The sequence below is a fragment of the Coffea arabica genome, chromosome 3c, assembly GCF_036785885.1.
Source record: "Coffea arabica cultivar ET-39 chromosome 3c, Coffea Arabica ET-39 HiFi, whole genome shotgun sequence".
Classification (NCBI taxonomy): Eukaryota; Viridiplantae; Streptophyta; class Magnoliopsida; order Gentianales; family Rubiaceae; genus Coffea; species Coffea arabica.
Genome location: NC_092314.1, coordinates 18,939,437 through 19,007,512, shown reverse-complemented (window position 1 = coordinate 19,007,512; position 68,076 = coordinate 18,939,437). Strand labels below are relative to the sequence as shown.

Sequence of the window (68,076 nt, the reverse complement as noted above, 5' to 3'; positions counted from 1 at the left end):
ACTGCCGATTTGGACAGGAATCTGTTCAAGGCTGCCATCCTCCCTGTCAGACGTTGCACTTCCTTAATATTCCGGGGTGGAGCCATGTCCATGATAGCCTTGATCTTGTCTGGGTTAGCTCTCACCCCTTCTTTAGAAATCATGTAGCCTAGGAATTTTCCCGACCTGACCCCAAAGGTACACTTCTTTGGGTTTAGCCGCATTCGTGAGCTCCGAAGAATCTCAAAAATTTCTCTCAGGTCAGAGATGAACTGCTCCTGAGTTTGACTTTTTACTAACATATCGTCCACATAAACCTCCAGGTTTCGACCGATCTGATTCTTGAACAACTTGTTTACCAACCTCTGATAGGTCGCACCTGCATTCTTTAGTCCGAATGGCATGGTGACGTAACAATATGTGCTTCCTCGGTGATAAACGAGGTCTTCTCCTGATTCTCCTCGTCCAAGGCTATCTGATGGTACCCCTTGAAGGCATTCAAGAAATAGAAAATCTCATAGCCAGCTGTTGAGTCCACGAGTTGGTCAATCCGTGTGAGTGGGTAACAGTCCTTCGGGCAAGCCTTATTTAAGTCAGTGAAATCCACACATATCCTCCAAGCTTTCTCCTCCTTCTTGACCAGCACCGGATTGGCTAGTCAGGTCGGGTAGTAGAGTTTCTTAACGATCTTAGCCTCCAACAACTTACCCACCTCGTTTTTGACGACCTCCTTTCGCTCAGGAGCAAAGTTCCTCTTCTTCTGCTTCACAGGTCGGACGTTGGGGGACACATGTAGCCTATGGACTGCCAACTCGATGGGGATTCCTGGCATGTCATCAGCACTCCAAGCAAAAATCTCAGCATTTTCCTCCAAGAGAGATTCCAAAGAACTCCTGACCAGCTCGCCTAGGCCGGTGCCAACCTTCACCGTGCGCTCAGGTCGGTCGAGCTGGACGGGCAGCTCGGCTAACCCTCGTCTGTCTCCAATCTTTCTCCTTTCTCCATGGGCTCCCAGGGCTCTAAACAAACTGTCTGAGCTACAAATTTTCTTTGCCCTTGAGGGTGGCAATATAACACGCCCTCGCCACCTCCGGATCTCCCAGCACCTCAGCCACCCCAGCAGAAGTAGGAAACTTCATACTGAGATGCAAGGTGGAGCAAATAGCTCGGAGGGCATTCAGTGTGGACCGTCCCAGAATCATATTGTACGACGACGGCTCCTTAACCACCGCGAAGTTTACCGGGACCGTTCGGCACTTCGGGGACACCTCCACCGTAACCATGAGAGTGATCATTCCTTTCGGCCTCACGGGAGGACCCGCAAAATCGATCAACGGAGTTTGAACCGGTACGAGCTGTCTATCCTCCAACTGTAGCTCCTTAAAGGTCTTGTAATACAGCACGTCTATGGTACTTCCATTGTCTATGTATACCTTCTTCACCTTGTAATTACAGGTGATGACTTCTATCACAATGGCTTCATGATTATTAGAGGCCAGAGGGACTGCGTCTTCAAGTCCATAGATTATTTCCTCATACATCTTCAATCGCTTGGCCGAGCTCTCCCCCGTGGGAGGGGGGCGATTGTGCCATCGAGCTGTATGACTATCCCCACCAGCAGGTCCTCCGGCAATAGTGTTAATCACCCCCGCGAGATTTTGTGTTTCCTGCTCGGGAGTTCGGCCACGAGGCCCCTGAGTGCGGTCCCGAGTGTAGCTCGGACGTTCTGACCTGGGCCTTCCTCGTTGCTGGTCAGCTCGTTCCTCTAGTATGAACTGCCCCAGATGGCCTCGTTTGATCAGTTTTTCAATGTCTTTCTTGAGGTGACGACAGTCCTCTGTATCGTGCCCCGCATCTCGATGATAAGCGCAATACAGACCTTGGTCCCGTCTGCTTTTGTCCCCGGCCAAAGGACGGGGAGGTCGAGAGAGCCCCTCCTGTTCCATCACTGCGAGCACCCGAGCTCGAGGTGCCGTGAGACCAGTCCAGGACTTGTTTCCTCCCATTGGACGGCTCCTGGGAAGGCGGTCATAAGCGTTTTTCCTTCCCTGGCTAGGCTGTACATCCACCTGGTCGGCGCCCCTCCTGCGCTTGTCATCCCTCAATCTTTCTTGCGCACTCTTAAGGCGATTGGCTTCCTCCGCATTGGCCTTCTCATGAGCTCGGTCTAGCATTTCCCGAACTGACTTGGGAGGTCTCTCCACCAGTTCGGTATAGAGCTTTTGTTTTCGCAACCCGTTAATGAAGGCAACAATGACCACCTTGTCATCGCGATCTCGAACCTGAAGGGACTCGTTATTGAAACGTACCATGTATTCGCGCAAGGACTCCTCAGGCATTTGCTGGATAGTCATCAGATGCGCCGTACTCTTGGAGAAGGCTCGTGATGAAACGAACTGGGCCGCGAACAGTCGCGCGAGCTGGGTAAAGGACCGGATGGACCTGGGAGGAAGCTCCTGGAACCACTGACGTGCCTTACCCTCCAAAAACATTGGAAAGGTCTTGCACCTAACCGCATCCGTAGCAGTTTGCAGGCGTATTTGGGTCATGAAGGCAAACAAGTGATCTTCCGGATCCGTGGTCGCATCGTAAGACTTCATGCTTTGTATCTTGAACTTCGCTGGCAGCGGGTAGTCTTCGATGTCAGGGATGAAGGGGGAGGCGATATACCTATCCGCCTCTGGATCTAAAAGCAGGTCCAGCTCGTCCTGCACCTGGAGCTGCTCCTTCCGTGGTGAGAGTTCCTCCTTAGAACACCTCCGAAAGGGCTCCGGGTGCTCGGTTCTGGAGTGTTTGTGAGAAGGTTCTACAACGTCAACCTGGTCGCGCGTGAGCTCCCTGCGTACCCTTTTTGGCGGAGGGCTAGGGCTCCCCGTCCTAGATTTGGACGGCCCATCTCCCTGGCTCATTAGTCCCTGGCCGGGATGACCTACTGCCTACCCTTTCATGTAGTTCACAATTGCCTCAAAAGTTGGCAGGTTCCCTGCCACCGCCTGGACCAACTGCTCCGGCGGAATTCGTAAGAGCCCCACGCCCTCGTCTCCAGGAGTCGGCCCTCGTGAGGGGTGTTGGGGGCTGCTTCCCTCGTTCCCCTTGGATCCACCGGCATTCCTTTGGGACCTCGTTCTTGGCATGATTCGCAAGAGAAGAATTACGTGTTCCCACAGACGGCGCCAATTGATGCGACAGCCAAAAACCAGATCCGAGCTGAACTGTTGCGAGCCGAGCTGATCAGGCGCAGCCGACCTGAGAGGGTGAACCGAGCTGAGGGTCCTGTAAAGAAAGGAAGAGGGCGGGACTGGCGTCCCCAGAATAACTCCGACGGTCAAGTCAGTAAAGCTTGTCCACAGAGTAATAGTTTAGAGTACTAGTCTATACGTACCTTGTGTGGTCTTATGGCGTTGCTTATATAGGGCCGAATGGGTTGTAATTTCCTTGTGGGAGTCAAAGTCCCTTAGGGTTCGGAGTCTTCTAGGGTTTTGCGTGACGGCGCCTATAAGTTCGAAGGTGGCGGCCCACAAGGCCCAGCACAGGAGCCCTTGACACAGCAGAGCTGGCTCCCTCCTGCCGAGCTTGCACGTGCGAGCTGCGTAGTCCCTAACGCCGAACTGACGTGCATCACCTACCGAGCTGACACGTGGCATGCGTGGATTTGCCCCACTACACTTTCCTAAAATATTCTATTAATTTTTATACTCTCTCCATTCAAATTCGATTTGGGCCAAAATAGCATTCATATAAATATAGGGTTGTAAATGTTCCCCCAAATTACTTTCTTAGTTTTTAATAATTTGAACAAATAATAAGTTCATCATCTATTAGTTTGCTTTTAAAATTCTTTTTAATCATGAAAGAATCAAATATTTAGTTGCACTTATTTTCTAATATATCTCCTTCAGTCATATGTTGACTTACTATCATTAATTAGAATAAATATAATTGAATTACGGGATAAGATTCCATTGAAACTAATTGTTTTTTTTTGTCAAACCATTGAAACTAATTGTTAAGTTGTTATAAATTAATCATTTTTAATATGTTTAATTTTAATATTTGTCTTACAATTAGTATATTAAATTTTATAAAGCATTTTAAATTCATTTATAACAATTTTTGTTCAAAAAAAACAAAAATTATAGAATGTAAAAAAGAGCCCGTGCAAATGTATGGAAAAGAAATTATTATTTAAAAAAATCAAGTCTAGTCAATAACTATTTCCATTCTTTTTATAATCTTAATAGCTATGACATAACTCTTAGGATTGTCAATTGCGCTGAGCCAACCTAGCCCAACCTGTGTTGCCAAAAAAACCTGTTAAGCCTAATATTTAATTGGATTTCGTACTTGGCCACCGTCTGGGTCCCTTGACGAATCCGGATAAATTCATCCTCCTTTTGTTCCTGAACTAGAGGAGGGAAGAATTTAGCGTTGAACACCCGCATAAAGTTCACCCAAGTCCTGGGCGTTTGCTCTCGGTCCCACTTTTGTCGTATTACGTTCCACCAGGAACGGGCTGCCCCTTCCAGTTGGAAAACAGCAAAAGTCACCTGCCGTTCCTCCGTGTAGTGCAGGGCAGCAAAGATATCCACCATTTTCTCTAAGCACCTTTCGGTTACATCTGGATCGGGTTCCCCAATAAACTTTGGTGGGGCAAACTTCTGGAACCTCTCGAGGGCCCGGTCCTCGCTCTCCACGTGATTACCAGGGTTCCCAGGGTTGGGGTTAGGGTTGTGACCCTGTTGGTGCACCACTTGGCCTAGCAAATCAGTCATTTACTGCATGGCAGCAGCTATTTGGACGTTGGGGTCAACCCTAAGTTCAGGGTTTGGTCCAGACGAGGTTTTCACAGTGCCCCTTTCAGACGTGGGTTGCCTAATTCCACGCCCACGGCCTCGTCCACTACGAGTGCCCTCCATTGATCTAAGTCAATCTAAGGTCGATGTGCAAAGATAATATTAAAGATAATTATATGTATAAGCAAATAACAAGAGGTACACACAGATCAAAAGCAAATATACACACAACTGTACCGAACCAGTCACACAGTAGCAGTCAATTAGATACAACCAAAAGAGATCCAAGAAGGTAACGGGGTCATCCAAAAGTACTATAAACGAACTAGGTTAAAAGTACAAAAGCAACTAACGAAAAGTTATTTCCCTTCTAGGTCTCCATCCCTGATCTGCGAGAATGCCACAATTTTTATCTTAATCCAGGTTAATCATATTTACAAACACCCGAACAAACCACATGAAGTTCCATAGAATCAAATTTCTAGTTCGCCCAAGTCCTTTCTAACATAGGCTCTCATTGATTTGGTAGCCGGGTACAAGAATCCCAAATAAAAAAATTCACAACTCGAGCCGGCCGGTCCCAAGAGTAAATCATCCATATATGAAAGATTCCTACCCGACATACATACCTAACTTCCTCAAGTCCCATGATAAAGATCTTTACACTTACGACATACACGGTTCATAACATATACTCAAACAAGCACTTAGACACATTCACGAAATCAGGACCATAACACCACTTGGTCCAAACTCACTCCACGCAGAGACCACGCGAAACAACTCTAATACCACCAGTGACAGCCCCACCTCACCCTAAGGCGAACCAAAGGGTTCGGCGGACCGCCTGCCCAGTTCTCGCCAGGACTACGGAGTCAGATCACACAAACCATATATTGCGCACGATCAAACCCCAAGAAAAGTAACAATTAAAATCCACTAAACTACAATACATCTTACTAACTCGTGTAGGGAAATAGGACGTCAATTGAACGCTCACCAAAGTCCTAGAAGCGTAACATCTCAATGAATACACTTACAGACAAGACTAAATACTTATAAATGTATTTACATCAGAGTCTTCAACATTTTAACTTGATGTACATGCCAAAGGGTTCATACTAGTCAAAATACAATTAGGGTTTCGGTTACAAAGGAGCTTAACAAAATAACATATACATTAACTCGACCCTTTTCTTCCAAAAGCGTGGTTTCAAAGTTTGTCCCCTGTAAGGAAAACAAAGATAACGGGAAAGGGGTGAGTTTACGCTTAATGAGGTACCAAAATAATAGGAAGTAAGAAACGTGAAATTTCATATTCAATTAGTCACATATGCGTATCAAATAAAGAAATGAACAAACAGCATAGATAGAAAGGATACAGGTGGCTCTCAGGAGCCAAATTCCCATTTGCTTCACCGAAACTTGATCGAAATAATAGTAGACACTTCATCAACGCTAAAGGAGTAACCAATACCGTAGACTCCACTTTCTCCGATTCCTTCCCTCTCACATACTCCTACCGGGCTCGAACTCCAATCAGTTCAGAAATGGTAATACTCGAGTATACCGGAATCAAGAGTCTCAATACCCAAAGATCCTAAAACAGACTACCGTAGTTCGTTATCTAATCGACCAGACCCTTGCCGGCCCGACTTGAGTAACTAGCCACAGGTGTTGAGCTCAGAGGTCACAGAAAGGACGTTGGATACCAGCCTCCAAACGACGCCCGAACAGATTCAGATACAGTTAACAGATTATACACAGTAAATAGGCATATTGACAGACAAGAAAACGAATATGATAAAGTACACCCTCGTCTCAAACAGAATAAACAGATAGTGCAGTTATTTAAATCGCAGATTGCAGAGGCAGAAACCAGATTAAACAGCAAATGAGGGGAGTGGTACACTCACCGGTTCAAGTATGGATACTTCAAAAGTTTTCACTTCAAACTGGTTTTAATCGCCAAGAAGCCCTAAAATCATCAAAGTAAAACAATTGAAAGTTTCACATCCAAAATCGAGTGAACGGAATGCACAAGTGATGCTTGACTACATGTCGTACGTCTTTTCAGGTTAAGTACTAGTACAAAAGAATAAAATATGACTTTTGAGTAAAAGATAACAGTTGGTCCTAGGGTTACAAACAACCCTCAAAACCCTTCATTTTCACTAAGATCAACTCAAACTTAAAGGAACCAGACGGTCAAGAAAATTGGACAGCATTCCCCCTAAATTTGTTTGCTTTTCCAGCCATCATGGGTTCATTATTTTTTCTCAAGTCAGTCCAATCCAACACATAAGAAATCTCAATACAATAGCCCTTCAACTAGGCTCATGTTCATCCAAACACAAAGCAAGTCTAGGAATGCAACTAGAAATCAAGTTTTTAAAGACAAAAACTAAATAGCAGGTTTGATGTCTCTTAGCGGAACAAACAAAACTGAAGCTATGCTTATCGGATTGGGGTGAAATATATACCATTTTGAAGCTAAAACAAAGAGCTAAAACTTTGATGCAGATCACTCAATCCAGTTTGTAGTGTATCTAAGTCAAAATTGCCATTTATAGAACCAGAATCTCACATTCGGGCTTGTTAACCGCCTTATACGTAAATGACAATAACTCAGGCAACCGAAGTCGAAACGAGGTGATTCCAGGGGAGTTGGAAAGCTAAGACATATACCTACATTTCTCATGAAAACCTCTAAAGCCAAATCATGCATTTTCATGATCAAAAATGGAAATTTCCATGAAAATAGAAATCTGGGCGCGAAACAGGGTTCTTGGGCAGTCAAGAGTATTTCGGTCATTTCACAAGCTACAGTGCTAGGATCGAGTTGAACTTTTGTAGGAAACTAGTTTACACCATTTGCTACAACTTCCATGTTTTGGTCAAAATCTAATTCGGTAAGAATCAGGGTGAAAAGTCACGGTCAGATTGGGTGAAATGACAACCCTATTCGCTGAACTCCTACCTACGCCAGTCTGGGTATTTCCGAATTTTCATAAGCCACCAAACTCAGATTGGGCTGACACTTTACAGGCTACTATAAAACATCATTCTCTACAACTTTCATGTTTTAACCTAAGGCTAATTCGGCCTCTAGCATGCTCAAAAAAATCCGGACAGAACAGGCCTGTTTGGAATCCTAATCTGGAATTTTAGTTTCAAACCAATAATTTTTCACAACCAATCATTTCCAACACATACCAACTCCATCTTACATTATAACAAACCATTAATCCATGACTAAACAATAATTTATATATTAAAACAGAAAATCTCAATAAATAGGAAAATTTGCACATTTCAACCATAAGTCATGAAATAATCCACAAACTAACATATTCAACCTTTATAAACCTCCAATTCCACATTATTAAGGACAAAAGATAATTTCCTTGACAACTTTCCTTTGTAACTCCAAGAAGCAAGACAACTAGAGCTTGTTCTTCACAAATGGCTCCACTCAACACCTTAAACTAGCTTAGCAACACACTTTTGTGGAGAAATTTGAAATTTAACCGGTAGGTTTGCAAGATTCAAGTTAGAAATGAAGGAAAATTGAAGAAGCTCTCTCTCTCTTTTCTCTCCTCAATGGCCGGCCAAGATGAGCAAATGAAGATGATGTTTTGGGTCAATTTTAGTATTTAGTAAAGTTGGTGAATAGTGGTCAAATCCAAGGTTGAATCATAAAGTGACACATGTCACCTTTTTGAGTTACACTTATCCTTTTGTCTCTCAAACTCTCATCCATTTGGGTAATCTCTAATCATCTCTTAACATCTAGTAAATTAAATCTATGAATACTAAAGTTAACCTAATCGGCCGAATTTTACCGAACTTTCCGCACTAGCGGGTCCCACGTCCGGTATGCGCTCTTAATTCCTCAAAAACTAACCGATACTAGAAAAATAATTTAAAAACTATATTTACTCATAAAAATTATTTTCAAAATTTTTGTATAAATAAAATGTGGAAAAGCGTGCAATTAAAAAAAAATAAAACCTAGCAATTAAGAAAATTACGGGTTATCACACTCTCTCCCCCTTAAAGAAATTTCGTCCTCGAAATTTTCTTATCAACGGAATCTTTCAAAATCTAGGGTACCCAACCGATTGTACCTTCTACGTCCTCAGACGAGTCAGGGACTTGATGGTGTTCTAAAGAGTATACTCGAGCCGGTACCTTCAATCTAGCCCCTTCCTTTTTCGACTATCCAGGGTTAGTCTTAGTGGGTTGCGGGGTCCCTTTTCCTTTTCGTAATCGAACTGAGCAGTCAGCAATCTGATGATCGCCACTTCCGTAGCGCAGACATTTTCCCTCTTTCTTCCAACAATTTGCCTCCGTATGATTTGGCCTTCTGCAATATCCACAGGAACAACGAATAGCAGAGGCCGGTCCCCCCTGAGAGACATCACGCGACACTCCCGGTTGTCATGCTCCCTCGTTTCTTTTTCCAATCTTAGGGGGTGTACTTGTACCCGCTTGCTCAGAGTTACTCCCAAGAAAGCCCCTTTCTTGGCTTGGAAGTTTTGCACCTGCAGTCTAGCATTATCTACTCGTTGCGCCTTCTCTACGGCATCGCTGAAGGCGTTAATTTGGGCTATGGCTAGATCTTTCTGGATCTTCACGTTCAGACCCTGGATGAATCGCTGTATTCTTCGTTGCTCAGTCACGATGAGTTCGGGCGCGAATTTGGATAGTCGGGTGAATTGGCTCTCGTACTTAGCCACCGTCTGGGTCCCTTGACGAATCCGGATAAATTCATCCTCCTTTTGTTCCTGAACTAGAGGAGGGAAGAATTTAGCGTTGAACTCCCGCATAAAATTCACCCAAATCCTGGGCGTTTGCTCTCGGTCCCACTTTTGTCGTATTACGTTCCACCAGGAACGGGCCGCCCCTTCCAGTTGGAAAACAGCAAAAGTCACCTGCCGTTCCTCCGTGTAGTGCAGGGCAGCAAAGATATCCACCATTTTCTCTAATCACCTTTCGGTTACATCTGGATCGGGTTTCCCAATAAACTTTGGTGGGGCAAACTTTTGGAACCTCTCGAGGGCCCGGTCCTCGCTCTCCACGTGATTACCAGGGTTCCCAGGGTTGGAGTTAGGGTTGTGACCCTGTTGGTGCACCACTTGGCCTAGCAAATCAGTCATTTGCTGCATGGCAGCAGCTATTTGGACCTTGGGGTCAACCCTAAGTTCAGGGTTTGGTCCAGACGAGGTTTCCACAGTGCTCCTTTCAGACGTGGGTTGCCTAATTCCACGCCCACGGCCTCGTCCACTACGAGTGCCCTCCATTGATCTAAGTCAATCTAAGGTCGAGGTGCAAAGATAATATTAAAAATAATTATAATTATAAGCAAATAACAAGAGGTACACACAGATCAAAAGCATATATACACACAACTGTACCGAATCAGTCACACAGTAGCAGTCAATTAGATACAACTAAAAGAGGTCCAAGAAGGTAACGGGGTCATCCAAAAGTACTATAAACGAACTAGGTTAAAAGTACAAAAGCAACTATCGAAAAGTTATTTCCCTTCTAGGTCTCCATCCCTAATCTACGAGAATGCCACAATTTTTATCTTAATCCAGGTTAATCATACTTACAAACACCCGAACAAACCACATGAAGTTCCATAGAATCAAATTTCTAGTTCGCCCAAGTCCTTTCTAACCTAGGCTCTCATTGATTTAGTAGCCGGGTACAAGAATCCCAAATACGATAATTCACAATTCGAGCCGGCCGGTCCCAAGAGTAAATCATCCATATATGAAAGATTCCTACCCGACATACATACCTAGTTTCCTCAAGTCCCATGATAAAGATTTTTACACTTACGACATGCACGGTTCACAACTTATACTCAAACAAGCACGTAGACACATTCACGAAATCAGGACCATAACACCACTTGGCCCAAACTCACTCCGCGCAGAGACCACGTGAAGCAGCTCTGATACCACCTGTGACAGCCCCACCTCACCCTAAGGCGAACCAAAGGGTTCGGCGGACCGCCTGCCCAGTTCTTGCCAGCACTACGGAGTCAGATCACACAAACCATATATTGCGCATGATCAAACCCCAAGAAAAGTAACAATTAAAATCCACTAAGCTACAATACATCTTACTAACTCGTGTAGGGAAATAGGACGTCGATTGAACGCTCACCAAAGCCCTAGAAGCGTAACATCTCCATGAATACACTTACAGACAAGACTAAATACTTATACATGTATTTACATCAGAGTCTTCAACATTTTAACTTGAAGTACAAGCCAAAGGGTTCATACTAGTCAAAATACAATTAGGGTTTCGGTTACAAAGGAACTTAACAAAATAACATATACATTAGCTCGACTCTTTTCTTCCAAAAGCGTGGTTTCAAAGTTTGTCCCCTGTAAGGAAAACAAAGATAACGGGAAGGGGGTGAGTTTACGCTTAATGAGGTACCAAAATAATAGCAAGTAAGAAACGTGGAACTTCATATTCAATTAGTCACATATGCGAATCAAATAAAGAAATGAACAAACACCATAGATAGAAAGGATACAGGTGGCTCTTAGGAGCCAAATTCCCATTTGCTTCACCGAAACTTGATCGAAATAATAGTTGACACTCCGTCAACGCTAAAGGAGTAACCAATACCGTAGACTCCACTTTCTCCGATTCCTTCCACCTCACATATTCCTACCGGGCCCGAACTCCAATCAGTTCAGAAATGCTAATACTCGAGTATATCGGAATCAAGAGTCTCAATACCCAAAGATTCCAAAACAGACTACCGTGGTTCGTTATATAATCGACCAGGCTCTTGCCGGCCCGACTTGAGTAACTAGCCACAGGTGTTGAGCTCAGGGGTCACAGAAAGGTCGTTGGATACCAGCCTCCAAACGACGTCCGAACAGATTCAGATACAGTTAACAGATTATACACAGTAAATAGGTATATGGACAGACAAGAGAACGAGTGTGATAAAGTACACCCTTGTCTCAAACAGAATAAACAGATAGTGCAGTCATTTAAATCGCAGATTGCAGAGGCAGAAACCAGGTTAAACTGCAAATGAGGGGAGTGGTACACTCACCGGTTCAAGTACGGATACTTCAAAAGTTTTCACTTCAAACTGACTTTAATAGCCAAGAAACCCTAAAATCATCAAAGTAAAATAATTGAAGGTTTCACATCCAAAATCGAGTAAACGGAATGTACAAGTGAGTCTCGACTACACGTCGTACATCTTTCCAGGTTAAATACTAGTACAAAAGAAAAAAATATGACTTTTGAGCAAAAGATAACAGTTGGTCCTAGGGTTACAAACAACCCTCAAAACCCTTCATTTTTACTAAGATCAACTCAAATTTAAAGGAACCAGACGGCCTAGAAAATTGGACACAGCATTCCCCCTAAATTTGCTTAATTTTCCAGCCATCATGGCTTCAATGTTTTTCCTCAAGTCAGTCCAATTCAACACATAAGAAATCTCAATACAATAGCCCTTCAACTAGGCTCAAGTTCATCCAAACACAAAGCAAGTCTAGGAATGCAACTAGAAATCAAGTTTTTAAAGACAAAAGCTAAATAGCAGGTTTGATGTCTCTTAGCGGAACAGACACAACTGAAACTACACTTATCGGATTGGGGTGCAATATATACCGTTTTGAACCTAAGACAAAGAGTTAAAACTTTGATGAAGATCACTCAGTCCAGTTTGTAGTGTATCTAAGTCAAAATTGCCATTTATAGAACCCGAATCTCACATTCGGGCTTGCTAACCGCCTTATACACAAATGACAATAACTCAGGCAATCGAAGTCGAAACGAGGTGATTCCGGGGACGTTGGAAAGCTAAGACATATACCTACATTTCTTATGAAGACATCCAAAGCCAAATCATATATTTGCATGATCAAAAATGGAAATTTCCATGAAAACAGAAATCTGGGCGCGAAATAGGGTTCTTGGGCAGTCAAGGGTATTTCGGTCATTTCACAAGCTACAGTGCTAGGATCTAGCTGAAATTTTGTAGGCAACTATTTTACACCATTTTCTACAACTTCCATGTTTTGATCAAAATCTAATTCGGTAACGATCAGGGTGAAAAGTCACGGTCAGATTGGGTGAAATGACAACCCTGTTCGCTGAACTCCTACCTAGGCCAGTCTGGGTATTTCCGAATTTTCACAATCCACCAAACTCAGATTGGGCTGGAAATTTACAGACAACTATAAAACATTATTCTCTACAACTTTCATGTTTTAATCTAAGGCTAATTCGGCCTCTAGCATGTTCAAAAAAATCCGGACAGAACAGGCCTGTTTGGAACCCTAATTTGGAATTTTAGTTTCAAACCAACAATTTTTCACAACCAATCATTTCCAACACATACCAACTCCATCTTACATTATAACAAACCATTAATCCATGACTAAACAATAATTTATATATTAAAACAGAAAATCCTCAATAAATAGGAAAATTTGCACATCTCAACCTTAGGTCATGAAATAATCCACAAACTAACATATTCAACCTTTATAAACCTCCAATTTTACATTATTAAGGACAAAAGAGAATTTCCTTGACAATTTGCCTTTGTAACTCCAAGAAGCAAGACAACTAGAGCTTGTTCTTCACAAATGACTCCACTCAACACCTTAAACTAGTTTAGCAACTCACTTTTATGGAGAAATTTGGAATTTAACCGGTAGGTTTGCAAGATTCAAGCTAGAAATGAAGGAAAATTGAAGAAGCTCTCTCTCTCTTTTCTCTCCTCAATGGCCGGCCAAGATGAGCAAATGAAGATGATGTTTTGGGTCAATTTTAGTATTTAGTAAAGTTGGTGAATAGTGGTCAAATCCAAGGTTGAATCATAAAGTGACACATGTCATCTTTTTGAGTTACACTTATCCTTTTATCTCTCCAACTCTCATCCATTTGGGTAATCTCTAATCATCTCTTAACACCTAATAAATTAAATCTCTGAATACTAAAGTTAACCTAATGGGCCGAATTTTACTGAACTTTCCGCACTAGCGGGTCCCATGTCCGGTATACGCTCTTAATTCCTCAAATACTAACCGATACTAGAAAAATAATTTAAAAACTATATTTACTCATAAAAATTATTTTCAAAATTTTTGTATAAATAAAATGTGGAAAAGCGTGCAATTAAAAGAAAATAAAACCTAGCAATTAAGAAAATTACGGGTTCTCACAAACCCTGTCAGAGCCATACATGTGCGATTAATCTTTTTTTGGTCCATATTCTGAGTAATTAGCCATATTGTATATTTCAGATAGAAACTTTTTCAAGCATTGCAGTAAAGATGCTGACTTATATCTACACTATCTCTATAAGCAACAAAGCAAGACCGGAATATTTACCAGGGGTAGAAACCAAAATACACTTATAGAATGGTGAGATTGCCCTAGGAATTCAAACTATTGAAAAAGTTAATAGACCATTGAATCTAGAGATTGTCATTTGGTCCAAGCAAAATGTTAATGAGAGTTATACAGAGAATGAGATGGAATGTGGAATTTCTTCTCAAGGACACACTAAATGCCCAACAAGAATCACGCTACATATATGATTTGTATTAAGTTTAAATGAGAATACTAGAAAACATGTTCTTTTTCAGAAAAACAATCTTGTGATTAGTTACCAGTTTTATATTAGGGTTAATCACATTTTATTCCCTTGAAGAATATCCTATTTTTCACTTTACCCCCTAACCTTTAATTTTGCTCACTTAACTCCCTTTAGGATAAAATTGCCCTTGCATTATTTTGAATTTTCATTTACCTTGTTTTTCTTTCTTTTATTTCTTTTTCTCTTTCTTCTTTATTTAATTCTTCCTCTTTTCCACAAAAATTTTCACCTTAATGATTGAAATTAAAAAAGAGGAATTGCAGAGATCTATCTTCTCCTTAAATGATTAAAATAATATTCAAATTACTTTCCTAAAATACAATTTTTTAGCCTTTCAAATCTTTTAATTTTGAATTTTCCTCTTTCCTTTCTAGTTTCTCATTTTATTCTTAAGAAAATATCATAAGATGAAATTGTTTTTCTTTCTTTTATTTCTTTTCTCTTTCTTCTCTCATTCATCCTTCCCAATAGAAATTCCATTTCAACGAAAATTTTTGTTTTGAGTTTGTAATTGCATATTTCTGGGTGAAAGTTTAAAAGACATCAAAAACTAATTTTGATTTTTTGTATGATGCCATGTGTCACAAATTTTAATTGATGATTATTAATCAGGTCACAATTTCATCTTAAGATATTTTCTTGGGAATAAAATGATAAATTAGAAAGGAAAGAGGAAAATCCAAAATTAAAAGAATTGAAAGGCTAAAAATATTTTAGGAAAGTGTATTTTAGGAAAGTGTTTGAATTTTTTTTAATCATTTAAGGAGAAGATAGATCTCTGCAATTCCTCTTTTTTAATTTCAATCATTAAGGTGAAGATTTTTGTGGGAAAGAAGAAGAATTAAATAAAGAAGAATGAGAAAAAGAAATAAAGAAAAGAAAACAAGGTAAATGAAAAGTCAAAATAATGCAAGGGTAATTTTGTCCTAAAGGGGGTTAAGTGAGCAAAATTAAAAGTTAGGGTGTAAACTGAGAAATGGGGTATTCTTTAAGGGGATAAAATGTGATTAATCCTTTATATTAATTAAAGGGATAAATGATTACAAGGAGAAGGGGCATAAAGGTCTTACCCCCTTGAACATTACCTAATCTGATATAAGGAAAATGCACGCTATCTAATCTAAGTTGGCCTTTTCACAAAGACTCGAAAAGTTAAAGAATCATATTCTAACAGTATTATTACTAACACTACCATAATTAGCAAGTCTGCCACTGAATTGGCATCCCAGAAAATATGCATAAACAAGTGGTTGCTCGTGTGCAACCATGCCCTTGATGGATTATCCTATCGATCTTCAATTGAATGGTAGATTGTCCTTACAAAATATGCCAAACATTGTAGCTTAACAAAAGGGTATAGGGGCGATTGCAAGAGACTTCATTCGGCTTTTTGTTGAGTAATAATTCTCATGAGACAGCTTGGAGAAAGGATGGGAAGAAGATATTGTCTGAAAAACATACTTAACAAAAAATCTGAAAAAGAGAATGTCAAAGAACAAGACAAGATGATCAAGTGTGAGGAAATGATGATTATTAATGCTGTAGTCCTTTGTTTTTGAATGATTTCTTGCTGCAAGACAAACACGTTACCTATTAGAAGATTGTGTATGGGATAGGGAGACTGTTTCCAATCAAGCATATTTGGGTTTCAGAATAGTGTGGAAGTTTACTCTGGATGGGATGATGTGGCACACATCAAGACCCATTAGTGCATACATTATTAGTGTGTAAATAATTAATTTTAAATAAATAAATATATATATATACACACATACGCACACAAGCGCACATGTAAATAAAATCATATGTTGTTAAATACAAATGAATGAAGAAACGAGTGATTAAATTGAACACCATGTTTTGATGAGAAAGTAATAATTTACCAGCATGATAACATGTGTTTTGCGCCTCAAGGGAAGAACTGGCTTATGCCTTGAGATTCAACTTCAGAGCCTCCAATAACGAGTCTGAGTATGAGGCTCTTTCATTAAAACTCACTCACTCTGTCCATACATGACTTGAGTTGTTTTGCATGGCTCTAAACAAGTTAAAATCTCGTTCGCACAAATGTATTCAATTGAAGTTGAGCTATTTTTCACAAGTTAGAAGTCAGCTCGTGCATGTCAGGTCACGCATGGATCTGGATCTTTTCGCGCAAATGTATAAGTTGGAAGTCAGGTCGTGTGCCAGCCCGGGGTCTGTTCGTGCAAGTGTATTTAGACAGTATGATAAGAAAGACATGAATGAAAAATTTTGCTAAGTATGGAAGAAACAAAAGTCTATTCATTCCACAAAATCCCATTTACAAGGGAGGAGTTTATACAAAAAGCGAACTGGTTCTACTCAGTTCGGTCTTACAAGTTACTCGAGCAAAGGCAGCAATTGTGGAATCGTGGGCCCTACACCGAACTGACTCGTCGCCTCGAAATCTGGTTCAGACTCATGCAACTTTTCGATGACTCTAGACTCAGAGGGGGGCTAGTGTAGTGGAGCCAATCCACCGAAGCCACATGTCAGTTCGGACATAGTGATCTGTCAGTTCGGCCAGCGCATACCGTTGCTTCCAGAACTCAATTGAGTTTAGTTTATTCGAAACAAAATATTGATTCATTGCTCTTTTAGATGTCAAAACTTCATGTTTTATCCGCATTCAAGCAAATATAGAATCAGCAGGATGATATCAAGTTTTACAACCCTTGGTAATATAAGTTCAGATTACATGAAAATCATTGAATTTCAACGACGAAATTACATGGATTTCACTCTAAAGATCACTCGCTTTTGTAATTGGGGCTTGAGATCATTAACTTAGGGGGTGTTCATGTGACTGAAGTAGTGTGAAACGAATCAAGCCCTTCCTTTTTCCTCTTCCCTCTTGTAAGGCTTGAAGTCTTTATTATTATTATTATTATTTTAAGCAACAACCCAAAAAAAAAAGAAAAAGAAAAAGAAAAGGAACTCATGGGGAAGAATGATTTACTTTGACCATGACTTTTCAAATTTAAATCTGATTTGCCTTCATTATTCTAGGAGCACTAACTAAAAGCAATTGAAGTAATGTTTTAAATCACAATTGTCTACTAAAATCAAGGCAATTTCAATTTTTTTTCTTATTAGCTTTGACTTCTAAAAGGGGATAATTTGTGAAATGCTAGAATATACTCGACATATTTGGCAAATTTATAACTAATATGAAGAATTCATTCAGAAAATTGTATAAATCGAGGTTAGAAATATAATTTGATAAGTGTTTGTGGACCGGTTTATAATTTTTTGAAACAATTAAGGATTGAAATAAAATACTTAAAAATGTGAGGCATTAAAAAGCTTTTAAATAAGAAACCTAATTCATTCTTTCTCAGTTGTCTTGTTCCATCAGAATTGTAAGCCGCCACTTTAGCTTCTTCCATCAGAATCTCACATACACACCCCCCTCGCATACAGCTGCACAATCACTCAGAGGTATAAAACTCTTTCCCTTTTGCTTATTTTCTTCCTCCCCTCCGCTCCTTTCCTTTTCTTTTCTTCCACTACTTGATCTTAGAGCCTTCAAGGATTTTGTAGCTATAGGTGGTTTTGTGAGATGGACAGGGGCAAAATCTTGCACCTGTTTGTAGTACCTTAATTATTCCTCTCCTTATCTAATCAAGAAAATTTGGAAAATGCGGGGCTATATCTAGTGGAATAAACTCCGATACTCAAGTTAGTGAAATGGAAATAGGAAAGAGGATGGGAGAATTTAGAGAATTCTGCAATTAAGAAGAGAACAAAAGAATTAGCTTTTTCGTATGACCATTTCTTCTCTTTGTTCTTCTTAGACCCACCGCTTCACTTCATGTTGAAACCTTGAGGTTGAGATTTTGTAATGAGGTAGTGGTACCTACCTAACTTGTCTTGTGTTAGGTTGATGATTCATTAGTCATGTGATTCGTTCTTTCATTGTTTAATGCACACTAATACTTGTTAAGATTGGAGGCATCTCCTTTCCACTATCCTCCTCATCAAGTCGAACTTTGAACTTGACTTACAAGATACGGCTCGAGGGGGCTAGTGGAAAGAAGTAATAGTGACAAAAAGGATGTCACCAATTGCAGGTTCGACCCAAAAGGTGTAATGGAAAGAAAAGAAATAGTAAAGAGGTGGATGTCACCAAAAGATGCCACTTATCTAAGATATCACTTGTCTCGACAAGTGTCATTGTGCATTAAATATAATGGCTAATAAATCATAAAGTAGCATGAGACAAGTTATACAGATATTAATTGACACCTCATCACAAGATTTCAATTTCGATATCTCAACATGACGTGGAGCGGTTAGCATGTGACTCACCACTCTAACAAGAATAAAAAGGAGAAATGATCGTATAAAAAAAAAGTATTTATTTTTTTCTCCTTCCATTTTCACTAATTTAAGCATTGGAGTTTATTTCGGGAGATATAGCCCTGCTTTTTTCAAGTTTTCTTAATTAGTTAAGGAGTGAAGATATCAAGGTACTACCAGCAAGTTTTCTTATCAAGTGGAGTTATCATGGTAACCTATCAATGGGCCTTAACAATCACACGTGCAACTATAGTATACTGTTTTTTTTGTCAGCAACGATACAGTTGTATAACCTACTTTATCTTAATCTAGGGGGAGGGGAGCCTAAGGAGGCTGTGGTAGGAGCTAGTGGATATACAGATCCAACTAGATCAAGGGAATGCTATGGCACAATTCTTAGATTTTTTTTCGCTGCCGGTGAGATTTGAACCTTCACCAACAGCCGAAGGAGGGACCTAAGTCCCTCCCTAAGTCCCTCCCTGGTGCAACTATAGTACACACCCAGTTAAACTATACGAAGACGTGTGCAAAATGAATCCAAATTAGAGATGGGTCAGAACTCCCACAGATTGCTAGATGATAACCTATCAATGGGCAGTTAAGTCGGTTGTATAGAAAACCGAGAACTTTTTAACCCAGCTAGAAGCTTGTTCTATCGCGGGATTTGACTAAGAATAAATTTTGTATACACTGATAGTGTATATACTATCATAATCGGATGCACGATACATTTATAAAATTTGAATTTTATACTATCATGATCGGATGCACGACATATTTACAAAATTTAAATTTCAAATTCAAATTCGAATTATATGTCATGTAATTAATGGTGAAAATATATATGCTGTTAGTGTATAAAAAATTAATTCTTTAATGAAAGATTAAAAATCCTCACTCTAATTATTTAAATTATTTAAGAGGTATTTGAATTTATAAATCACCACATATTCTAGTGTTTGAAATATATTGATGAACTACAAACCCAAATGCCTCTCAAACAATCCAAAACAACTCAAACAATTTGGACAGATTTCGAGTCCTACCGCAAATTTCTAATCCAAATGAAGCCAAGAAAATTAGGAAGAATGCAATTTCATTTAAACGTACAAATTGGTCAAACTATTGCTGATTACCTATATTAGATCAATAACCAGGCCGCATGGAATTTGATTTCAGCCTCCCTTCGAATTGCTCGTTCTACCATAAACTGCTCATGGTTCCTCCCGGAAAGCTCCCAGAATCACATTAACGAGTACAAGTACAGCATTTAGACAAAATCATCCAGAGGCCTCGTCCTCTCCATTGTTTTGAGCCAAAGTTTAATTTCACAACAATTCCCTCTTTCCCTGTCCCACTCCAGAAGAAATGGTTGAAGGTTGAATAATACTGTTTGCTTTTACCTTGTCTGTTTTAGCTGGATCAAAGCGAGCAGATAATTCAGTCAAACTGGAGAAGCTTAATGGCAAACACAAACATCAAAGAATCCAGGATTTCTCATTTGACAAATCATACGAGTAAGATATTTTTAACATCTCAGGAAAAAAAAAAGGGCGGCAGTCATCATATCAACATTAGTACCACTCGAAACTCCCAGCACCCAATTACACCAGAAGAAAAAAGAAACATGGTACTCATCCCAACAAATAAGTTGCAAACAGCCAGAAAAAATTGGACAAACATATTTTCACATGGAGAAGCCAATTCAAGCCACAAACAAATATAGAGGCCAATCCAGATCACAAAGAATTGGCTGAAACCACGCAGAGTCACCAGTATTCTAATCCAAATGACTGAACGAACACTAAACCTCAGGAGCAGGGACTTGAGATTTCAGGAGTGGCTGGAGAGCCTTGACAACAATGCTCATATTAGGCCGGAATTCAGCTTCATACTGCACACAGAGTGCTGCCACTGCTGCGAGCTGCATCAACAATAAAACGACAAGCATCATTAGTTTTCCATTCCCAGGGCCCGGAAAAGATAACCAGTTCTGAGGACTGGACGAAAGCAGGGGCTTCTGTTGATGTATAACCAAAAAGTTAAGCCATAGTGGGATGCATAAAGAGAAGTTGGAAAAGAGACAAATGAGATGCAGATAGCAGGAGTGGGAAGTAGAGGATATGAACCTTAGCAACTCCTTTTGGGGGAAAATCTTTGAGCTTTGGATCTATACATTGTTTAACTTTGTCCTCACTCAGTCTCGGAGTTGCCTAGAAACATAATATTAGTTAAGTTGAGACTAAATTAGAAGCTTAGTTGACAAAAAACAGAGTGAGAAAAAAGAGAAGATATTTAAGAAAGGAAAAATGTCTAACCCAAGTAACAAGAGACTGCTGTCCACGAGGCATATTGTGATCAACGGGCTTCCTTCCAGTTAATAGCTCAAGGAGAACCACCCCAAAGCTATACACATCGCTTTTCTGCGTCAGTTGTCCTGTCATTGCATATCTGCATTCCATATCCACCAACAAATTAACAGACAACTTCTTCAGAAAGGAACTTTAAGCCACAAAATGTACCATAAAAAATGCACAGACAAAAGCCCCTAGTGAGTTAATTTATTAGCAGGCCTTGAAAGATTAAGGTGTCAAGATAACTAATTAGCTATCATAACCGACCGAACCTTTACCAACCGAAAAAATATGCAGATTAATCCCCATGTAAGATAACAGACTGACATTTGCATCAATTTAGGAGACTATCCAAATTAAGCATCAAGCATTTCAAACCATGTCAGTTACTAGCTCCAATAGTCAGGAAATACAACTGTGTTAGAGTTCTTGTGGCCATTTTAGGAGATAAGCTATGAATCTGCAGGAATGTCCTCTATTGGGCAATTAAAGCAGCCGTGGCTATTTACTATTTAATTGAGTATAGCTAAATCAAATGAACGCGATATTTTCCATAGCTCTACAGTCAACTCAAAGGCACAATTATACCTATGGATCTTAGCAGAGACAACCCTGACTTGTGCCCATATTTGTCTGCTAGCTTTTATACTTTGAAAAATAGAACCAAATTGAAGATTCATACCTAACTCATTTTATGGCTATTAAACTGGAAAAAGAAAAATTGGAATTTGAAGAAAAGAATGGATGTACAAAATGATGTACAAGTCATGCAACTTCTTGATCAAGAAGTTGCATGATGCCTATAGCTTTTGGAATTTGAATTTGACTGCAGTGTACTAAATGATGTAGGCTTACCCTGAAGTAGAAACAAACTCACATCATAGCAGGAAAATACCATATGTAGCATTTACAGAAAAGAAACGAAGAGAGGAGTCAAATAGCATTACTCTGGTGCATGATAACCGAATGTTCCAAGAACTCGAGTAGAATGAAGACGAGCAGCCATATCCGGAGCCTGATTTGAAAGGTTAAAATCTGCAATCTTTGCTTTGTAATCTTCAAATACAAGCACGTTGCTGGATCTGATATCTCTGTGAATTATAGCAGGTTGAACTTTCTCATGCAAATATTCAAGTCCTCTGGCAGCATCAACAGCGATTCTTACCCTTGTAATCCAATCAAGTGTTGGTCCAGGCTGGGCGTTTTGCACCCCTTTACGGCCTGTCAGAACAAATACAATTCAAGCAACATCTTTTAACCATTCATATATTGAAAAGAATACCCTGGATCAAATTAAACTAAACAATGGACTCCATTAGATGATGCATAATTCTCTCACCATGCAATATGTCGTGCAAAGAACCCATCGTTGCAAACTCATAAGCTAATACACGAAGATTCCCTTCTACACAGTATCCAAGAAGCTCAACAAGATTTTCATGCTTTAGCCTTGAAACCATAGAAACCTTGAAAAAGCATAACCTCACAATCAGTGGCCTTGCGCAAAAAAATAACAGCATGAAAGGATATAGAATTACTTAGATAGGGAAAGGATATCAGCACTAAATTCCTTAACAAATACCTGCGTCAAGAACTCAACATTTGATTCTGGCTCAGATGACACATCAAGCTTTTTCACAGCCACAGCTTTACCACTTTCCAGGTCTGCATAGTAGACTCTTCCATAGGATCCTTCACCAATTAAAGCCTTTGTTCCAAAATTGTCGGTTTTCTCCTTCAACTCTTCTAGAGACAAAGCAGGCACCTCAATAGGTGGTATTGTCTTTTGATCTGACATGACTGGAGCTGATACCTTTGACCCTCTTTGGTGCCCTAGAAGTCCAAAGGCAAGTATGTTAGAAGACAAAGCACTACAGAGCAGAAGTCTAACAAGAAAAGTGAACTTACTATAGTTCAATCTAGCTAAAACTGGCAGTAAAATTCTCTCTCTTGTAATTGGAGCACCCCTTGTTTACTTTATTATAATTGACATAATCCAAAAAAGTGGAAAAGGAGGACAAAAATACTACAAATTCTTGCATCTTTGCAGATGTTGCATATAACATATTTGCAAGGCGCACATATCACATGGAGAAAGGAAAATTATGAAATCTCTCAGACATTAGCAGCAAGACATTCAATTCCTTACAAATTAGCAATTCACCAAACATACACTCTTTAAAGTAAAAGATTAGATAAATTATGGAAAAAAAGGGAGGGATCGATCCACTTTGAACAACCAAATGCATGAAGAATGTGAATCAAAGGGGAAAAAAGAAAACTTGGACACGACAAATTAATATCTCATATAACAGGCATCTGGTAGAATTTATGGAAACACTCACAGCAAAATAGCAACTGCAATGCTAATTTATTTTCTATTGGAACATCATTAAAGGACTCTTCTTGAAGTACTTCTGCACAAACTGAAAGTAGATAAAACAAGGCAGAACCACCAAGGGTAGAGGTAATCAAAGACATAGCAACAGTATTCACATGTGAAAGATATATGCATCCTTTATATCTTAACCATCTTCAACCTTCATGCTAGAAAAATGTCCACACAAACAACCAATGCACCAAGGAAGGACCGTATGACACAAACAATAAGAGGCTCAAATGTAGAAGACAACTTTGTGGTTTACCCAACCTTTTGGAACAAAAATCCACAATAAATCCATTGCAGACATCTATGACTACTATGTTCCCAAAGCTGCAATTTTTTAACAACCTCAAGGAACTTGTTTATTAGTCCATTAAAAGGAAGAAAATGGGGGACAGAGTCACCCGAAGAAGAAGTGTGGAGAAGTTCCCAAGGAATCAAACACAAACATGAGCAAAAAAAACAACATATTTCATGTTAAAAACTGCAAACAAAAGTGAATCATAAGAACATACCATCAGGATGATTCTTTGGGCTTTTAAAGGGCTCATTCTCATTAGATGGGTAGGACTCCTCAACTTGACAGGTGCAGCACAGCCACCTCCGCATCCTAGCTTTCTTTCTCAGATAAAGATCGTCTTCAGCACTTTTATTTTCCAGACGTACAAAGTAACCAGGAGGAGGAGCATGTGCCTGTAATGCCAGTGACAAGTCAAAAAAGCTCAAAAAGCTGCAAAAGGTGCAAATTTCATGTATCTACCACAATCACCACATAAATCATATACAATCATTTTGAATGTGGGTTCATAACATCATTACATATTGCCAAGGTTCTCTTAGAACTCTGAGCTTTTTAGAGACGCCAAGCTGACAATCAATCCCAGATGCATAAGCTTAAATCTAAATCAAGAGGCCAATCAGAAGTAAAACATTTTCAACTATCAAATAAATTGCAAAACCATACCATGTATCTATGATAATCAGAAATGGTTTAAAAAAAAAACTCATCTTGATGGATAATTCAGCTGAAAACTGTAAACAACTAAATGACTAAAACCTACTTTCTGCACCCAATCCACTTAAAAACAAATTAAAATTCAATAAATGCACCTAAAAATTTTACCCAAAACGGCCAACAAACACCTTCTGAAATACATATGTATTCTCATGCATCAAAAACAGACACAAATCACAATTTTGCACCTAAGCATAATCCTACCCAATTAATCACAGGATTCTACATATATACGCCCTTAAAAAGTTAAAATACACGTATAAATATGGAATCAAGTGATCATGTGATCGCCCAACACCTTATCAAACTATTTCTGGGCCTCTTGCTGTTACATTTCCCACAACAAAGAAAGACAAACATAATAAATTAAACGGCTAATCCAATTTCATATCCTATTCTGAAAAAAAAAAGGGAAAAAGCATAGGATTATCTTGTCAAAGAAACCAATTCACACTTCCCAAATACATAACATTTCGTAGTGCTCATATCTACATTTCCATATCATCAAAGCACGCAATAATCCCAAAAAAATGCAACAAGCACAAATTTTGGAAAGTTCACAGCAAAAATTAAAAACAATAATAAACAACAATATTTCTTACCACCAAACCAGGACGACGAAAATTGTCATCCATCAAGTCAAGGTCAATACCCAAACGAAATCAAACAAAACCCAGAATCCAAATTTCCTTAAAAACCCAAAACACAGTTCAAGAAACTAAAAATTAAAAAAAAAAAAAACGAAGAGAACCCTGGCTAATGGAAGGAACAGAAAGAGATCCAAGAAAGATTAAAACAAGTCAAAATCAGAGATTGCAATAACCAACATATATATATAGAAATACAAGGAAAATTCAGAACCATTAAAAAGTAAGCGATATTCAAGGGGTTCTTCCTTCGTACCTGGAATTTGAATCACCTTATTCTCCCTACTTTTTCTGGGTACAACTGTGAAATGAGTTTTTATAGTTAAAGCAGAGATTATATATTGGGCAGTGTTTGTTTGTTTGCAATTGAAGGGATCGGAAAAGTGGGATAAAGAGGGGAAAGCCAGCGAGACAACGAACCAAAGAAACCGAATCAACGATGATTTGAGAATCAATCAATGAAGCAACGAAGGAACGAGAGAGAGAGAGAGGAAAGTATCATTTTTTTCCCTGTTTTCTTTTTCTCTCTCTCGTAACGTTTTTGAAGGATTTAACGGTTGGAGGAATTGTAGTAAAGTTTAATTGTTTGGGGTAACTTGCACAATATGGTTAATAAATTGGACTTACCATAAATAATTTGTAAAATTTTTATTAAAATGTAGCTTATTATAAATAACTTGTTAAGTTTTAACAAGGAATGTTGTCAAAAAACAAAAAAAAAAAAAAAAGCTTTACACGGAAATGTGCCAAAAAAAGTATATTATTGATTTTTTTTTATGAGAAGAATGCATATATGGATCTATGTTTACCCAAATTTTGAATTTTTTTTTAGAAATTTTTTAATAACAAAGGAATGAGATTTAAAAAAAAAAAAGGGGAAGGAGACAAAGGAATTTCAAAATTTTTGAATTAATAGTTGTGATAATAATATTATTGTCTTTAACATCCGTCCATCCCAAACTCACCTTTGAGTATGATTTTTGTTTTTGATGTGATGAAAGTAAGTATTATACTATTATATGAATATATGAAATACAAAAATTTTATTGAATTATATGTACGGGCGTGTATTATTTGGATATTATAGTATGAATACTTACTAAATAAGGATGAAGGGCAGTGATTTTTTATTGTTATTTTTCTAAATTTTGTTAACGAAAGTGAATGATGAGATTTTACAGGCCTTGTCGAAGGTTCCTTTGTCAATAAGCAAAAGAAAATACTCGAACAGACTAGCAAGTACGCCGTAAGGTACTGTGAACTTGCAACAAATGGATAATTTGGTTAGGAAAAGCCAAAATTTACAGATGAGACCTTTAATTGGAAGGATTACATATCAAAAGGAATTAAAAAATGGGGATAGGATTCTAACCAAATCTGATTTCAGTTTTGATCTTGCAAGAGATAAGATACTGTAGTTAGAATGTACTTGTCATAAACTCCGGATGATAAATTAATAGTTTAGTGGTAAAATTGTCAAATTAAAGAGAGTTAATAGGCTGTCAATTGGGTTTTCTAAATCAAGTTTTAACAAGTTTAAATCCGGCTCACAGATTGAATAGGGATTTGGGTTTTGGACTTTCGGATTCATATCCAAATTAGAAGGTTCAAACTCAATTCATTCTTTTAGAGTTTCGAGCTCGACCCAAGTTAATAATTAAATATATGATTATAGATAATATATATTTAATAATTATACAAATATATATATATAAATTAATAATATTCTATGTTATAATATGTATAATTACATATTATAAATAGTATTATATATATATATATATATATATATATATATATATAATTATACATGAGCTAACCTTCAATTGAGACCGAGTCTACCAAAGTTTAAACTCAATTCACATTTAATGCAAACAATATTTAGACCCAAACCCTGTCTAATCCAATTAAATATTAGGCTTAACAGGTTTTTTTGGCAACACAGGTTGGGCTAGGTTGGCTCAGCGCAATTGACAATCCTAAGAGTTATGTCATAGCTATTAAGATTATAAAAAGAATGGAAATAGTTATTGACTAGACTTGATTTTTTTAAATAATAATTTCTTTTCCATACATTTGCACGGGCTCTTTTTTACATTCTATAATTTTTGTTTTTTTTGAACAAAAATTGTTATAAATGAATTTAAAATGCTTTATAAAATTTAATATACTAATTGTAAGACAAATATTAAAATTAAACATATTAAAAATGATTAATTTATAACAACTTAACAATTAGTTTCAATGGTTTGACAAAAAAAAACAATTAGTTTCAATGGAATCTTATCCCGTAATTCAATTATATTTATTCTAATTAATGATAGTAAGTCAACATATGACTGAAGGAGATATATTAGAAAATAAGTGCAACTAAATATTTGATTCTTTCATGATTAAAAAGAATTTTAAAAGCAAACTAATAGATGATGAACTTATTATTTGTTCAAATTATTAAAAACTAAGAAAGTAATTTGGGGGAACATTTACAACCCTATATTTATATGAATGCTATTTTGGCCCAAATCGAATTTGAATGGAGAGAGTATAAAAATTAATAGAATATTTTAGGAAAGTGTAGTGGGGCAAATCCACGCATGCCACGTGTCAGCTCGGTAGGTGATGCACGTCAGTTCGGCGTTAGGGACTACGCAGCTCGCACGTGCAAGCTCGGCAGGAGGGAGCCAGCTCTGCTGTGTCAAGGGCTCCTGTGCTGGGCCTTGTGGGCCGCCACCTTCGAACTTATAGGCGCCGTCACGCAAAACCCTAGAAGACTCCGAACCCTAAGGGACTTTGACTCCCACAAGGAAATTACAACCCATTCGGCCCTATATAAGCAACGCCATAAGACCACACAAGGTACGTATAGACTAGTACTCTAAACTATTACTCTGTGGACAAGCTTTACTGACTTGACCGTCGGAGTTATTCTGGGGACGCCAGTCCCGCCCTCTTCCTTTCTTTACAGGACCCTCAGCTCGGTTCACCCTCTCAGGTCGGCTGCGCCTGATCAGCTCGGCTCGCAACAGTTCAGCTCGGATCTGGTTTTTGGCTGTCGCATCAATTGGCGCCGTCTGTGGGAACACGTAATTCTTCTCTTGCGAATCATGCCAAGAACGAGGTCCCAAAGGAATGCCGGTGGATCCAAGGGGAACGAGGGAAGCAGCCCCCAACACCCCTCACGAGGGCCGACTCCTGGAGACGAGGGCGTGGGGCTCTTACGAATTCCGCCGGAGCAGTTGGTCCAGGCGGTGGCAGGGAACCTGCCAACTTTTGAGGCAATTGTGAACTACATGAAAGGGTAGGCAGTAGGTCATCCCGGCCAGGGACTAATGAGCCAGGGAGATGGGCCGTCCAAATCTAGGACGGGGAGCCCTAGCCCTCCGCCAAAAAGGGTACGCAGGGAGCTCACGCGCGACCAGGTTGACGTTGTAGAACCTTCTCACAAACACTCCAGAACCGAGCACCCGGAGCCCTTTCGGAGGTGTTCTAAGGAGGAACTCTCACCACGGAAGGAGCAGCTCCAGGTGCAGGACGAGCTGGACCTGCTTTTAGATCCAGAGGCGGATAGGTATATCGCCTCCCCCTTCATCCCTGACATCGAAGACTACCCGCTGCCAGCGAAGTTCAAGATACAAAGCATGAAGTCTTACGATGCGACCACGGATCCGGAAGATCACTTGTTTGCCTTCATGACCCAAATACGCCTGCAAACTGCTACGGATGCGGTTAGGTGCAAGACCTTTCCAATGTTTTTGGAGGGTAAGGCACGTCAGTGGTTCCAGGAGCTTCCTCCCAGGTCCATCCGGTCCTTTACCCAGCTCGCGCGACTGTTCGCGGCCCAGTTCGTTTCATCACGAGCCTTCTCCAAGAGTACGGCGCATCTGATGACTATCCAGCAAATGCCTGAGGAGTCCTTGCGCGAATACATGGTACGTTTCAATAACGAGTCCCTTCAGGTTCGAGATCGCGATGACAAGGTGGTCATTGTTGCCTTCATTAACGGGTTGCGAAAACAAAAGCTCTATACCGAACTGGTGGAGAGACCTCCCAAGTCAGTTCGGGAAATGCTAGACCGAGCTCATGAGAAGGCCAATGCGGAGGAAGCCAATCGCCTTAAGAGTGCGCAAGAAAGATTGAGGGATGACAAGCGCAGGAGGGGCGCCGACCAGGTGGATGTACAGCCTAGCCAGGGAAGGAAAAACGCTTATGACCGCCTTCCCAGGAGCCGTCCAATGGGAGGAAACAAGTCCTGGACTGGTCTCACGGCACCTCGAGCTCGGGTGCTCGCAGTGATGGAACAGGAGGGGCTCTCTCGACCTCCCCGTCCTTTGGCCGGGGACAAAAGCAGACGGGACCAAGGTCTGTATTGCGCTTATCATCGAGATGCGGGGCACGATACAGAGGACTGTCGTCACCTCAAGAAAGACATTGAAAAACTGATCAAACGAGGCCATCTGGGGCAGTTCATACTAGAGGAACGAGCTGACCAGCAACGAGGAAGGCCCAGGTCAGAACGTCCGAGCTACACTCGGGACCGCACTCAGGGGCCTCGTGGCCGAACTCCCGAGCAGGAAACACAAAATCTCGCGGGGGTGATTAACACTATTGCCGGAGGACCTGCTGGTGGGGATAGTCATACAGCTCGATGGCACAATCGCCCCCCTCCCACGGGGGAGAGCTCGGCCAAGCGATTGAAGATGTATGAGGAAATAATCTATGGACTTGAAGACGCAGTCCCTCTGGCCTCTAATAATCATGAAGCCATTGTGATAGAAGTCATCACCTGTAATTACAAGGTGAAGAAGGTATACATAGACAATGGAAGTACCATAGACGTGCTGTATTACAAGACCTTTAAGGAGCTACAGTTGGAGGATAGACAGCTCGTACCGGTTCAAACTCCGTTGATCGATTTTGCGGGTCCTCCCGTGAGGCCGAAAGGAATGATCACTCTCATGGTTACGGTGGAGGTGTCCCCGAAGTGCCGAACGGTCCCGGTAAACTTCGCGGTGGTTAAGGAGCCGTCGTCGTACAATATGATTCTGGGACGGTCCACACTGAATGCCCTCCGAGCTATTTGCTCCACCTTGCATCTCAGTATGAAGTTTCCTACTTCTGCTGGGGTGGCTGAGGTGCTGGGAGATCCGGAGGTGGCGAGGGCGTGTTATATTGCCACCCTCAAGGGCAAAGAAAATTTGTAGCTCAGACAGTTTGTTTAGAGCCCTGGGAGCCCATGGAGAAAGGAGAAAGATTGGAGACAGACGAGGGTTAGCCGAGCTGCCCGTCCAGCTCGACCGACCTGAGCGCACGGTGAAGGTTGGCACCGGCCTAGGCGAGCTGGTCAGGAGTTCTTTGGAATCTCTCTTGGAGGAAAATGCTGAGATTTTTGCTTGGAGTGCTGATGACATGCCAGGAATCCCCATCGAGTTGGCAGTCCATAGGCTACATGTGTCCCCCAACGTCCGACCTGTGAAGCAGAAGAAGAGGAACTTTGCTCCTGAGCGAAAGGAGGTCGTCAAAAACGAGGTGGGTAAGTTGTTGGAGGCTAAGATCGTTAAGAAACTCTACTACCCGACCTGACTAGCCAATCCGGTGCTGGTCAAGAAGGAGGAGAAAGCTTGGAGGATATGTGTGGATTTCACTGACTTAAATAAGGCTTGCCCGAAGGACTGTTACCCACTCACACGGATTGACCAACTCGTGGACTCAACAGCTGGCTATGAGATTTTCTATTTCTTGAATGCCTTCAAGGGGTACCATCAGATAGCCTTGGACGAGGAGAATCAGGAGAAGACCTCGTTTATCACCGAGGAAGCACATATTGTTACGTCACCATGCCATTCGGACTAAAGAATGCAGGTGCGACCTATCAGAGGTTGGTAAACAAGTTGTTCAAGAATCAGATCGGTCGAAACCTGGAGGTTTATGTGGACGATATGTTAGTAAAAAGTCAAACTCAGGAGCAGTTCATCTCTGACCTGAGAGAAATTTTTGAGATTCTTCGGAGCTCACGAATGCGGCTAAACCCAAAGAAGTGTACCTTTGGGGTCAGGTCGGGAAAATTCCTAGGCTACATGATTTCTAAAGAAGGGGTGAGAGCTAACCCAGACAAGATCAAGGCTATCATGGACATGGCTCCACCCCGGAATATTAAGGAAGTGCAACGTCTGACAGGGAGGATGGCAGCCTTGAACAGATTCCTGTCCAAATCGGCAGTTCGGGGGTCGCCTTTCTTCAAGGCCCTGAAAGGAGGTCGGCAGTTCGAGTGGAGCCCGGAGTGCCAGAAGGGGTTCGATGAACTGAAGGCCCACCTCGCTCGGTTGCCAGCCCTGACCTCTCCCAAATTGGGGGAGACCTTGTTCATTTACTTAGCTGTGGGAGAGGAGGCCATTAGCGCAGTGCTTGTGCGGGAGGAAAACAAAGTGCAAAAATCCGTGTATTATGTCAGCCGTGCCCTGCAGGGGGCCGAGACAAGGTACTCGGCGGTAGAACGATATGTTTTGGCATTAGTACATGCAGCTCGGAAGCTCAGGACGTACTTCCAAACTCACCCCGTAGTGGTCATGACGGACCAGCCTCTGAAGCAGATCCTTTCCAAGCCCGAGTCCTCGAGTCGAATGGTGAAGTGGGCTGTGGAATTGTCAGAATACGACTTGGGATATCAGCCCCGAACGGCCATCAAAACCCAAGCGTTTGCGGACTTCATAGCGGATGGCGTTTCCTTTGGATCGCCCGAAGCGGAGGTCGATCAGGCCAGGGACATACAAGCCAGGAAGGATGGAGAAGTTGTTAAAGATGCGCACACCAGACAAGCAGCGAAAACCTTACAGACTCCAAAAACTACCAAGGCCACCCAGGCCCGAGAAGCAGCAGAGGTCTTTGAGGCCGGAGACGCTGCCGAGGTCACCCAGACCATTCAGGTAGCGGAGGTCGGGCCGTCCAAAGAGGCAGATGAGGCCGAGCAGGTCAAAGAAACTGCCGAGGGCGGACAGGCTGGAGAAGCAGCTAAGGCCAAACAAATCCAAAAAATTGTCGAGGTCGGACCGGCCGGAGAGGCAGCGGAGGGGGGACAGGCATTAAACGTTGTCGAGGCCGAGCATTCTGGAAAAGCAGTCAAAGCTGAACTGGCCAGAGAGACGGCCCAGGCCAGGAAGGTTACTGAGGCTGCGGGACGAGCTGATCTCACCTGGACGTTGTACGTGGACGTCAAGTAAGGAAGGATGTGGGGCCGGGCTCCTCTTAATCAGCCCTACTGGGGAGGAGCTGCCCTACGCTCTGAGGTTCGATTTTAGAGCTTCTAACAATGAATCAGAGTATGAGACTCTAATTACAGGGATGGAGATGGCCCGGAAGTTAGGGGCTAGATCAATAAAGGCCTATAGCGACTCGCAGCTGATAGTGAACCAGGTATGGGGAAGCTATGAGATCAAAGAGGGGACGCTAAGAAGGTATGTGGCCAAGACACGCGAGCTGAAGGGTCTGTTCGAGCAGTTCGCGCTTGAGCAGATTCCGCGAAGCCAGAACAAGAGAGCTGACGCCCTGTCTAAACTGGCCTCTACCTCGGTTGGCGTCTTAGGTCGTGAAATACTGGTGGAGGTCGTCAGAAGTCGGGCCTATAAACCGTTCAATGCTGTGGTCATTCAGGTGGTGAGCTCGTGGATGGATCCTATTGTCCAGTACCTGGCTCAAGGGGAGCTCCCACCGAGCAGGGTAGAGTCCCGCAAAGTCCTCCTTAAGTCGCAGAAGTACGTGCTCACGCATGGAGTCTTATACAGGAAATCTCACTTGCAACCCTGGTTGAAATGTGTAACGCCCGAGAAAGGAAGTTGTGTCTTGCGCGAGTTGCATGAAGGCATCTGCGGCAATCACGTTGGCCCTAGAGTATTGGCCAAGAAGGGAATGCTGGCTGGATACTATTGACCCACCATCTTCAGGGACTCGGCCGAGCTGGTAGCCCGGTGTAAGTCTTGCCAGTTACATGCCCCAATCCATCACACCCCCACTCAGGAAATGATTCCTCTCAATAGCCCGTGGCCATTCTTCCAATGGGGGATTGACCTGTTGGGGCCGTTTCCCCGAGCTCCAGGTGGCTACGAACACTTGGTGGTAGCCATTGATTACTTCACTAAGTGGGTAGAGGCCGAGTCCATCAACACGATTAGCAGCAGGTCGATCCAGAAATTCCTCTGGAAAAGCATAGTCTGCCGATTTGGCATACCAAGGGCTCTCATCTCGGACAACGGCAGGCAGTTCGCTGACCACTCTCTCCAGGAATGGTGCACGGAGCTCGGCATCCAGTAGCACTTCACTTCAGTGGGGCACCCCCAAACCAATAGACAGGTCGAGAATGTCAACAGAACCATCCTGCACGGCCTGAAGACAAGAATAGAGTCTGTCCGAACTAATTGGCTGGAGGAGCTGCCCACCATACTATGGGCTTACCGGACAACGCCTCGGACGGCCACCCAAGAGACACCATTCGTCCTGACATACGGGGTCGAGGCAGTAATCCCAGCAGAGATTGGAGTGCCCTCGGGTAGGGTGCAACACTTTGTGGCTCAGGATAATGAGGAGGAGATGCGGCTTGACTTGGACCTGCTCGAGCATCGAAGGGAAGAAGCGGCTATAAGAATGGCTAAGTATAAGGGCCAGGTCGCACGCTATTACAATGCCAGGGTTAGGCACCTTTCTTTCAAGCCAGGAGACCTGGTATTACGCAAGAACTCCGTGAGCCGAGCTGGGGGCACGGGTAAGTTAGACCCAAACTGGGAAGGTCCCTACGTGGTAAGGGAAGCTGACCGGGTAGGTTATTGTAAGCTAGCTCACCTGGATGGAGGCGAAGTCCCGCGCACCTGGCACAATTCAAATTTAAGGCTTTTTCTTTAGTATCCTGCCTGAGCTGAAAATGGTCAGCTGGACAGGTCTGTTTTCATTTTGTTAGTTCAGCACTTGGGCTTATAATGTATTCAAAGCTTTTAAATAATAGAAAATTTTTACAAGTGTTGGATGAGAAAGTATGCCATCTATTCCATTTCAAAAAAAAGGCATATACATGCGGAGGGCCATACAAAAGCGAGCTGGCCAGCTCGGTCCCTACCTTAGCCTAATTCCTATAGGCCTATCCTATGTACTATCCGTCTAGCTCTCCCCTTGCTGTTCTTACTCTGGCTCGGGAGAGGCTGCGGGAAGAGTAAGGTCGGCGACCAAGGCAACCAGGTCGCGCCCATTGGAGTAGCCCGTGACAAGCCTGTCAATTTGATGGACGGCTTGGGGGTTGTAGTCAGGCCATTTGCTCAGGTCAAAACCCAGCAAGTTCAAGGACTGAACATCAGCCATGGCTTTGGTGTAGCCGAGCTGCAGGACGGGGCCATTCAGGATGGCCAGGTCGTTCATGAAGCCCTCAGACTTCTTAAACTCTTGAACGCCTAGCTGACGCCCTTCCTCCTTAGCCGCTTCCACCAGCTCGGTAAATCTTTTGTGCTCGGCCTTCAGAGCCGCGGCCAGCTCAGCTGCTTTCTTCTTCCCCAGCTCGCAGGAGGATTTGGCATCCGCAAGTTGTTTCTTCAGGGACTCTAGCTCGGCCTCCGCGGCTTCGAGTTGGCTTGATAGCCTTTCCTTGGCGGCGTCGACCTGAGATAGGTTGACCCTCATATTTTCGTACCGCTGCGCGAGCTCGGCCCCAGCGATATTGAGCTGCAGATCGAATACAGGATAAGAAATCAGCAAATTGAAGGGGATGTCAGGGAGGCACTAAGTTAAGGAATCACCTGAGCTGTACTGAGGTAAATATGCTCCAGCAGTTCGGAGTTGGAGGCGAGTTGGATGAAGTGGTGATCGCGTGGGAGCACTGCGCCCTGGACAAGCTCCCAGGCAGTTTCAGGGAATTGAGCTCGGTCATTCACCGACAGCCCCCACTTGGGGCAGAAATGCTGGGGGTGCGGGTGCGAGCTCTGGCCGGTAGGAGGCTTCAGAGGAATCACGTTCCTCATACGCCACATGGCTGGAGGTGACTCGGACGAGGCCTGCTGCTCGGCGGAGTTCACTCCGTAGTGGAGCGCAAGAGCTGTTCAGGGTTCCTCCTGGGATTGGGGGGAAGTTGCCTCGGTCCTAGCCCTTTTGGCCGCCGTCTTTTTCCTTTTCTTCTTTGGCTCCTCTCCAGGTGACGACTGAGTTGTGATCTGAGGATTGGGCACTGGCGGAGGAGGAGGAGCCGCGCTACTGGGGGCCGCGGATAGAGCGGGAGTAGGAGTGCTAGTACTACCGGATCCTCCAATGTTCAAAAGCTGGGAGAATCTCTTCACTGCAGAGGAAAAAGAGTGGGTCAGCTCGGGCAGTGTGACCAAACTCATTAAAAAGAAGGAAGAAATAAGGCCCAGAAGTTACAAGCTGTCAGCTCCTCTGGGAGAAGGGGTCGGAGATCGGGGGGCAGGGTCATTCACCTCTGCTCGGATCAGCCCTGCCGACCAGAGCTGTGCATTGTTAAACTCTTTAACTTTCAGCCGGGCTTCCGAGCTGACCAGGCGGTCCAGCTCGGCTTCAGGCAGAGGTGAGGGAATTGGATCAGAAACCTGGGTCTCCTCCCTTCAGGTCAGGGGAGGAATCCCAGTGTTCTTCACAAAAAAGAATTGTGCCTTCCAGTCTTTGATGGAGGAAGGTATTTGCATGAACAGCTCGCGGGTGGGGAGCTCCCCTCCGCTCCTGCGAGCGAAGTAGAACCAGCCGTGAACCGGGCCGCTCACCTTCATTTGAAAAAATGACCTAAACAGTTCCAAGGAATAAGGAATTTCGAGAGCTCGGCACAAAATGAAGAAGCCGAGGATTGACCGAATGGCATTGGGAACGAGTTGGGTAATTCGGATGCCCCAGAAGGTCAGAATGTCATAAAGGAATTGGAGGATGGGAAGGCGGAGACCAGCCACGAGCTGATCCTTGTAGATAACTACAAATTCAGAAGGAGGTCGGCACGCGTACTCCCCCGGTTGGGCTGCCCTAGCCCCGAACTGGGGAGGAATATCGTACCTCCCCACCAGCTCGTCCACGTTCCCCTGATCAAGGATAGGGGGAATTATTTCGACTTCCCCAAAGTCGATATCGGGCGCCCTAGGGGGGTCCAGCCCTAGCGCGAGCTGGAACTGCCTCCAGAGGGATCCCTGGGCCAGTAGCTCCAGTCTCAGGTTGGGCAGATTGACCAGGCTGGTCCATGGTTAAAATTGGAGAAGGAAGGTACTCAGACCCGGACGAACTGGAAGAAGAAAAGCTAGAAAAGAGTATCTCTATGAGTGCAGGTCGGGTTACTCTACGCCTAGGTGCCGAGCTAGTAAGGTCTGAGTGTGTGGAAGAGGAAAACATAAAATGGAAAGAAGACTTACTAGCGGATGATAGGGAAGAGCTGATAGATGATTAACGCAACTCTCGGGTGGATTCACTAGGCGAGGAGCGAGCTGAAGAAGATTGGAGAAAGGAGAGAATGAGAATGGAAGCTTGAAAATGACGTTTGGTAGGACCTATTTATAGGCCTCCTGGGCGGGAAGTTGAAGAGCCCCGAGTTGGAAATTCGAATTTATTGCAAAGGGACGGTTACCTTGGAAAACGTTTGCGCTGACAACCGCCATCATGGGGGGACGCGACCTTTGAGGTTACGGTTATGACGGTATACGTGGCGGTTTTCCGAAGAAGGTGCGCGATCGTGGGATCATGGGCCCCGCACTAGGCCGACCTGACGCTTCGTAATTTGGTCCAGACTCATGCGACTTCTCGGTGAATCTAAACTCAAGGGGGGCTAGTGTAGTGGGGCAAATCCACGCATGCCACGTGTCAGCTCGGTAGGTGACGCACGTCAGTTCGGCGTTAGGGACTACGCAGCTTGCACGTGCAAGCTCGGCAGGAGAGAGCCAGCTCTGCTGTGTCAAGGGCTCCTGTACTGGGCCTTATGGGCTGCCACCTTCGAACTTATAGGTGCCGTCACGCAAAACCCTTGAAGACTCCGAACCCTAAGGGGACTTTGACTCCCACAAGGAAACTACAGCCCATTCGGCCCTATATAAGCAACGCCATAAGACCACACAAGGTACGTATAGACTAGTACTCTAAACTATTACTCTGTGGACAAGCTTTACTGACTTGACCGTCGGAATTATTCTGGGGACGCCAGTCCCGCACTCTTCCTTTCTTTACAGGACCCTCAGCTCGGTTCACCCTCTCAGGTCGGCTGCGCCTGATCAGCTCGGCTCGCAACAGTTCAGCTCGGATCTGGTTTTTGGCTGTCGCATCAATTTGCGCCGTCTGTGGGAACACGTAATTCTTCTCTTGCGAATCATGCCAAGAACGAGGTCCCAGAGGAATGCCGGTGGATCCAAGGGGAACGAGGGAATCAGCCCCCAACACCCCTCACGAGGGCCGACTCCTGGAGACGAGGGCGTGGGGCTCTCACGAATTTCGCCGGAGCAGTTGGTCCAGGCGGTGGCAGGGAACCTGCCAACTTTTGAGGCAATTGTGAACTACATGAAGGGGTAGGCAGTAGGTCATCCCGGCCAGGGACTAATGAGCCAGGGAGATGGGCCGTCCGAATCTAGGATGGGGAGCCCTAGCCCTCCGCCAAAAAGGGTACGCCGGGAGCTCATGCGCGATCAGGTTGACGTTGTAGAACCTTCTCACAAACACTCCAGAACCGAGCACCCGGAGCCCTTTCGGAGGTGTTCTAAGGAGGAATTCTCACCACGGAAGGAGCAGCTCTAGGTGCAGGACGAGCTGGACCTGCTTTTAGATCCAGAGGCGGATAGGTATATCGCCTCCCCCTTCGTCCCTGACATCGAAGACTACCCGCTGCCAGCGAAGTTCAAGATACAAAGCATGAAGTCTTACGATGCGACCACGGATCCGGAAGATCACTTGTTTGCCTTCATTACCCAAATACGCCTGCAAACTGCTACGGATGCGGTTAGGTGCAAGACCTTTCCAATGTTTTTGGAGGGTAAGGCGCGTCAGTGGTTCCAGGAGCTTCCTCCCAGGTCCATCCGGTCCTTTGCCCAGCTCGCGCGACTATTCGCGGCCCAGTTCGTTTCATCACGAGCCTTCTCCAAGAGTACGGCGCATCTGATGACTATCCAGCAAAGGCCTGAGGAGTCCTTGCGCGAATACATGGTACGTTTCAATAACGAGTCCCTTCAAGTTCGAGATCGCGATGACAAGGTGGTCATTGTTGCCTTCATTAACGGGCTGCGAAAACAAAAGCTCTATACCGAGCTCGTGGAGAGACCTCCCAAGTCAGTTCGGGAAATGCTAGACCGAGATCATGAGAAGGCCAACGCGGAGGAAGCCAATCGCCTTAAGAGTGTGCAAGAAAGATTGAGGGATGACAAGCGCAGGAGGGGCGCCGACCAGGTGGATGTACAGCCTATCCAGGGAAGGAAAAACGCTTATGACCGCCTTCCCAGGAGCCGTCCAATGGGAGGAAACAAGTCCTGGACTGGTCTCACGGCACCTCGAGCTCGGGTGCTCGCAGTGATGGAACAGGAGAGGCTCTCTCGACCTCCTCGTCCTTTGGCCGGTGACAAAAGCAGACGGGATCAACGTCTGTATTGTGCTTATCATCGAGATGTGGGGCACGATACAGAGGACTGCCGTCACCTCAAGAAAGACATTGAAAAACTGATCAAACGAGGCCATCTGGGGCAGTTCATACGAGAGGAACGAGCTGACCAGCAACGAGGAAGACCCAGGTCAGAACGTCCGAGCTACACCCGGGACCGACCTCAGGGGGCTCGTGGCCGAACTCTCGAACAGGAAACACAGAATCTCGCGGGGGTGATTAACACTATTGCCGGAGGACCTGCTGGTGGGGATAGTCATACAGTTCGGTGGCACAATCGCCCCCCTCCCACGGGGGAGAGCTCGGCCAAGCGATTGAAGATGTATGAGGAAATAATCTATGGACTTGAAGACGCAGTCCCTCTGGCCTCTAATAATCATGAAGCCATTGTGATAGAAGTCATCACCTGTAATTACAAGGTGAAAAAGGTATACATAGACAATGGAAGTACCATAGACGTGCTGTATTACAAGACCTTTAAGGAGCTACAGCTGGAGGATAGACAGCTCGTACCTGTTCGAACTTCGTTGATCGGTTTTGCGGGTCCTCCCGTGAGGCCGGAAGGAATGATCACTCTCATGGTTACGGTGGGGGTGTCCCCGAAGTGCCGAACGGTCCCGGTAAACTTCGCGGTGGTTAAGGAGCCGTCGTCGTACAATATGATTCTGGGACGGTCCACACTGAATGCCCTCCGAGCTATTTGCTCCCCCTTGCATCTTAGTATGAAGTGTAGACACCAAATTTTTGGTTTCGAATTTTACTTGTTTAATTAGTTTAATTTTAGATTTGTTGTTTCAATTTTAGATTTATCTTAGGGGTTTCCTGTTTCACGTCTCTTATTTTAATTAGTTTACGAACATTTATTTCATTTATGGATTCAAAAAGAAAAATCATAAAAAAAAGAGAAAAAGTGAAAATGAGAAAAATGAAAAAAGGAAAAATAGAAAGTTGCATTTTGTTGTTTCTAGTTTATTTATTTTTTATCCAATGTTATTTAAGTTGTTTTTGTTATTATTATTATTATTATTATTATTATTATCAATTTTGTTTAATTAATTAATTAGAGAAAAAAAAGAAAAAAAAAGAAGAAAAAAAGAAAGAAAATTAGCATTTCATTTTATCTTAATTAGCATTTCTGCATTTATTTTTTATTATTTATTATTAGGTAATTAGTTATCTATATTAATTAGTTATTATTAAAAAAAAAAAAAGAGTGTCGCGGCATGCACGCTGCAATTTTTTGCAGCTTGCAAAGGACAATCACAGAGGCCCCGTTGGAGGGCTGGATGTGAAGGAAGGGCAGGCCTTTCATCCTCACCATTGGGGTGAGGGTTTAGGAGTCTTGGGCTCCATATAAAAAGAAGAAAAACAGCCGCAGCTAGAGGAGAGGGGGATAACGGCTGAGTTTGGGAAAAGAAAGACACAACCGAGGAGAAGGTTTGGAGGGTGAGCAAAGCGAGAGAGAGGCTTCCGTAAGAGGGAAACAGAGGAGTTTGAGAGAAAGGAAGGGCCGACAATTGAGAGAGAAGACTGGGGGTGATTGACGGTTGAAAATCTGGGGGGTTGGAGTCTTGGAGCGAGAGAGAAACAAAGAAAAGAGGAACCAGAAACTAGAAAGAGTGAGGGAAAGCTTCGAGAGTGAAAAGAAACCAGAGAAGGAACAAGCTTTGGTCAACAATAGGCGACTGAAATTATCTCCCAGGCCAATAGATTGAAGCTTGAAGTAACGGGTTCTGCATTACTGGAAATCGCTGCAACATAATTTCTGGGTTCGTTCTGGCAGCTTTCGTGATTTCCCTGAAATACCTCACCTTCGTTGATTACGCTAGCATCCTCAGGTAAATCCGTCCTTTCCTTTAGTTAGTCTTGTATCATTTCCCTGAAGCTTCAAGCTTAGTAAACCAGAGATTCTGGACTCATGCGTTGTGGATTTGGTTGCTAGACAGATGCTATTTTTGTGCGGTCCTTTTCATTGTACAGTCCAAAGCTGTTGCCTTTTGCTGCTATTGTTTGTATCATGATTTTTTTTGCTTACTTAAATGTTGTAGAATCTGGTTAGCAGGCTGCATGTTCTTGGTTGTTGTTCAATGATTATGCTTACGTTTCAATCTGGGAATGCACGGTCCGAAGTTTACTGCTAAAAAATAGTTAAAAGTTTGCATCTTTTGCTTTTCGGATTTTCTGGGGGGAGGAAGGCAGGGATTGAACTTATGATTTTGCTGTTTGATCTAAAGTAGATTGGGTTGAAGTTCTGGGGCATTGAGTGAGGCGTTTCCAGGTTTCCTTGGGTCATGTAAATGTTTGTAAACATGCTGGAAATTGCCGCAAGATTGGAAACATAATGCAGCAAACTTCACTTTAGGTTGCAGAAAACTTGCGGCACTTTTTCCTTTTCCTCTATCGCTGTTTTGCTGTTTGTTTATATCATTGATGATCAACTTCATTGCATGAACCCAGAATTTACAGCAGGCCATAACACTGCCCTTGTTTTGCAAGCTAGAAGCTTTAGTTATTTCGGCTGTGTTGTTTGAACCGTAAGATGGCAGCAAGTTTGAATTGCAGCAAGCATCTTCATGGATTGTATGACGTAGCCTTGAGAATTCTTGTACAGATGTCTAATATTTTGGTTGCTTTGTGGTCCAGTTTTAGCATGTTTTGTTGAATGTTCTGGTTGGATGTTTTGAGCAAAGATTGAGAATCTCTGTGGTTTCTTTCTTTGTTTTCTTGCTTGGATACTCTGTTGGGATCACTAATGATAGATGATTATGGCATAAAATTGATGATTTGGGTTTCCTATGAGTTGGGTTGGCAAACAATGAATTTTGTGCATTTTTTTTTGAATGAAATACGCATGGTTTGAAGCTGCAAAGGATTGCAGCAGGATTTTGCAGAAGTAAAGAAAGCTTCAGTTTTGCAGAAATTGTTCTTCTACGTAGCATGCATGTAAATGCTCTTGAAAATTGCATTTTGACCCCCCAAGTCTCCCTTTGTTGCACTGTGACCCAATTACATTCCATGTTCTTGCAATTAGGTCCTAAGATATTTGCATTTGAACCATTATTTGCCTTTTCCTTTGCCCTTGGACCCTTGAAGTTCCTAAAAGTGTTTTGATTAGGTTTGAGTGCTTGGTTAGTGTTCACAATTGAGTCCTTGGTAGCCTCAACTTTGCAACTCGATTGCTCATTTTCTTTCATTTGTTTGGGTGGTACTTAATGCAAGAGTTTAAGAACTTTGTGTTCAAATGAGCTTGTGTTCGCCTATTTTCTTGAATTTTCTGAAATAAATGGGTTTTGGCCTTTTTCTTGCTCTTGGGACTTTTAAAGTTCCTAAAATGTTTCATTTGGACTTGAATGATCGTTTAAGGGTTGTTTCGAGTTCCTATTTAGTTGCTATATTTGGGAATTTGGATGAGTTGTTCCACTTTTCCTTGGTCATTATGCATTGTTTGGTCGTTTTTTGATTGCAATTGAAAAAGGATTCGATGTTTTGGTGGAATCAAATTGGTTTATATGTGTTTTACCACTAAATTGGTGCATTAATCCTTTGTTTTGATGAATTTAGCCCAAATTATCCCGTCATTTGGTGACTTTAGCCCAGATTAAGTTTTGTCCACTTTATTAGCATCACGAAAAGGGGAGGTATAAGCTTCTTTTATCTTTTTGTCTCTCCCCTACGTGATCCAACGTATTAAGTGAATTGCATGTCTACTTTGCTTTCCTAGCCTTTCCTTAATTCCTTTTATTTATGTCATGTACTTTTGCTTTTTATTTAAGTTATTCTTTATGGGGTATGTGTACACCTCTTGGCTTGTAATAGATAGGGCTTGGAGGAGCATATGATGAAGACCTATTGAAGACGTGTGCCTAGCTAGCAAATGTAATAGGTCCTTTAGCTTGATTGCTTTGCTTTTGTTGATATGTGTTTCTTGCTTTATTAGGCTTTTGCATCTAGTCGAGCATGCTAAGTGTTATGTGCTACGTGTTTATGAGTATTTGGCATGTCTACTCGCTTTCCATAGCCATGAATGAATGTGATGGATGAATGTACGTTTTCACTAATCCAACGCTAGTAGGAATTCATAGAATGGGCTAGTCCAACGCTAGACCCTTAGGGATTTCTCTCGTGAGTCCATACTTTCATGTTTCACTTCATTAAATCCACAACGCATGAGTCCAGAATCTCTGGTTTACTAAGCTTGAAGCTTCAGGGAAATGATACAAGACTAACTAAAGGAAAGGACGGATTTACCTGAGGATGCTAGCGTAATCAACGAAGGTGAGGTATTTCAGGGAAATCACGAAAGCTGCCAGAACGAACCCAGAAATTATGTTGCAGCGATTTCCAGTAATGCAGAACCCGTTACTTCAAGCTTCAATCTATTGGCCTGGGAGATAATTTCAGTCGCCTATTGTTGACCAAAGCTTGTTCCTTCTCTGGTTTCTTTTCACTCTCGAAGCTTTCCCTCACTCTTTCTAGTTTCTGGTTCCTCTTTTCTTTGTTTCTCTCTCGCTCCAAGACTCCAACCCCCCAGATTTTCAACCGTCAATCACCCCCAGTCTTCTCTCTCAATTGTCGGCCCTTCCTTTCTCTCAAACTCCTCTGTTTCCCTCTTACGGAAGCCTCTCTCTCGCTTTGCTCACCCTCCAAACCTTCTCCTCGGTTGTGTCTTTCTTTTCCCAAACTCAGCCGTTATCCCCCTCTCCTCTAGCTGCGGCTGTTTTTCTTCTTTTTATATGGAGCCCAAGACTCCTAAACCCTCACCCCAATGGTGAGGATGAAAGGCCTGCCCTTCCTTCACATCCAGCCCTCCAACGGGGCCTCTGTGATTGTCCTTTGCAAGCTGCAAAAAATTGCAGCGTGCATGCCGCGACACTCTTTTTTTTTTTTTAATAATAACTAATTAATATAGATAACTAATTACCTAATAATAAATAATAAAAAATAAATGCAGAAATGCTAATTAAGATAAAATGAAATGCTAATTTTCTTTCTTTTTTTCTTCTTTTTTTTTCTTTTTTTTCTCTAATTAATTAATTAAACAAAATTGATAATAATAATAATAATAATAATAATAATAACAAAAACAACTTAAATAACATTGGATAAAAAATAAATAAACTAGAAACAACAAAATGCAACTTTCTATTTTTCCTTTTTTCATTTTTCTCATTTTCACTTTTTCTCTTTTTTTTATGATTTTTCTTTTTGAATCCATAAATGAAATAAATGTTCGTAAACTAATTAAAATAAGAGACGTGAAACAGGAAACCCCTAAGATAAATCTAAAATTGAAACAACAAATCTAAAATTAAACTAATTAAACAAGTAAAATTCGAAACCAAAAATTTGGTGTCTACACTTCATACTAAGATGCAAGGGGGAGCAAATAGCTCGGAGGGCATTCAGTGTGGACCGTCCCAGAATCATATTGTACGACGACGGCTCCTTAACCACCGCGAAGTTTACCGGGACCGTTCGGCACTTCGGGGACACCCCCACCGTAACCATGAGAGTGATCATTCCTTCCGGCCTCACGGGAGGACCCGCAAAACCGATCAACGAAGTTCGAACAGGTACGAGCTGTCTATCCTCCAGCTGTAGCTCCTTAAAGGTCTTGTAATACAGCACGTCTATGGTACTTCCATTGTCTATGTATACCTTTTTCACCTTGTAATTACAGGTGATGACTTCTATCACAATGGCTTCATGATTATTAGAGGCCAGAGGGACTGCGTCTTCAAGTCCATAGATTATTTCCTCATACATCTTCAATCGCTTGGCCGAGCTCTCCCCCGTGGGAGGGGGGCGATTGTGCCACCGAACTGTATGACTATCCCCACCAGCAGGTCCTCCGGCAATAGTGTTAATCACCCCCGCGAGATTCTGTGTTTCCTGTTCGAGAGTTCGGCCACGAGCCCCCTGAGGTCGGTCCCGGGTGTAGCTCGGACGTTCTGACCTGGGTCTTCCTCGTTGCTGGTCAGCTCGTTCCTCTCGTATGAACTGCCCCAGATGGCCTCGTTTGATCAGTTTTTCAATGTCTTTCTTGAGGTGACGGCAGTCCTCTGTATCGTGCCCCACATCTCGATGATAAGCACAATACAGACGTTGATCCCGTCTGCTTTTGTCACCGGCCAAAGGACGAGGAGGTCGAGAGAGCCTCTCCTGTTCCATCACTGCGAGCACCCGAGCTCGAGGTGCCGTGAGACCAGTCCAGGACTTGTTTCCTCCCATTGGACGGCTCCTGGGAAGGCGGTCATAAGCGTTTTTCCTTCCCTGGATAGGCTGTACATCCACCTGGTCGGCGCCCCTCCTGCGCTTGTCATCCCTCAATCTTTCTTGCACACTCTTAAGGCGATTGGCTTCCTCCGCGTTGGCCTTCTCATGATCTCGGTCTAGCATTTCCCGAACTGACTTGGGAGGTCTCTCCACGAGCTCGGTATAGAGCTTTTGTTTTCGCAGCCCGTTAATGAAGGCAACAATGACCACCTTGTCATCGCGATCTCGAACTTGAAGGGACTCGTTATTGAAACGTACCATGTATTCGCGCAAGGACTCCTCAGGCCTTTGCTGGATAGTCATCAGATGCGCCGTACTCTTGGAGAAGGCTCGTGATGAAACGAACTGGGCCGCGAATAGTCGCGCGAGCTGGGCAAAGGACCGGATGGACCTGGGAGGAAGCTCCTGGAACCACTGACGCGCCTTACCCTCCAAAAACATTGGAAAGGTCTTGCACCTAACCGCATCCGTAGCAGTTTGCAGGCGTATTTGGGTAATGAAGGCAAACAAGTGATCTTCCGGATCCGTGGTCGCATCGTAAGACTTCATGCTTTGTATCTTGAACTTCGCTGGCAGCGGGTAGTCTTCGATGTCAGGGACGAAGGGGGAGGCGATATACCTATCCGCCTCTGGATCTAAAAGCAGGTCCAGCTCGTCCTGCACCTAGAGCTGCTCCTTCCGTGGTGAGAATTCCTCCTTAGAACACCTCCGAAAGGGCTCCGGGTGCTCGGTTCTGGAGTGTTTGTGAGAAGGTTCTACAACGTCAACCTGATCGCGCATGAGCTCCCGGCGTACCCTTTTTGGCGGAGGGCTAGGGCTCCCCATCCTAGATTCGGACGGCCCATCTCCCTGGCTCATTAGTCCCTGGCCGGGATGACCTACTGCCTACCCCTTCATGTAGTTCACAATTGCCTCAAAAGTTGGCAGGTTCCCTGCCACCGCCTGGACCAACTGCTCCGGCGAAATTCGTGAGAGCCCCACGCCCTCGTCTCCAGGAGTCGGCCCTCGTGAGGGGTGTTGGGGGCTGATTCCCTCGTTCCCCTTGGATCCACCGGCATTCCTCTGGGACCTCGTTCTTGGCATGATTCGCAAGAGAAGAATTACGTGTTCCCACAGACGGCGCAAATTGATGCGACAGCCAAAAACCAGATCCGAGCTGAACTGTTGCGAGCCGAGCTGATCAGGCGCAGCCGACCTGAGAGGGTGAACCGAGCTGAGGGTCCTGTAAAGAAAGGAAGAGTGCGGGACTGGCGTCCCCAGAATAATTCCGACGGTCAAGTCAGTAAAGCTTGTCCACAGAGTAATAGTTTAGAGTACTAGTCTATACGTACCTTGTGTGGTCTTATGGCGTTGCTTATATAGGGCCGAATGGGCTGTAGTTTCCTTGTGGGAGTCAAAGTCCCCTTAGGGTTCGGAGTCTTCAAGGGTTTTGCGTGACGGCACCTATAAGTTCGAAGGTGGCAGCCCATAAGGCCCAGTACAGGAGCCCTTGACACAGCAGAGCTGGCTCTCTCCTGCCGAGCTTGCACGTGCAAGCTGCGTAGTCCCTAACGCCGAACTGACGTGCGTCACCTACCGAGCTGACACGTGGCATGCGTGGATTTGCCCCACTACACTAGCCCCCCTTGAGTTTAGATTCACCGAGAAGTCGCATGAGTCTGGACCAAATTACGAAGCGTCAGGTCGGCCTAGTGCGGGGCCCATGATCCCACGATCGCGCACCTTCTTCGGAAAACCGCCACGTATACCGTCATAACCGTAACCTCAAAGGTCGCGTCCCCCCATGATGGCGGTTGTCAGCGCAAACGTTTTCCAAGGTAACCGTCCCTTTGCAATAAATTCGAATTTCCAACTCGGGGCTCTTCAACTTCCCGCCCAGGAGGCCTATAAATAGGTCCTACCAAACGTCATTTTCAAGCTTCCATTCTCATTCTCTCCTTTCTCCAATCTTCTTCAGCTCGCTCCTCGCCTAGTGAATCCACCCGAGAGTTGCGTTAATCATCTATCAGCTCTTCCCTATCATCCGCTAGTAAGTCTTCTTTCCATTTTATGTTTTCCTCTTCCACACACTCAGACCTTACTAGCTCGGCACCTAGGCGTAGAGTAACCCGACCTGCACTCATAGAGATACTCTTTTCTAGCTTTTCTTCTTCCAGTTCGTCCGGGTCTGAGTACCTTCCTTCTCCAATTTTAACCATGGACCAGCCTGGTCAATCTGCCCAACCTGAGACTGGAGCTACTGGCCCAGGGATCCCTCTGGAGGCAGTTCCAGCTCGCGCTAGGGCTGGACCCCCCTAGGGCGCCCGATATCGACTTTGGGGAAGTCGAAATAATTCCCCCTATCCTTGATCAGGGGAACGTGGACGAGCTGGTGGGGAGGTACGATATTCCTCCCCAGTTCGGGGCTAGGGCAGCCCAACCGGGGGAGTACGCGTGCCGACCTCCTTCTGAATTTGTAGTTATCTACAAGGATCAGCTCGTGGCTGGTCTCCGCCTTCCCATCCTCCAATTCCTTTATGACATTCTGACCTTCTGGGGCATCCGAATTACCCAACTCGTTCCCAATGCCATTCGGTCAATCCTCGGCTTCTTCATTTTGTGCCGAGCTCTCGAAATTCCTTATTCCTTGGAACTGTTTAGGTCATTTTTTCAAATGAAGGTGAGCGGCCCGGTTCACGGCTGGTTCTACTTCGCTCGCAGGAGCGGAGGGGAGCTCCCCACCCGCGAGCTGTTCATGCAAATACCTTCCTCCATCAAAGACTGGAAGGCACAATTCTTTTTTGTGAAGAACACTGGGATTCCTCCCCTGACCTGAAGGGAGGAGACCCAGGTTTCTGATCCAATTCCCTCACCTCTGCCTGAAGCCGAGCTGGACCGCCTGGTCAGCTCGGAAGCCCGGCTGAAAGTTAAAGAGTTTAACAATGCACAGCTCTGGTCGGCAGGGCTGATCCGAGCAGAGGTGAATGACCCTGCCCCCCGATCTCCGACCCCTTCTCCCAGAGGAGCTGACAGCTTGTAACTTCTGGGCCTTATTTCTTCCTTCTTTTTAATGAGTTTGGTCACACTGCCCGAGCTGACCCACTCTTTTTCCTCTGCAGTGAAGAGATTCTCCCAGCTTTTGAACATTGGAGGATCCGGTAGTACTAGCACTCCTACTCCCGCTCTATCCGCGGCCCCCAGTAGCGCGGCTCCTCCTCCTCCGCCAGTGCCCAATCCTCAGATCACAACTCAGTCGTCACCTGGAGAGGAGCCAAAGAAGAAAAGGAAAAAGACGGCGGCCAAAAGGGCTAGGACCGAGGCAACTTCCCCCCAATCCCAGGAGGAACCCTGAACAGCTCTTGCGCTCCACTACGGAGTGAACTCCGCCGAGCAGCAGGCCTCGTCCGAGTCACCTCCAGCCATGTGGCGTATGAGGAACGTGATTCCTCTGAAGCCTCCTACCGGCCAGAGCTCGCACCCGCACCCCCAGCATTTCTGCCCCAAGTGGGGGCTGTCGGTGAATGACCGAGCTCAATTCCCTGAAACTGCCTGGGAGCTTGTCCAGGGCGCAGTGCTCCCACGCGATCACCACTTCATCCAACTCGCCTCCAACTCCGAACTGCTGGAGCATATTTACCTCAGTACAGCTCAGGTGATTCCTTAACTTAGTGCCTCCCTGACATCCCCTTCAATTTGCTGATTTCTTATCCTGTATTCGATCTGCAGCTCAATATCGCTGGGGCCGAGCTCGCGCAGCGGTACGAAAATATGAGGGTCAACCTATCTCAGGTCGACGCCGCCAAGGAAAGGCTATCAAGCCAACTCGAAGCCGCGGAGGCCGAGCTAGAGTCCCTGAAGAAACAACTTGCGGATGCCAAATCCTCCTGCGAGCTGGGGAAGAAGAAAGCAGCTGAGCTGGCCGCGGCTCTGAAGGCCGAGCACAAAAGATTTACCGAGCTGGTGGAAGCGGCTAAGGAGGAAGGGCGTCAGCTAGGCGTTCAAGAGTTTAAGAAGTCTGAGGGCTTCATGAACGACCTGGCCATCCTGAATGGCCCCGTCCTGCAGCTCGGCTACACCAAAGCCATGGCTGATGTTCAGTCCTTGAACTTGCTGGGTTTTGACCTGAGCAAATGGCCTGACTACAACCCCCAAGCCGTCCATCAAATTGACAGGCTTGTCACGGGCTACTCCAATGGGCGCGACCTGGTTGCCTTGGTCGCCGACCTTACTCTTCCCGCAGCCTCTCCCGAGCCAGAGTAAGAACAGCAAGGGGAGAGCTAGACGGATAGTACATAGGATAGGCCTATAGGAATTAGGCTAAGGTAGGGACCGAGCTGGCCAGCTCGCTTTTGTATGGCCCTCCGCATGTATATGCCTTTTTTTTGAAATGGAATAGATGGCATACTTTCTCATCCAACACTTGTAAAAATTTTCTATTATTTAAAAGCTTTGAATACATTATAAGCCCAAGTGCTGAACTAACAAAATGAAAACAGACCTGTCCAGCTGACCATTTTCAGCTCAGGCAGGATACTAAAGAAAAAGCCTTAAATTTGAATTGTGCCAGGTGCGCGGGACTTCGCCTCCATCCAGGTGAGCTAGCTTACAATAACCTACCCGGTCAGCTTCCCTTACCACGTAGGGACCTTCCCAGTTTGGGTCTAACTTACCCGTGCCCCCAGCTCGGCTCACGGAGTTCTTGCGTAATACCAGGTCTCCTGGCTTGAAAGAAAGGTGCCTAACCCTGGCATTGTAATAGCGTGCGACCTGGCCCTTATACTTAGCCATTCTTATAGCCGCTTCTTCCCTTCGATGCTCGAGCAGGTCCAAGTCAAGCCGCATCTCCTCCTCATTATCCTGAGCCACAAAGTGTTGCACCCTACCCGAGGGCACTCCAATCTCTGCTGGGATTACTGCCTCGACCCCGTATGTCAGGACGAATGGTGTCTCTTGGGTGGCCGTCCGAGGCGTTGTCCGGTAAGCCCATAGTATGGTGGGCAGCTCCTCCAGCCAATTAGTTCGGACAGACTCTATTCTTGTCTTCAGGCCGTGCAGGATGGTTCTGTTGACATTCTCGACCTGTCTATTGGTTTGGGGGTGCCCCACTGAAGTGAAGTGCTACTGGATGCCGAGCTCCGTGCACCATTCCTGGAGAGAGTGGTCAGCGAACTGCCTGCCGTTGTCCGAGATGAGAGCCCTTGGTATGCCAAATCGGCAGACTATGCTTTTCCAGAGGAATTTCTGGATCGACCTGCTGCTAATCGTGTTGATGGACTCGGCCTCTACCCACTTAGTGAAGTAATCAATGGCTACCACCAAGTGTTCGTAGCCACCTGGAGCTCGGGGAAACGGCCCCAACAGGTCAATCCCCCATTGGAAGAATGGCCACGGGCTATTGAGAGGAATCATTTCCTGAGTGGGGGTGTGATGGATTGGGGCATGTAACTGGCAAGACTTACACCGGGCTACCAGCTCGGCCGAGTCCCTGAAGATGGTGGGTCAATAGTATCCAGCCAGCATTCCCTTCTTGGCCAATACTCTAGGGCCAACGTGATTGCCGCAGATGCCTTCATGCAACTCGCGCAAGACACAACTTCCTTTCTCGGGCGTTACACATTTCAACCAGGGTTGCAAGTGAGATTTCCTGTATAAGACTCCATGCGTGAGCACGTACTTCTGCGACTTAAGGAGGACTTTGCGGGACTCTACCCTGCTCGGTGGGAGCTCCCCTTGAGCCAGGTACTGGACAATAGGATCCATCCACGAGCTCACCACCTGAATGACCACAGCATTGAACGGTTTATAGGCCCGACTTCTGACGACCTCCACCAGTATTTCACGACCTAAGACGCCAACCGAGGTAGAGGCCAGTTTAGACAGGGCGTCAGCTCTCTTGTTCTGGCTTCGCGGAATCTGCTCAAGCGCGAACTGCTCGAACAGACCCTTCAGCTCGCGTGTCTTGGCCACATACCTTCTTAGCGTCCCCTCTTTGATCTCATAGCTTCCCCATACCTGGTTCACTATCAGCTGCGAGTCGCTATAGGCCTTTATTGATCTAGCCCCTAACTTCCGGGCCATCTCCATCCCTGTAATTAGAGTCTCATACTCTGATTCATTGTTAGAAGCTCTAAAATCGAACCTCAGAGCGTAGGGCAGCTCCTCCCCAGTAGGGCTGATTAAGAGGAGCCCGGCCCCACATCCTTCCTTACTTGACGTCCACGTACAACGTCCAGGTGAGATCAGCTCGTCCCGCAGCCTCAGTAACCTTCCTGGCCTGGGCCGTCTCTCTGGCCAGTTCAGCTTTGACTGCTTTTCCAGAATGCTCGGCCTCGACAACGTTTAATGCCTGTCCCCCCTCCGCTGCCTCTCCGGCCGGTCCGACCTCGACAATTTTTTGGATTTGTTTGGCCTTAGCTGCTTCTCCAGCCTGTCCGCCCTCGGCAGTTTCTTTGACCTGCTCGGCCTCATCTGCCTCTTTGGACGGCCCGACCTCCGCTACCTGAATGGTCTGGGTGACCTCGGCAGCGTCTCCGGCCTCAAAGACCTCTGCTGCTTCTCGGGCCTGGGTGGCCTTGGTAGTTTTTGGAGTCTGTAAGGTTTTCGCTGCTTGTCTGGTGTGCGCATCTTTAACAACTTCTCCATCCTTCCTGGCTTGTATGTCCCTGGCCTGATCGACCTCCGCTTCGGGCGATCCAAAGGAAACGCCATCCGCTATGAAGTCCGCAAACGCTTGGGTTTTGATGGCCGTTCGGGGCTGATATCCCAAGTCGTATTCTGACAATTCCACAGCCCACTTCACCATTCGACTCGAGGACTCGGGCTTGGAAAGGATCTGCTTCAGAGGCTGGTCCGTCATGACCACTACGGGGTGAGTTTGGAAGTACGTCCTGAGCTTCCGAGCTGCATGTACTAATGCCAAAACATATCGTTCTACCGCCGAGTACCTTGTCTCGGCCCCCTGCAGGGCACGGCTGACATAATACACGGATTTTTGCACTTTGTTTTCCTCCCGCACAAGCACTGCGCTAATGGCCTCCTCTCCCACAGCTAAGTAAATGAACAAGGTCTCCCCCAATTTGGGAGAGGTCAGGGCTGGCAACCGAGCGAGGTGGGCCTTCAGTTCATCGAACCCCTTCTGGCACTCCGGGCTCCACTCGAACTGCCGACCTCCTTTCAGGGCCTTGAAGAAAGGCGACCCCCGAACTGCCGATTTGGACAGGAATCTGTTCAAGGCTGCCATCCTCCCTGTCAGACGTTGCACTTCCTTAATATTCCGGGGTGGAGCCATGTCCATGATAGCCTTGATCTTGTCTGGGTTAGCTCTCACCCCTTCTTTAGAAATCATGTAGCCTAGGAATTTTCCCGACCTGACCCCAAAGGTACACTTCTTTGGGTTTAGCCGCATTCGTGAGCTCCGAAGAATCTCAAAAATTTCTCTCAGGTCAGAGATGAACTGCTCCTGAGTTTGACTTTTTACTAACATATCGTCCACATAAACCTCCAGGTTTCGACCGATCTGATTCTTGAACAACTTGTTTACCAACCTCTGATAGGTCGCACCTGCATTCTTTAGTCCGAATGGCATGGTGACGTAACAATATGTGCTTCCTCGGTGATAAACGAGGTCTTCTCCTGATTCTCCTCGTCCAAGGCTATCTGATGGTACCCCTTGAAGGCATTCAAGAAATAGAAAATCTCATAGCCAGCTGTTGAGTCCACGAGTTGGTCAATCCGTGTGAGTGGGTAACAGTCCTTCGGGCAAGCCTTATTTAAGTCAGTGAAATCCACACATATCCTCCAAGCTTTCTCCTCCTTCTTGACCAGCACCGGATTGGCTAGTCAGGTCGGGTAGTAGAGTTTCTTAACGATCTTAGCCTCCAACAACTTACCCACCTCGTTTTTGACGACCTCCTTTCGCTCAGGAGCAAAGTTCCTCTTCTTCTGCTTCACAGGTCGGACGTTGGGGGACACATGTAGCCTATGGACTGCCAACTCGATGGGGATTCCTGGCATGTCATCAGCACTCCAAGCAAAAATCTCAGCATTTTCCTCCAAGAGAGATTCCAAAGAACTCCTGACCAGCTCGCCTAGGCCGGTGCCAACCTTCACCGTGCGCTCAGGTCGGTCGAGCTGGACGGGCAGCTCGGCTAACCCTCGTCTGTCTCCAATCTTTCTCCTTTCTCCATGGGCTCCCAGGGCTCTAAACAAACTGTCTGAGCTACAAATTTTCTTTGCCCTTGAGGGTGGCAATATAACACGCCCTCGCCACCTCCGGATCTCCCAGCACCTCAGCCACCCCAGCAGAAGTAGGAAACTTCATACTGAGATGCAAGGTGGAGCAAATAGCTCGGAGGGCATTCAGTGTGGACCGTCCCAGAATCATATTGTACGACGACGGCTCCTTAACCACCGCGAAGTTTACCGGGACCGTTCGGCACTTCGGGGACACCTCCACCGTAACCATGAGAGTGATCATTCCTTTCGGCCTCACGGGAGGACCCGCAAAATCGATCAACGGAGTTTGAACCGGTACGAGCTGTCTATCCTCCAACTGTAGCTCCTTAAAGGTCTTGTAATACAGCACGTCTATGGTACTTCCATTGTCTATGTATACCTTCTTCACCTTGTAATTACAGGTGATGACTTCTATCACAATGGCTTCATGATTATTAGAGGCCAGAGGGACTGCGTCTTCAAGTCCATAGATTATTTCCTCATACATCTTCAATCGCTTGGCCGAGCTCTCCCCCGTGGGAGGGGGGCGATTGTGCCATCGAGCTGTATGACTATCCCCACCAGCAGGTCCTCCGGCAATAGTGTTAATCACCCCCGCGAGATTTTGTGTTTCCTGCTCGGGAGTTCGGCCACGAGGCCCCTGAGTGCGGTCCCGAGTGTAGCTCGGACGTTCTGACCTGGGCCTTCCTCGTTGCTGGTCAGCTCGTTCCTCTAGTATGAACTGCCCCAGATGGCCTCGTTTGATCAGTTTTTCAATGTCTTTCTTGAGGTGACGACAGTCCTCTGTATCGTGCCCCGCATCTCGATGATAAGCGCAATACAGACCTTGGTCCCGTCTGCTTTTGTCCCCGGCCAAAGGACGGGGAGGTCGAGAGAGCCCCTCCTGTTCCATCACTGCGAGCACCCGAGCTCGAGGTGCCGTGAGACCAGTCCAGGACTTGTTTCCTCCCATTGGACGGCTCCTGGGAAGGCGGTCATAAGCGTTTTTCCTTCCCTGGCTAGGCTGTACATCCACCTGGTCGGCGCCCCTCCTGCGCTTGTCATCCCTCAATCTTTCTTGCGCACTCTTAAGGCGATTGGCTTCCTCCGCATTGGCCTTCTCATGAGCTCGGTCTAGCATTTCCCGAACTGACTTGGGAGGTCTCTCCACCAGTTCGGTATAGAGCTTTTGTTTTCGCAACCCGTTAATGAAGGCAACAATGACCACCTTGTCATCGCGATCTCGAACCTGAAGGGACTCGTTATTGAAACGTACCATGTATTCGCGCAAGGACTCCTCAGGCATTTGCTGGATAGTCATCAGATGCGCCGTACTCTTGGAGAAGGCTCGTGATGAAACGAACTGGGCCGCGAACAGTCGCGCGAGCTGGGTAAAGGACCGGATGGACCTGGGAGGAAGCTCCTGGAACCACTGACGTGCCTTACCCTCCAAAAACATTGGAAAGGTCTTGCACCTAACCGCATCCGTAGCAGTTTGCAGGCGTATTTGGGTCATGAAGGCAAACAAGTGATCTTCCGGATCCGTGGTCGCATCGTAAGACTTCATGCTTTGTATCTTGAACTTCGCTGGCAGCGGGTAGTCTTCGATGTCAGGGATGAAGGGGGAGGCGATATACCTATCCGCCTCTGGATCTAAAAGCAGGTCCAGCTCGTCCTGCACCTGGAGCTGCTCCTTCCGTGGTGAGAGTTCCTCCTTAGAACACCTCCGAAAGGGCTCCGGGTGCTCGGTTCTGGAGTGTTTGTGAGAAGGTTCTACAACGTCAACCTGGTCGCGCGTGAGCTCCCTGCGTACCCTTTTTGGCGGAGGGCTAGGGCTCCCCGTCCTAGATTTGGACGGCCCATCTCCCTGGCTCATTAGTCCCTGGCCGGGATGACCTACTGCCTACCCTTTCATGTAGTTCACAATTGCCTCAAAAGTTGGCAGGTTCCCTGCCACCGCCTGGACCAACTGCTCCGGCGGAATTCGTAAGAGCCCCACGCCCTCGTCTCCAGGAGTCGGCCCTCGTGAGGGGTGTTGGGGGCTGCTTCCCTCGTTCCCCTTGGATCCACCGGCATTCCTTTGGGACCTCGTTCTTGGCATGATTCGCAAGAGAAGAATTACGTGTTCCCACAGACGGCGCCAATTGATGCGACAGCCAAAAACCAGATCCGAGCTGAACTGTTGCGAGCCGAGCTGATCAGGCGCAGCCGACCTGAGAGGGTGAACCGAGCTGAGGGTCCTGTAAAGAAAGGAAGAGGGCGGGACTGGCGTCCCCAGAATAACTCCGACGGTCAAGTCAGTAAAGCTTGTCCACAGAGTAATAGTTTAGAGTACTAGTCTATACGTACCTTGTGTGGTCTTATGGCGTTGCTTATATAGGGCCGAATGGGTTGTAATTTCCTTGTGGGAGTCAAAGTCCCTTAGGGTTCGGAGTCTTCTAGGGTTTTGCGTGACGGCGCCTATAAGTTCGAAGGTGGCGGCCCACAAGGCCCAGCACAGGAGCCCTTGACACAGCAGAGCTGGCTCCCTCCTGCCGAGCTTGCACGTGCGAGCTGCGTAGTCCCTAACGCCGAACTGACGTGCATCACCTACCGAGCTGACACGTGGCATGCGTGGATTTGCCCCACTACACTTTCCTAAAATATTCTATTAATTTTTATACTCTCTCCATTCAAATTCGATTTGGGCCAAAATAGCATTCATATAAATATAGGGTTGTAAATGTTCCCCCAAATTACTTTCTTAGTTTTTAATAATTTGAACAAATAATAAGTTCATCATCTATTAGTTTGCTTTTAAAATTCTTTTTAATCATGAAAGAATCAAATATTTAGTTGCACTTATTTTCTAATATATCTCCTTCAGTCATATGTTGACTTACTATCATTAATTAGAATAAATATAATTGAATTACGGGATAAGATTCCATTGAAACTAATTGTTTTTTTTTGTCAAACCATTGAAACTAATTGTTAAGTTGTTATAAATTAATCATTTTTAATATGTTTAATTTTAATATTTGTCTTACAATTAGTATATTAAATTTTATAAAGCATTTTAAATTCATTTATAACAATTTTTGTTCAAAAAAAACAAAAATTATAGAATGTAAAAAAGAGCCCGTGCAAATGTATGGAAAAGAAATTATTATTTAAAAAAATCAAGTCTAGTCAATAACTATTTCCATTCTTTTTATAATCTTAATAGCTATGACATAACTCTTAGGATTGTCAATTGCGCTGAGCCAACCTAGCCCAACCTGTGTTGCCAAAAAAACCTGTTAAGCCTAATATTTAATTGGATTAGACAGGGTTTGGGTCTAAATATTGTTTGCATTAAATGTGAATTGAGTTTAAACTTTGGTAGACTCGGTCTCAATTGAAGGTTAGCTCATGTATAATTATATATATATATATATATATATATATATATATATAATACTATTTATAATATGTAATTATACATATTATAACATAGAATATTATTAATTTATATATATATATTTGTATAATTATTAAATATATATTATCTATAATCATATATTTAATTATTAACTTGGGTCGAGCTCGAAACTCTAAAAGAATGAATTGAGTTTGAACCTTCTAATTTGGATATGAATCCGAAAGTCCAAAACCCAAATCCCTATTCAATCTGTGAGCCGGATTTAAACTTGTTAAAACTTGATTTAGAAAACCCAATTGACAGCCTATTAACTCTCTTTAATTTGACAATTTTACCACTAAACTATTAATTTATCATCCGGAGTTTATGACAAGTACATTCTAACTACAGTATCTTATCTCTTGCAAGATCAAAACTGAAATCAGATTTGGTTAGAATCCTATCCCCATTTTTTAATTCCTTTTGATATGTAATCCTTCCAATTAAAGGTCTCATCTGTAAATTTTGGCTTTTCCTAACCAAATTATCCATTTGTTGCAAGTTCACAGTACCTTACGGCGTACTTGCTAGTCTGTTCGAGTATTTTCTTTTGCTTATTGACAAAGGAACCTTCGACAAGGCCTGTAAAATCTCATCATTCACTTTCGTTAACAAAATTTAGAAAAATAACAATAAAAAATCACTGCCCTTCATCCTTATTTAGTAAGTATTCATACTATAATATCCAAATAATACACGCCCGTACATATAATTCAATAAAATTTTTGTATTTCATATATTCATATAATAGTATAATACTTACTTTCATCACATCAAAAACAAAAATCATACTCAAAGGTGAGTTTGGGATGGACGGATGTTAAAGACAATAATATTATTATCACAACTATTAATTCAAAAATTTTGAAATTCCTTTGTCTCCTTCCCCTTTTTTTTTTTTAAATCTCATTCCTTTGTTATTAAAAAATTTCTAAAAAAAAATTCAAAATTTGGGTAAACATAGATCCATATATGCATTCTTCTCATAAAAAAAAATCAATAATATACTTTTTTTGGCACATTTCCGTGTAAAGCTTTTTTTTTTTTTTTTGTTTTTTGACAACATTCCTTGTTAAAACTTAACAAGTTATTTATAATAAGCTACATTTTAATAAAAATTTTACAAATTATTTATGGTAAGTCCAATTTATTAACCATATTGTGCAAGTTACCCCAAACAATTAAACTTTACTACAATTCCTCCAACCGTTAAATCCTTCAAAAACGTTACGAGAGAGAGAAAAAGAAAACAGGGAAAAAAATGATACTTTCCTCTCTCTCTCTCTCGTTCCTTCGTTGCTTCATTGATTGATTCTCAAATCATCGTTGATTCGGTTTCTTTGGTTCGTTGTCTCGCTGGCTTTCCCCTCTTTATCCCACTTTTCCGATCCCTTCAATTGCAAACAAACAAACACTGCCCAATATATAATCTCTGCTTTAACTATAAAAACTCATTTCACAGTTGTACCCAGAAAAAGTAGGGAGAATAAGGTGATTCAAATTCCAGGTACGAAGGAAGAACCCCTTGAATATCGCTTACTTTTTAATGGTTCTGAATTTTCCTTGTATTTCTATATATATATGTTGGTTATTGCAATCTCTGATTTTGACTTGTTTTAATCTTTCTTGGATCTCTTTCTGTTCCTTCCATTAGCCAGGGTTCTCTTCGTTTTTTTTTTTTTTAATTTTTAGTTTCTTGAACTGTGTTTTGGGTTTTTAAGGAAATTTGGATTCTGGGTTTTGTTTGATTTCGTTTGGGTATTGACCTTGACTTGATGGATGACAATTTTCGTCGTCCTGGTTTGGTGGTAAGAAATATTGTTGTTTATTATTGTTTTTAATTTTTGCTGTGAACTTTCCAAAATTTGTGCTTGTTGCATTTTTTTGGGATTATTGCGTGCTTTGATGATATGGAAATGTAGATATGAGCACTACGAAATGTTATGTATTTGGGAAGTGTGAATTGGTTTCTTTGACAAGATAATCCTATGCTTTTTCCCTTTTTTTTTTCAGAATAGGATATGAAATTGGATTAGCCGTTTAATTTATTATGTTTGTCTTTCTTTGTTGTGGGAAATGTAACAGCAAGAGGCCCAGAAATAGTTTGATAAGGTGTTGGGCGATCACATGATCACTTGATTCCATATTTATACGTGTATTTTAACTTTTTAAGGGCGTATATATGTAGAATCCTGTGATTAATTGGGTAGGATTATGCTTAGGTGCAAAATTGTGATTTGTGTCTGTTTTTGATGCATGAGAATACATATGTATTTCAGAAGGTGTTTGTTGGCCGTTTTGGGTAAAATTTTTAGGTGCATTTATTGAATTTTAATTTGTTTTTAAGTGGATTGGGTGCAGAAAGTAGGTTTTAGTCATTTAGTTGTTTACAGTTTTCAGCTGAATTATCCATCAAGATGAGTTTTTTTTTTAAACCATTTCTGATTATCATAGATACATGGTATGGTTTTGCAATTTATTTGATAGTTGAAAATGTTTTACTTCTGATTGGCCTCTTGATTTAGATTTAAGCTTATGCATCTGGGATTGATTGTCAGCTTGGCGTCTCTAAAAAGCTCAGAGTTCTAAGAGAACCTTGGCAATATGTAATGATGTTATGAACCCACATTCAAAATGATTGTATATGATTTATGTGGTGATTGTGGTAGATACATGAAATTTGCACCTTTTGCAGCTTTTTGAGCTTTTTTGACTTGTCACTGGCATTACAGGCACATGCTCCTCCTCCTGGTTACTTTGTACGTCTGGAAAATAAAAGTGCTGAAGACGATCTTTATCTGAGAAAGAAAGCTAGGATGCGGAGGTGGCTGTGCTGCACCTGTCAAGTTGAGGAGTCCTACCCATCTAATGAGAATGAGCCCTTTAAAAGCCCAAAGAATCATCCTGATGGTATGTTCTTATGATTCACTTTTGTTTGCAGTTTTTAACATGAAATATGTTGTTTTTTTTGCTCATGTTTGTGTTTGATTCCTTGGGAACTTCTCCACACTTCTTCTTCGGGTGACTCTGTCCCCCATTTTCTTCCTTTTAATGGACTAATAAACAAGTTCCTTGAGGTTGTTAAAAAATTGCAGCTTTGGGAACATAGTAGTCATAGATGTCTGCAATGGATTTATTGTGGATTTTTGTTCCAAAAGGTTGGGTAAACCACAAAGTTGTCTTCTACATTTGAGCCTCTTATTGTTTGTGTCATACGGTCCTTCCTTGGTGCATTGGTTGTTTGTGTGGACATTTTTCTAGCATGAAGGTTGAAGATGGTTAAGATATAAAGGATGCATATATCTTTCACATGTGAATACTGTTGCTATGTCTTTGATTACCTCTACCCTTGGTGGTTCTGCCTTGTTTTATCTACTTTCAGTTTGTGCAGAAGTACTTCAAGAAGAGTCCTTTAATGATGTTCCAATAGAAAATAAATTAGCATTGCAGTTGCTATTTTGCTGTGAGTGTTTCCATAAATTCTACCAGATGCCTGTTATATGAGATATTAATTTGTCGTGTCCAAGTTTTCTTTTTTCCCCTTTGATTCACATTCTTCATGCATTTGGTTGTTCAAAGTGGATCGATCCCTCCCTTTTTTTCCATAATTTATCTAATCTTTTACTTTAAAGAGTGTATGTTTGGTGAATTGCTAATTTGTAAGGAATTGAATGTCTTGCTGCTAATGTCTGAGAGATTTCATAATTTTCCTTTCTCCATGTGATATGTGCGCCTTGCAAATATGTTATATGCAACATCTGCAAAGATGCAAGAATTTGTAGTATTTTTGTCCTCCTTTTCCACTTTTTTGGATTATGTCAATTATAATAAAGTAAACAAGGGGTGCTCCAATTACAAGAGAGAGAATTTTACTGCCAGTTTTAGCTAGATTGAACTATAGTAAGTTCACTTTTCTTGTTAGACTTCTGCTCTGTAGTGCTTTGTCTTCTAACATACTTGCCTTTGGACTTCTAGGGCACCAAAGAGGGTCAAAGGTATCAGCTCCAGTCATGTCAGATCAAAAGACAATACCACCTATTGAGGTGCCTGCTTTGTCTCTAGAAGAGTTGAAGGAGAAAACCGACAATTTTGGAACAAAGGCTTTAATTGGTGAAGGATCCTATGGAAGAGTCTACTATGCAGACCTGGAAAGTGGTAAAGCTGTGGCTGTGAAAAAGCTTGATGTGTCATCTGAGCCAGAATCAAATGTTGAGTTCTTGACGCAGGTATTTGTTAAGGAATTTAGTGCTGATATCCTTTCCCTATCTAAGTAATTCTATATCCTTTCATGCTGTTATTTTTTTGCGCAAGGCCACTGATTGTGAGGTTATGCTTTTTCAAGGTTTCTATGGTTTCAAGGCTAAAGCATGAAAATCTTGTTGAGCTTCTTGGATACTGTGTAGAAGGGAATCTTCGTGTATTAGCTTATGAGTTTGCAACGATGGGTTCTTTGCACGACATATTGCATGGTGAGAGAATTATGCATCATCTAATGGAGTCCATTGTTTAGTTTAATTTGATCCAGGGTATTCTTTTCAATATATGAATGGTTAAAAGATGTTGCTTGAATTGTATTTGTTCTGACAGGCCGTAAAGGGGTGCAAAACGCCCAGCCTGGACCAACACTTGATTGGATTACAAGGGTAAGAATCGCTGTTGATGCTGCCAGAGGACTTGAATATTTGCATGAGAAAGTTCAACCTGCTATAATTCACAGAGATATCAGATCCAGCAACGTGCTTGTATTTGAAGATTACAAAGCAAAGATTGCAGATTTTAACCTTTCAAATCAGGCTCCGGATATGGCTGCTCGTCTTCATTCTACTCGAGTTCTTGGAACATTCGGTTATCATGCACCAGAGTAATGCTATTTGACTCCTCTCTTCGTTTCTTTTCTGTAAATGCTACATATGGTATTTTCCTGCTATGATGTGAGTTTGTTTCTACTTCAGGGTAAGCCTACATCATTTAGTACACTGCAGTCAAATTCAAATTCCAAAAGCTATAGGCATCATGCAACTTCTTGATCAAGAAGTTGCATGACTTGTACATCATTTTGTACATCCATTCTTTTCTTCAAATTCCAATTTTTCTTTTTCCAGTTTAATAGCCATAAAATGAGTTAGGTATGAATCTTCAATTTGGTTCTATTTTTCAAAGTATAAAAGCTAGCAGACAAATATGGGCACAAGTCAGGGTTGTCTCTGCTAAGATCCATAGGTATAATTGTGCCTTTGAGTTGACTGTAGAGCTATGGAAAATATCGCGTTCATTTGATTTAGCTATACTCAATTAAATAGTAAATAGCCACGGCTGCTTTAATTGCCCAATAGAGGACATTCCTGCAGATTCATAGCTTATCTCCTAAAATGGCCACAAGAACTCTAACACAGTTGTATTTCCTGACTATTGGAGCTAGTAACTGACATGGTTTGAAATGCTTGATGCTTAATTTGGATAGTCTCCTAAATTGATGCAAATGTCAGTCTGTTATCTTACATGGGGATTAATCTGCATATTTTTTCGGTTGGTAAAGGTTCGGTCGGTTATGATAGCTAATTAGTTATCTTGACACCTTAATCTTTCAAGGCCTGCTAATAAATTAACTCACTAGGGGCTTTTGTCTGTGCATTTTTTATGGTACATTTTGTGGCTTAAAGTTCCTTTCTGAAGAAGTTGTCTGTTAATTTGTTGGTGGATATGGAATGCAGATATGCAATGACAGGACAACTGACGCAGAAAAGCGATGTGTATAGCTTTGGGGTGGTTCTCCTTGAGCTATTAACTGGAAGGAAGCCCGTTGATCACAATATGCCTCGTGGACAGCAGTCTCTTGTTACTTGGGTTAGACATTTTTCCTTTCTTAAATATCTTCTCTTTTTTCTCACTCTGTTTTTTGTCAACTAAGCTTCTAATTTAGTCTCAACTTAACTAATATTATGTTTCTAGGCAACTCCGAGACTGAGTGAGGACAAAGTTAAACAATGTATAGATCCAAAGCTCAAAGATTTTCCCCCAAAAGGAGTTGCTAAGGTTCATATCCTCTACTTCCCACTCCTGCTATCTGCATCTCATTTGTCTCTTTTCCAACTTCTCTTTATGCATCCCACTATGGCTTAACTTTTTGGTTATACATCAACAGAAGCCCCTGCTTTCGTCCAGTCCTCAGAACTGGTTATCTTTTCCGGGCCCTGGGAATGGAAAACTAATGATGCTTGTCGTTTTATTGTTGATGCAGCTCGCAGCAGTGGCAGCACTCTGTGTGCAGTATGAAGCTGAATTCCGGCCTAATATGAGCATTGTTGTCAAGGCTCTCCAGCCACTCCTGAAATCTCAAGTCCCTGCTCCTGAGGTTTAGTGTTCGTTCAGTCATTTGGATTAGAATACTGGTGACTCTGCGTGGTTTCAGCCAATTCTTTGTGATCTGGATTGGCCTCTATATTTGTTTGTGGCTTGAATTGGCTTCTCCATGTGAAAATATGTTTGTCCAATTTTTTCTGGCTGTTTGCAACTTATTTGTTGGGATGAGTACCATGTTTCTTTTTTCTTCTGGTGTAATTGGGTGCTGGGAGTTTCGAGTGGTACTAATGTTGATATGATGACTGCCGCCCTTTTTTTTTTCCTGAGATGTTAAAAATATCTTACTCGTATGATTTGTCAAATGAGAAATCCTGGATTCTTTGATGTTTGTGTTTGCCATTAAGCTTCTCCAGTTTGACTGAATTATCTGCTCGCTTTGATCCAGCTAAAACAGACAAGGTAAAAGCAAACAGTATTATTCAACCTTCAACCATTTCTTCTGGAGTGGGACAGGGAAAGAGGGAATTGTTGTGAAATTAAACTTTGGCTCAAAACAATGGAGAGGACGAGGCCTCTGGATGATTTTGTCTAAATGCTGTACTTGTACTCGTTAATGTGATTCTGGGAGCTTTCCGGGAGGAACCATGAGCAGTTTATGGTAGAACGAGCAATTCGAAGGGAGGCTGAAATCAAATTCCATGCGGCCTGGTTATTGATCTAATATAGGTAATCAGCAATAGTTTGACCAATTTGTACGTTTAAATGAAATTGCATTCTTCCTAATTTTCTTGGCTTCATTTGGATTAGAAATTTGCGGTAGGACTCGAAATCTGTCCAAATTGTTTGAGTTGTTTTGGATTGTTTGAGAGGCATTTGGGTTTGTAGTTCATCAATATATTTCAAACACTAGAATATGTGGTGATTTATAAATTCAAATACCTCTTAAATAATTTAAATAATTAGAGTGAGGATTTTTAATCTTTCATTAAAGAATTAATTTTTTATACACTAACAGCATATATATTTTCACCATTAATTACATGACATATAATTCGAATTTGAATTTGAAATTTAAATTTTGTAAATATGTCGTGCATCCGATCATGATAGTATAAAATTCAAATTTTATAAATGTATCGTGCATCCGATTATGATAGTATATACACTATCAGTGTATACAAAATTTATTCTTAGTCAAATCCCGCGATAGAACAAGCTTCTAGCTGGGTTAAAAAGTTCTCGGTTTTCTATACAACCGACTTAACTGCCCATTGATAGGTTATCATCTAGCAATCTGTGGGAGTTCTGACCCATCTCTAATTTGGATTCATTTTGCACACGTCTTCGTATAGTTTAACTGGGTGTGTACTATAGTTGCACCAGGGAGGGACTTAGGGAGGGACTTAGGTCCCTCCTTCGGCTGTTGGTGAAGGTTCAAATCTCACCGGCAGCGAAAAAAAATCTAAGAATTGTGCCATAGCATTCCCTTGATCTAGTTGGATCTGTATATCCACTAGCTCCTACCACAGCCTCCTTAGGCTCCCCTCCCCCTAGATTAAGATAAAGTAGGTTATACAACTGTATCGTTGCTGACAAAAAAAACAGTATACTATAGTTGCACGTGTGATTGTTAAGGCCCATTGATAGGTTACCATGATAACTCCACTTGATAAGAAAACTTGCTGGTAGTACCTTGATATCTTCACTCCTTAACTAATTAAGAAAACTTGAAAAAAGCAGGGCTATATCTCCCGAAATAAACTCCAATGCTTAAATTAGTGAAAATGGAAGGAGAAAAAAATAAATACTTTTTTTTTATACGATCATTTCTCCTTTTTATTCTTGTTAGAGTGGTGAGTCACATGCTAACCGCTCCACGTCATGTTGAGATATCGAAATTGAAATCTTGTGATGAGGTGTCAATTAATATCTGTATAACTTGTCTCATGCTACTTTATGATTTATTAGCCATTATATTTAATGCACAATGACACTTGTCGAGACAAGTGATATCTTAGATAAGTGGCATCTTTTGGTGACATCCACCTCTTTACTATTTCTTTTCTTTCCATTACACCTTTTGGGTCGAACCTGCAATTGGTGACATCCTTTTTGTCACTATTACTTCTTTCCACTAGCCCCCTCGAGCCGTATCTTGTAAGTCAAGTTCAAAGTTCGACTTGATGAGGAGGATAGTGGAAAGGAGATGCCTCCAATCTTAACAAGTATTAGTGTGCATTAAACAATGAAAGAACGAATCACATGACTAATGAATCATCAACCTAACACAAGACAAGTTAGGTAGGTACCACTACCTCATTACAAAATCTCAACCTCAAGGTTTCAACATGAAGTGAAGCGGTGGGTCTAAGAAGAACAAAGAGAAGAAATGGTCATACGAAAAAGCTAATTCTTTTGTTCTCTTCTTAATTGCAGAATTCTCTAAATTCTCCCATCCTCTTTCCTATTTCCATTTCACTAACTTGAGTATCGGAGTTTATTCCACTAGATATAGCCCCGCATTTTCCAAATTTTCTTGATTAGATAAGGAGAGGAATAATTAAGGTACTACAAACAGGTGCAAGATTTTGCCCCTGTCCATCTCACAAAACCACCTATAGCTACAAAATCCTTGAAGGCTCTAAGATCAAGTAGTGGAAGAAAAGAAAAGGAAAGGAGCGGAGGGGAGGAAGAAAATAAGCAAAAGGGAAAGAGTTTTATACCTCTGAGTGATTGTGCAGCTGTATGCGAGGGGGGTGTGTATGTGAGATTCTGATGGAAGAAGCTAAAGTGGCGGCTTACAATTCTGATGGAACAAGACAACTGAGAAAGAATGAATTAGGTTTCTTATTTAAAAGCTTTTTAATGCCTCACATTTTTAAGTATTTTATTTCAATCCTTAATTGTTTCAAAAAATTATAAACCGGTCCACAAACACTTATCAAATTATATTTCTAACCTCGATTTATACAATTTTCTGAATGAATTCTTCATATTAGTTATAAATTTGCCAAATATGTCGAGTATATTCTAGCATTTCACAAATTATCCCCTTTTAGAAGTCAAAGCTAATAAGAAAAAAAATTGAAATTGCCTTGATTTTAGTAGACAATTGTGATTTAAAACATTACTTCAATTGCTTTTAGTTAGTGCTCCTAGAATAATGAAGGCAAATCAGATTTAAATTTGAAAAGTCATGGTCAAAGTAAATCATTCTTCCCCATGAGTTCCTTTTCTTTTTCTTTTTCTTTTTTTTTTGGGTTGTTGCTTAAAATAATAATAATAATAATAAAGACTTCAAGCCTTACAAGAGGGAAGAGGAAAAAGGAAGGGCTTGATTCGTTTCACACTACTTCAGTCACATGAACACCCCCTAAGTTAATGATCTCAAGCCCCAATTACAAAAGCGAGTGATCTTTAGAGTGAAATCCATGTAATTTCGTCGTTGAAATTCAATGATTTTCATGTAATCTGAACTTATATTACCAAGGGTTGTAAAACTTGATATCATCCTGCTGATTCTATATTTGCTTGAATGCGGATAAAACATGAAGTTTTGACATCTAAAAGAGCAATGAATCAATATTTTGTTTCGAATAAACTAAACTCAATTGAGTTCTGGAAGCAACGGTATGCGCTGGCCGAACTGACAGATCACTATGTCCGAACTGACATGTGGCTTCGGTGGATTGGCTCCACTACACTAGCCCCCCTCTGAGTCTAGAGTCATCGAAAAGTTGCATGAGTCTGAACCAGATTTCGAGGCGACGAGTCAGTTCGGTGTAGGGCCCACGATTCCACAATTGCTGCCTTTGCTCGAGTAACTTGTAAGACCGAACTGAGTAGAACCAGTTCGCTTTTTGTATAAACTCCTCCCTTGTAAATGGGATTTTGTGGAATGAATAGACTTTTGTTTCTTCCATACTTAGCAAAATTTTTCATTCATGTCTTTCTTATCATACTGTCTAAATACACTTGCACGAACAGACCCCGGGCTGGCACACGACCTGACTTCCAACTTATACATTTGCGCGAAAAGATCCAGATCCATGCGTGACCTGACATGCACGAGCTGACTTCTAACTTGTGAAAAATAGCTCAACTTCAATTGAATACATTTGTGCGAACGAGATTTTAACTTGTTTAGAGCCATGCAAAACAACTCAAGTCATGTATGGACAGAGTGAGTGAGTTTTAATGAAAGAGCCTCATACTCAGACTCGTTATTGGAGGCTCTGAAGTTGAATCTCAAGGCATAAGCCAGTTCTTCCCTTGAGGCGCAAAACACATGTTATCATGCTGGTAAATTATTACTTTCTCATCAAAACATGGTGTTCAATTTAATCACTCGTTTCTTCATTCATTTGTATTTAACAACATATGATTTTATTTACATGTGCGCTTGTGTGCGTATGTGTGTATATATATATATTTATTTATTTAAAATTAATTATTTACACACTAATAATGTATGCACTAATGGGTCTTGATGTGTGCCACATCATCCCATCCAGAGTAAACTTCCACACTATTCTGAAACCCAAATATGCTTGATTGGAAACAGTCTCCCTATCCCATACACAATCTTCTAATAGGTAACGTGTTTGTCTTGCAGCAAGAAATCATTCAAAAACAAAGGACTACAGCATTAATAATCATCATTTCCTCACACTTGATCATCTTGTCTTGTTCTTTGACATTCTCTTTTTCAGATTTTTTGTTAAGTATGTTTTTCAGACAATATCTTCTTCCCATCCTTTCTCCAAGCTGTCTCATGAGAATTATTACTCAACAAAAAGCCGAATGAAGTCTCTTGCAATCGCCCCTATACCCTTTTGTTAAGCTACAATGTTTGGCATATTTTGTAAGGACAATCTACCATTCAATTGAAGATCGATAGGATAATCCATCAAGGGCATGGTTGCACACGAGCAACCACTTGTTTATGCATATTTTCTGGGATGCCAATTCAGTGGCAGACTTGCTAATTATGGTAGTGTTAGTAATAATACTGTTAGAATATGATTCTTTAACTTTTCGAGTCTTTGTGAAAAGGCCAACTTAGATTAGATAGCGTGCATTTTCCTTATATCAGATTAGGTAATGTTCAAGGGGG

The 68,076-nt window shown here is 43.0% G+C and overlaps 9 protein-coding genes across 9 annotated transcripts in view; 4 read left to right on the top strand and 5 right to left on the bottom strand.

Annotated features, from left to right (window-relative positions):
• LOC140037876 (uncharacterized) overlaps positions 1 to 2,888 on the bottom strand; it is a 3,885-nt gene extending 997 nt beyond the window's left edge. The window contains exons 1-3 of the mRNA XM_072083029.1: positions 1,055 to 2,888; positions 688 to 1,011; positions 1 to 466 (exon numbers count right to left, since the gene is read on the bottom strand). The exon at positions 1 to 466 is cut by the window's left edge and continues 997 nt beyond it. Coding sequence (XP_071939130.1) covers positions 1 to 466; positions 688 to 1,011; positions 1,055 to 2,888 — 2,624 coding nt within the window. The remainder of the gene's footprint in view (positions 467 to 687; positions 1,012 to 1,054) is intronic.
• A 17,352-nt stretch (positions 2,889 to 20,240) lies between these two features.
• LOC113734857 (PTI1-like tyrosine-protein kinase 3) lies at positions 20,241 to 25,698 on the bottom strand. The gene is made up of 8 exons (XM_027261604.2): positions 25,418 to 25,698; positions 24,015 to 24,192; positions 22,699 to 22,949; positions 22,456 to 22,582; positions 22,064 to 22,337; positions 21,081 to 21,213; positions 20,892 to 20,975; positions 20,241 to 20,686 (listed from the first exon to the last, which is right to left on the bottom strand). Exons 2-8 carry the CDS (start codon positions 24,106 to 24,108, stop codon positions 20,567 to 20,569), a joined length of 1,083 nt encoding a protein of 360 aa, XP_027117405.1. The 5' UTR covers positions 24,109 to 24,192; positions 25,418 to 25,698; the 3' UTR covers positions 20,241 to 20,566.
• Positions 25,699 to 28,490: 2,792 nt separating this feature from the next.
• LOC140037875 (uncharacterized) lies at positions 28,491 to 32,375 on the top strand. The gene is made up of 3 exons (XM_072083028.1): positions 28,491 to 30,324; positions 30,368 to 30,691; positions 30,913 to 32,375. The coding sequence occupies exons 1-3, from the start codon at positions 28,491 to 28,493 to the stop codon at positions 32,373 to 32,375; spliced, it is 3,621 nt and encodes a 1,206-aa protein (XP_071939129.1).
• A 121-nt stretch (positions 32,376 to 32,496) lies between these two features.
• Positions 32,497 to 34,047, top strand: LOC140037874 (uncharacterized). The gene is made up of 3 exons (XM_072083027.1): positions 32,497 to 32,906; positions 33,096 to 33,329; positions 33,498 to 34,047. Exons 1-3 carry the CDS (start codon positions 32,497 to 32,499, stop codon positions 34,045 to 34,047), a joined length of 1,194 nt encoding a protein of 397 aa, XP_071939128.1.
• Positions 34,048 to 37,734: 3,687 nt separating this feature from the next.
• Positions 37,735 to 39,564, top strand: LOC140037873 (uncharacterized). Its single transcript, XM_072083026.1, has 3 exons — positions 37,735 to 37,791; positions 37,903 to 39,469; positions 39,554 to 39,564. The coding sequence occupies exons 1-3, from the start codon at positions 37,735 to 37,737 to the stop codon at positions 39,562 to 39,564; spliced, it is 1,635 nt and encodes a 544-aa protein (XP_071939127.1).
• Positions 39,565 to 44,020: 4,456 nt separating this feature from the next.
• Positions 44,021 to 45,850, bottom strand: LOC140037872 (uncharacterized). Its single transcript, XM_072083025.1, has 3 exons — positions 45,794 to 45,850; positions 44,116 to 45,682; positions 44,021 to 44,031 (listed from the first exon to the last, which is right to left on the bottom strand). Exons 1-3 carry the CDS (start codon positions 45,848 to 45,850, stop codon positions 44,021 to 44,023), a joined length of 1,635 nt encoding a protein of 544 aa, XP_071939126.1.
• Positions 45,851 to 49,537: 3,687 nt separating this feature from the next.
• LOC140037871 (uncharacterized) lies at positions 49,538 to 51,088 on the bottom strand. Its single transcript, XM_072083024.1, has 3 exons — positions 50,679 to 51,088; positions 50,256 to 50,489; positions 49,538 to 50,087 (listed from the first exon to the last, which is right to left on the bottom strand). The coding sequence occupies exons 1-3, from the start codon at positions 51,086 to 51,088 to the stop codon at positions 49,538 to 49,540; spliced, it is 1,194 nt and encodes a 397-aa protein (XP_071939125.1).
• Positions 51,089 to 51,209: 121 nt separating this feature from the next.
• Positions 51,210 to 55,094, bottom strand: LOC140037870 (uncharacterized). Its single transcript, XM_072083022.1, has 3 exons — positions 53,261 to 55,094; positions 52,894 to 53,217; positions 51,210 to 52,672 (listed from the first exon to the last, which is right to left on the bottom strand). Exons 1-3 carry the CDS (start codon positions 55,092 to 55,094, stop codon positions 51,210 to 51,212), a joined length of 3,621 nt encoding a protein of 1,206 aa, XP_071939123.1.
• Positions 55,095 to 57,886: 2,792 nt separating this feature from the next.
• On the top strand, positions 57,887 to 63,344 carry LOC113736639 (PTI1-like tyrosine-protein kinase 3). The gene is made up of 8 exons (XM_027263698.2): positions 57,887 to 58,167; positions 59,393 to 59,570; positions 60,636 to 60,886; positions 61,003 to 61,129; positions 61,248 to 61,521; positions 62,372 to 62,504; positions 62,610 to 62,693; positions 62,899 to 63,344. The coding sequence occupies exons 2-8, from the start codon at positions 59,477 to 59,479 to the stop codon at positions 63,016 to 63,018; spliced, it is 1,083 nt and encodes a 360-aa protein (XP_027119499.2). The 5' UTR covers positions 57,887 to 58,167; positions 59,393 to 59,476; the 3' UTR covers positions 63,019 to 63,344.
• The last annotated feature ends 4,732 nt before the right edge of the window (positions 63,345 to 68,076 follow it).

Coding starts and splice junctions, on each gene's coding strand:
- LOC140037875 (XM_072083028.1), top strand. CDS start 28,491: ATGAGCCAGGGAGATGGGCCGTCCAAATCTAGGACGGGGAGCCCTAGC. Junction 30,325..30,367: donor TCCGGAGGTGGCGAGGGCGT/GTTATATTGCCA, acceptor TTTGTAGCTCAG/ACAGTTTGTTTAGAGCCCTG. Junction 30,692..30,912: donor GGTCGTCAAAAACGAGGTGG/GTAAGTTGTTGG, acceptor AATGCCTTCAAG/GGGTACCATCAGATAGCCTT.
- LOC113736639 (XM_027263698.2), top strand. CDS start 59,477: ATGCGGAGGTGGCTGTGCTGCACCTGTCAAGTTGAGGAGTCCTACCCA. Junction 59,571..60,635: donor CCCAAAGAATCATCCTGATG/GTATGTTCTTAT, acceptor TTGGACTTCTAG/GGCACCAAAGAGGGTCAAAG. Junction 62,694..62,898: donor CCCCAAAAGGAGTTGCTAAG/GTTCATATCCTC, acceptor TTGTTGATGCAG/CTCGCAGCAGTGGCAGCACT.
- LOC113734857 (XM_027261604.2), bottom strand. CDS start 24,108: ATGCGGAGGTGGCTGTGCTGCACCTGTCAAGTTGAGGAGTCCTACCCA. Junction 22,583..22,698: donor ATGTTGAGTTCTTGACGCAG/GTATTTGTTAAG, acceptor TGCTTTTTCAAG/GTTTCTATGGTTTCAAGGCT. Junction 21,214..22,063: donor TTCGGTTATCATGCACCAGA/GTAATGCTATTT, acceptor TATGGAATGCAG/ATATGCAATGACAGGACAAC.
- LOC140037874 (XM_072083027.1), top strand. CDS start 32,497: ATGGAGATGGCCCGGAAGTTAGGGGCTAGATCAATAAAGGCCTATAGC. Junction 32,907..33,095: donor GTCCTCCTTAAGTCGCAGAA/GTACGTGCTCAC, acceptor CACCATCTTCAG/GGACTCGGCCGAGCTGGTAG. Junction 33,330..33,497: donor ATCAACACGATTAGCAGCAG/GTCGATCCAGAA, acceptor CCAAACCAATAG/ACAGGTCGAGAATGTCAACA.
- LOC140037871 (XM_072083024.1), bottom strand. CDS start 51,088: ATGGAGATGGCCCGGAAGTTAGGGGCTAGATCAATAAAGGCCTATAGC. Junction 50,490..50,678: donor GTCCTCCTTAAGTCGCAGAA/GTACGTGCTCAC, acceptor CACCATCTTCAG/GGACTCGGCCGAGCTGGTAG. Junction 50,088..50,255: donor ATCAACACGATTAGCAGCAG/GTCGATCCAGAA, acceptor CCAAACCAATAG/ACAGGTCGAGAATGTCAACA.
- LOC140037870 (XM_072083022.1), bottom strand. CDS start 55,094: ATGAGCCAGGGAGATGGGCCGTCCAAATCTAGGACGGGGAGCCCTAGC. Junction 53,218..53,260: donor TCCGGAGGTGGCGAGGGCGT/GTTATATTGCCA, acceptor TTTGTAGCTCAG/ACAGTTTGTTTAGAGCCCTG. Junction 52,673..52,893: donor GGTCGTCAAAAACGAGGTGG/GTAAGTTGTTGG, acceptor AATGCCTTCAAG/GGGTACCATCAGATAGCCTT.
- LOC140037872 (XM_072083025.1), bottom strand. CDS start 45,850: ATGGGGAGCCCTAGCCCTCCGCCAAAAAGGGTACGCCGGGAGCTCATG. Junction 45,683..45,793: donor GGGAGCTCATGCGCGATCAG/GTTGACGTTGTA, acceptor CTCTAGGTGCAG/GACGAGCTGGACCTGCTTTT.
- LOC140037873 (XM_072083026.1), top strand. CDS start 37,735: ATGGGGAGCCCTAGCCCTCCGCCAAAAAGGGTACGCCGGGAGCTCATG. Junction 37,792..37,902: donor GGGAGCTCATGCGCGATCAG/GTTGACGTTGTA, acceptor CTCTAGGTGCAG/GACGAGCTGGACCTGCTTTT.